General features: G+C 25.5%; 3 protein-coding genes and 2 pseudogenes across 3 annotated transcripts; all 5 read right to left on the bottom strand.

The window, feature by feature from the left end:
* Nucleotides 1-19,423: 19,423 nt before the first annotated feature.
* Nucleotides 19,424-19,846, bottom strand: LOC145836291 (E3 ubiquitin-protein ligase DTX3 pseudogene; annotated as a pseudogene).
* Nucleotides 19,847-25,848: 6,002 nt separating this feature from the next.
* LOC145836292 (E3 ubiquitin-protein ligase DTX3 pseudogene) lies at nt 25,849-26,271 on the bottom strand (annotated as a pseudogene).
* Nucleotides 26,272-31,308: 5,037 nt separating this feature from the next.
* On the bottom strand, nt 31,309-32,028 carry LOC145836293 (E3 ubiquitin-protein ligase DTX3-like). Its single transcript, XM_082944108.1, has one exon. The coding sequence runs from the start codon at nt 32,026-32,028 to the stop codon at nt 31,309-31,311; it is 720 nt and encodes a 239-aa protein (XP_082800234.1).
* A 5,241-nt stretch (nt 32,029-37,269) lies between these two features.
* On the bottom strand, nt 37,270-38,064 carry LOC145836294 (E3 ubiquitin-protein ligase DTX3-like). The gene has a single exon (XM_082944109.1). It carries the CDS (start codon nt 38,062-38,064, stop codon nt 37,270-37,272), a length of 795 nt encoding a protein of 264 aa, XP_082800235.1.
* Nucleotides 38,065-50,907: 12,843 nt separating this feature from the next.
* LOC145836296 (E3 ubiquitin-protein ligase DTX3-like) lies at nt 50,908-55,364 on the bottom strand. The gene is made up of 2 exons (XM_082944110.1): nt 55,358-55,364; nt 50,908-51,632 (listed from the first exon to the last, which is right to left on the bottom strand). The coding sequence occupies exons 1-2, from the start codon at nt 55,362-55,364 to the stop codon at nt 50,908-50,910; spliced, it is 732 nt and encodes a 243-aa protein (XP_082800236.1).
* Nucleotides 55,365-72,089: the final 16,725 nt, after the last annotated feature.

Genomic DNA, 72,089 nt, shown 5'->3' on the forward strand with positions numbered 1-72,089 from the left:
TTGAACAAAAAGATATATTTTTGCTGTTTTTGTTTTCTACATGTTAATAACAAATCAAACATATAACATTTTAACGAGTTTTATGTTTAAAAGGTAAAATTTTCAAAAGAAAGTTCCTTCTTGTGTGAATTTTCTTTTAACTTTGATGCTACTTTGAGCTTTTTTAAAGAAGTAGGTGACTCTAAAAAAAAGTAACTGTTTAAAGCAATTTAGTTTTTGATTGCATTAAAAGTTTCTTTACTTTTTAAGTCAACTTTAATATCGACAAAAAGGTTATTATTTAGTGTTTTTTTATACTTGTTGTTATTAAACTACATTTAACTAAGTTTATGTTTAAAATTTGATTTCAAAATGCTTTGTTTTAATTGGTTTTCATATTTATGTAGAACAAACAAAATTACTTAAGCTTGCAATTTAAAATGCTTTTTTAAGCTTAGTTATTTAAAACTTATTTGAAAGTTGTATTGTAGTAAGTTATTTGAAACATGTAGTTTGTTTTTTTTTAATCTCAGTAAAAAAACTTATAAGACATAATTGATATATTCTATATGATTAAAATTGTTGTGTTGTAAATTTTAAATTAATTAGATTAAAGGAACATATATTTACTCTTTTTTTTTTTTGCAAAGCACTACCTTATTGTTAATTATTGTAAATAAACTAAGCTCATGTAATGTTTTTAAACTTTTATTATTAAATTGGTTTTTTTTTTAATCTTAATTTTTTTTTTACATCATTTGTAATATATGAATGCTTTAAACTAATTACACTTTTTACATTGTACATTGGAGATTAAGTTTGTGATCGTTCAATTAATTTTGTAGTTTTTGATATTCAATTTTATATGAGTGTAAAAAGTATTTTAAGCTATATCTTCCCATCGATTTTATTTATTTTTAAAAGTATTGATAAAAGTAATTTTTTTTATTACACACTGAAAGTTTTTACTTAAATTTTTAAAACTATAATTTAAAGCTCTACATTTTGATTAAAATTTAACTATTATGAATACCAGTGTAGATAATATTCTTAATCAACTTTTACATTTCTAAGTATATTGACTGATGTTGTTTGTTATTTTTTTTCCTTTTCACTTAAGTTAATGACATAAAACTATTGAACAAAGAATGTAAATAATATTTTTTTTTAATAATTTTAATAAATACCAATTTAAGTGATTTTTAAAATAGCTTTAATCCATATGTTTTCTCATTTTTATGATGAACATAAAGGATTATAAGACCAGCTTCAAATTAAAAATAAAGCTTCTATGTATCTTTCATTGTTTAATAGATTTTAATGTTTTTAGGGTGTATTCACACTTTTAGTTTTGCTAAGTTATAAATAATAAACTGTTTCTTAGCTTTTTCAGTTTATATATTGACATTAACTTTCTCTTTGTTTTTTATTTGTAAAAAAGCTTTAGGTTTTATTAGTCTTTTTTAAAGCGTTTTTTTGTAGATTAACTTATACAGTTTAATTTTTTTTTTTTAATTTGTAAAAATAATCAATAAAACATAACCGTTAATCGGAAATTCTATTTTCTATGATACAGTTTTAATAAATACTAATAAAAGTATCTATTTTCAATAGCTTTAATCTTTATATTTTTCATTGTTATGATGAACAAAAAATATTATAAGACCAGCTTAAATTTAAATAAAAAATCTTCTATGTATACTATTGTTGTTAAATAGATTTTACTGTCCAAAGGCTTAATTTACAATTTTTTTTTAAAGTTGACCATTTAAAACTTTTACATGACTTTCACATATTTTGAAATGTTAACTGTGAAAAAGCTTTATTTTTTTTTATTGAGAGGTTATAAATGTTAAAGGTAATGTAAAATAGTTTAGGTATTGATTAAAATCTAAACATTGAATGCAATATTTTTTTAAAATAATGTAAGTTTATAATAAAGAAACAAAAGTACTTAGAAAAATTTTTGTGTTAAAAGTATAATATTGGTTAATATTATTTTGAAATTTAATTTTTTTAATATCACTAAAATTGCATACTAACAAATGTTTTGTAACCAATTTATTGTTAATGAAATTTTTACAGTGTATCATAATAATTTTTTGTATACTTCATTCAAGTATATTAAATAAAAATTATTGAATTAAAAATAATTACATTAAAATAAAAATTTTCAAATTTAATATACTTAGCAAAAAATTTAAAAAATACTTTAACACAATTTCTCAAAATGCAAACTTAAGCAGCAGTGCGAACTCATAACTTGCACATCTAAGCGAATTTACGAACTCACAAAATTCTCCATTTAGAAATAATTATTAGTTTTATAAACAAAAAATTATAACTTTTTAAAGTGCTTTGCAATCACCTAAAAAACAGTATAGTAATTTGTTCTGCTTTGATGCAAAAGCTATAGTTTAGGTATTTAGTCATGAAAAAGTTTACTTTCATAAACTGGAAATTTGTGAGAAAAGCACTATACTATAACTTTTTAATAGTAAGCTAAGCATTCATTGATATTCAAAGAAAGTGAAATTTAGCTCTTGGGCGGTACCAAACGGTTAAAATATTTTGTATGTCAAATTTTCCTTAAAAATGATATAAGGGCAAAAATAGCTATAAAAATTCTGGCAACTGTGCAAGCTACTTCTGATTATATACCATAACTCATTGATACCTATTGACTATTTATTTCAAAAAGACACCTACAAAAAAATACAGAAATTTTTTAATCTTAAAAAAATGTTATTAGTTTTTGATTAATAGCTTCTAATATTAAAATTTAAAATAATTAATTTTTATATTTAAGATTTTTTTTATTTAATTTATTTATAAATTATTTATTTACACAAAGGCAACGACGTTTCACTCCTAAGGAGTCTTCAGGCCTGCAAAATAAAATCGAAATTAAAATAAGACGATAGATAACTAAAAATATATATTTATGCGAGACATTATAATCAATAAAAATTAAATTAGAAATAAATGTATAGATAAAGTATTATTACTAAATAATTGTGCTTAAGGAATGACTACTCTACGTATTTATATAATTTTAGTTGTAATTTTTTTGAACCAAGAATTTATTTTCATTCTAAATTAATTTACCAAGCAAACAAGTTATTAAATTTGCTTTATAGAAAAATTAAAGCTATTTTGTTGATCACTTAATTTTTTACAAGACGTTTTTGTACATTCAATCTACATGATTTTCCAGAATTAACTAATACTTTTTTGATTATATTACTTAAATAATTTTTACCACTAATATTTGTAGAGTTTTGCTGTTTGTTTATTTAAAAACATCATATTAAGGAAAAAATAGAGTTTTTATTGTTATTAAAAGATGTTTTTTTTACATTTCAAGCTTCTGAGAAACATTGCTAAGAACTGTTTTTAAGTAAAAGACAATGATTTAGGAAAACAAAGATGTTTTTATAAAACACTAGTTGTAGAATAAATTTTTAAAACTTTATTTGTTCAATTAAAATCTTTATTTAAAAATTGTAAATAAAATAATTTGCTTTACAGACAAACTTAGATGATCTTAAGCAAAGTCTTAAAGAGTTGTTTAGAAATTGGCAAAATAACTTACAAAACCTGAACGGATTTAATGAAGTTATGACATTTTTAAATGAATCATATACACAAAATTTTGAATTTGACAACGAAATTAAAAATAGAATAAAATATTTCTGCAATCGTAATAAGGTAGAAGTTGATGAGATCGCAAAAGAAGTTCATATGAATTCAGAATCTATGAACTATAATGAAGCTATTCATAAAAATAAACAAAAGGTTGAAGAATATCGTAAACGCACGGAACAAAATTCAAATAAAATAAACAAACTGAATGAAATGCGAGATGAGTTGCGTGAAAAGTACCAACAAATCTTTGCTCCTGCCTTTCAAATATTAGAAGATTTAAACCAACAAGAACGACAACAACACGGATTGAGCTCAGAAAAAATTGAAAACTTTCCTCTCTTTAGAGCTGACCAATCTTATGTTGGTGATCAGTGCGGTATTTGTATGGAAGATGTGAATATTAGTAAAATGATGAGACGTCTCGATTGCGATGGTCGGCACGCTTTTTGTCAAGGCTGCATTGAAAGATGGTTTGCTAAACACAATACATGTCCTCTTTGTAGGCATAAATTTGAGTAAACAGTAACTTTAAATCTGGTCCTTAGACCATAATTTTGTGCATTTATTTTAAGTGTTCAATAAACTCTCTATATATAATATAACCTGTCTATTTTGATACTAAAATAACCATTAAAATTGACTCACTAATTTAAGCAGAAGTTACTTAAAACTTTAAGTTGATTAATTTATTATATTTTTTAAGTTTGCAAGTAGATGTGCCCTGCTACAAAGTATTTATTTTGAAAATTCTTATTAGTTTAGAGTTTAAGAACTATAGTTTAATGATCTAAAATGTGACTTTTAGTGATTTAAAAGTTTTTTTCAGTAAATTTTGTGATGTATGTTTTAAACGCTAAATAAATCGTAAAAAGGTAACCAATCATTAAACAAAACATAAAAAATCTAGCAATATAAAATAAAAAAAACGGTTATATACAAAGTAATTCATATTAACTACATTCAAATGCTATTAAACCGATATAATTTAGCTTCAACAAATTAATTTGATGCACATTAATTTACTAGTGCTGAAATAACTTCTAATTTCTAACACAATTTGATTTTCCATAAGGATTATAAAACAAGAGTTAAAATACTCGTAAAGCATTAAACTAACTTGAAACAAGTCCATATTTTTAAAATTTTTCTTATTTATAATTAAGTTTTATAATCTAGCGTTTGTATGACAAATTAGTTACGTCATCAAAAATATGTATTTATTTATGATTATAAATTTAGAATTATGAGCATTTTTATAAACTTCGTCTTCAATAGTATTTTTATTTTGCAAACACGAAAAAAAAACTTATTTTGATTTTAGTAAAATAACTATAATGTTGTAAAATAACAACACTAGTATTTCAAACCTGTAATATTACAAGTTAAACAAAATATAAAAGTTAAGTTTGTCTTTAAAATTTTCGTTGCTGTGTTATTTAAAAGCCTTATACATTGTATTGTAATTTAGATATTTTAAAGTCTATAATAATGTTTATTTCACGCCTTGTTTTAGTTAGAAACATTTTTATTATTATTCCTTAGAATTCTGTTTGTCAAACAAAATACAACTAAAATGACGATTCTATTTTGATAGTAATATAGTATTTGTTTACATTATTGAAGTGATTTCAGTTTTAATACAACAAACAATAGTTGTAAGTGCTTTCATTATTCTCCAGCTCCTATTTCTGCTTTATTTTATTCTTAGTAGGTAATCTATTTAATGCAAGCAGTTCTGGTTGTTAAAAACTTTCATTTGCACATAACTTTTAAAACCAGAAAACTTAATTTGTTTTTAAAAACTTATATGAACTAATTAATAATTTATTGACAAAATTGCAACCTTACTAACCCGGTTTCACCTTAAAAAGGATCTTCAGAGTTAGAAGCAATAAAAATGAAGCACACTGATATATATAGAAAAAATATTCAATTTAATTGGCGCTAATTAGGCTAATCAGCACTAATTAGACAAAAATTAGTAATTAAGTAATTTATAGATATTTGTGAGTGAAATTAGTTAATAACTTTATAAAAACTCATTATGCTTAATTAGTAAATTGTCATAAAATTTATAAAAGTCTAAAAATTAAAGATTAAGTTTAACATATAAGATGGTTAAAATAGTAAAAATAAGACATAACAAGCAAACAATGAATCAAAAATAACAAGACTTATAATGGGGACACAAAGCGGTTAATTCTTTTCTGATATTTAATGATTTGATTCTATCTGCTTCGGCTATAGCCATTCTTTCCAGATTGTAGATTGAACAGTTGTCAGTTTTCTTCGGGACTGAGCTATTAACTTTGTATAGTACTTGCCATTTGATTTCGGCAAAACTGATATTGTTTGAAATGGAAAATTTGGATAGAGTAGTTGTTTGGGTTTTCTTGAGTACGCTGTATTTGTGCTGTTGCCAACTTTTTTTCGAAGGATACCCCTGTTGATCCAATGTATTTCTTATTCCTTATAGATGCCTTATAGATACCTTTTAGTAACCATTCTCCTTTAAAATGGCAGTTGGTTTTATCCCTGCAGTTGCAAGTCTTCTCTTTTTTGTTTAAATCGTCTAAAACAGGGGTCGGCAAACTGCGGCCCGCGGGCCGTTTGCGGCCCGCGAAGGGTAAATCTGCGGCCCGCGAGCACGTTATTTTTTTGAATGGAATGTGGCCCGCGAATGAAAATTTTGTGGCCCGCGAGTATGTAAATGTGGCCCGCTGAGCAAAAACATATTTCAAATTAATTTTTTTCGTTAATCCGATTTAACTTGATTAGTTTGGTTTTAAGTCTCTGTATAATATTTAAAAGTAATTAGAAGAAATTACTGCTTTAGTTTAAAAATGTGAAAAAAACAGATTAGCATTCTAACAGGATGTTTTTCTCAGTTTCATAATAACTTCTTTTTTACAACAGCAAGTAATTATCTGAAAAAAGAGTGTAAAAAGTGCTTTGATTTAATAAGTTAGATATATAATACCTTTTAATTAAACAAACTAAATGGAAATGTTTTCCATTTTGTACAAAAGTAATGCACAGTAATTAACTAAAGTGTCATTTCTTTACAGCTTAGATATTCTTTTTCAAAATTTTTTATACCTAAGTTTCCTTTATAGATTTTTTATTTGTAAATGTTATATTTTAGTGTAGAAACATTTAACAGAAAATAGTAATAAGAAATAAGGTCTACTTGATTTTTGTTTTGATACATTTAATTTTTTAAAAGTTTTCTTTGCACTTTAAATTAATTTCTATGCATAACAACTTGAAAAGATACTCATATTTTAAACCACGTTTTATTTAATACTTTAGTTAGTTAAAGTTTAGTTTATGCGTAATTTTCAAACATTGGTGTTTCTACATGTAATATCTAAATTGTACACACACATTTAAAACAATATATAATATATAAATTAATAAAGTTTTTGTTAGGTGTACATTTTCATTTTTCAAACATTTATTTTGTCAAACTTAGTTAATTTTTATACCTTGCATATCAATACACACAATTGCTGTTTTTTGCAGCTACCTATTTAATATAAACTATATTTAAAGATGGTAAGCTTATTAAGTTTGTACATTGTTAACCAAAATAGTTCAAATTCAAGCAAATAAATAACTAAAAATGCCAACGAGCTAGAACTTGGCTTGACTGTCTTTTTTTGTAGTTTAATTTTTTAACCAAGCTTTAAAACCAATTATAAATTTAAATATTATATAATATATAATATATTTATATATAATATATAATTAATTAAGTTAAGTGTAAATAAATAAAATACTATATAATAATTAATAAATATATAATAAATATATAAATAATTATAAATAAAATAAATTAAAAAAATATAAATTATATATAATATTATAATATAATATAATATATATAATTATAAATTTAAATAAAAATATTCGAAAATAAAAAATTTTCGGAGAAAAACAATGTAAAGTAAAAAATGCCAAAAAACATAAAATTTTTAAAGGGACCCCACTACAAAACTGAAACCCCAATTCGATAAAATTTATTGTGAAAAGTTAAACAAAAGAACGTTCTTTAGAACTAAATAAAATTTCCAAGTTAGCATTAAAGAAATTAAAAATAATTGGTTTTTAAGTTTAGTTAAAAAGTTAAATTAAAAAAAAAACATCAAGTCAAATTCACGCTCGTACATTGCCACACACTCAGACTATCACTATTTGAAGACTTTAATTCTTAGGTCAACTAAGTCATTTTTTGAGTCTTTGGCTAGAATTGCTTTTTTTATACAAAAATAACAGGAATGTTTTTGTTTACTCAGGCTTGATTTTTTGCTTGAAAGATTGGCAAATCAAACTTATGATGTATGTTTTGTTTAATCAACAGTGTTAGTTTGAGCTATAATATATGTTAAATTTTAAGACTTGCAGCTAATTCAATTAAACAAATTATTTATATTATTGTGTACATTTAATTGTGAACAATCAGTGTTGCCAAAATCTTGAATCCAGGAAAAGTTTTGAATTTGAAAATTTATGCGTAAATATTCTGGAAAAAAACTTGAATTTCAAAAATTTTTTACATTTTAAGTAATTAAATTTCAATTCGACACAAAAAACTTACACAATAGATATTTTTCAATTAGAAAATATATTAAAGTAGCTTAACAGTATTTTTAATATTGATATATTTGTTAAGACATTTTTTTAACTATAATTAAACTTTATACTACAATTAAAAGGAGGAATTGTACTTCCAAAAACTTTTTTTTGGCGTATTGCACCTTTACTTGTAAAATTTCACCGATTGTTGTGCTTCGCTTTGAAACTAAACCAAGAAATTCTACTAAAATGTCAAAGTTAGTAAAAACATCTTTAATAAAAGTTCTCAGATGAGCAATTAGTTTTTTATCAGTGCTCTGATGTCAACAAATTGATTAAAGTCCTAATTTGATTTATGCGACTATAACCTTAATGCATTTCCTAAACATGACTTCTAGTTGTCAATGAAGAAATAAACAAAAGCTTTTCATTACCGCCAACATAAATTGTTTAGAAATGTTTTCAATTATAAACGGTATCTCATTTTAAGTAATAAATTTTGCTACTTTATAACTTGCCTTAACAATTTTTTCTGGTTATTCTGTAGTAACTGAAGATAATTATGTGCTTTGTTGGAGAACTGACTTTGGTGATTTGTTTTTTTATCGTTTCTCGCAATAACTCCTAACTAACGTTTTTTTTATTCTTGTAGCTCGTCTTATATTTGACAATTACTACTTTTAAATGCAATATTCTTATTTAAGATAAAGACTTGCTAAAATGCTTAATAAAAAATAAGTCTTTCTACTTCACTAATGACTCAATAGAGTTATACACTGTTGTTAAATTTGATTAAGAATTTTAATTGTGCATTCCAGCTGACTTATAATTTTTTGGCTTGTAATTTATTTACTGTTAATAACCTCCGTTATTTCTTTATGTTGTGAACTTTATTTTAACTGGGTTGCTACACAAACAGGCTATTTTAAAAGCTTGAAAACTCAGGTGTGTTAAAAACTTTTATTTCAAACGCTTTAAAGAAATCTTTCAATTCTTAGAATAGTTTTTATGACTGTACTGTAGTTTGCTAATTGTAATTTTTTCTTGTTTTCTTAAATTTTGTGTACTTTTTGATAATGATAATATTTTAACTAGGTATTTTAGCTTGATTAAGAACTATTATTAGCTTTTTCAACTTTTAATAAACTTTGGCTTGTTTAATACAACTCAGACATTTATGTTTTTTAAGTGGCAACCATGTAAAATACTAATTACTAATGAGATAATTTATTTAAATTTTCAAGAACAAATTATGTTAATTACTAATAAGATAATTTATTAAAATTTTCAAGAACAAATTATGTTAAAGAATTTTTTTAGCTGTTTGGAATACAAAAAGGTATTAATTTTATTTAGTCAACTAATAAATAAATTTTCTAATGAGTGTAAATTACTTAACACGCAAGAACTTTTTTGAAGTAAATATTCTTAGAAATAAGAAAAAAGGGATTGATAATATAACATATGTATAAAAGTAACCCATAAATTGTCTTTCAAGTTAGCTTTTTATAGAGAGTTAGGTTGTAAGTAAAATTACAAAAGTATTAAGTTTAACATATTAAGTGCTTATTAAAGTAGATAGTTTATAAACACTTAAGTATATTAGTCAATGTAAATTCTATCCAATAAATATTAATTTAAATAGGCATTCTATGTATAGCTAAAAGTCATTTAAAATAATAAGGTGAATAAAAGTAAAACCTTTCTTTATTGTGACTAAAACTAAAACCAAAATATTATTCAAATGTTACTAAAACTAAAACTGCGGCCCGCGAAGACTTTGGAAACTTGAAATTTGGCCCGCGACCACCAACTGCCTGCCGACCCCTGATCTATTTATTAATTAAGAAAGTAAGCTGCAAAATTTTGACTTATAATATACAGGCGGTTAAAATTAATTTAAATTTAAAGAAATAGAGAACAGATGAACATTAAGATTTTTGCTTACTTTATTATGCTTACTTGAAATAGATTTTTTTTCAAAATAAATTAAGTTATTAAAAAACCTACAACATTCCAAATTATTTTTAAAACTGACAGTTAAATAGATCCAACGACTTTTTGTTATAAAATAAAACCAATTAAAGAAAATAGTTCTTACAAACATGGCATATAAAAAGTTTACCACTGGCTAATTTTAATTCTAATAAATTCCCATTGCTTTCATATCTTCAACAACCCGAGTCAAGTATGTAGAATCTGGATACCCATACTGTGCATATGGATAAGGACTTGTTTTGTGATGAATGTCGTTCCAAGTTATTCTGTTGTCCTTATTTAAACTTATACTTCTTCCTACAGTGAACGTCCTCTTCATCTTCCAAGCTTTTTTGAACAACTCGAGGACACGTTTGCCTTCCGGATTGTCTGGTAAGTAAGCGTCCCATACCATACCACTATACCGAACACCAGGGTTCTGGTGTCTACTGTCTTGGTAACCTCCGTTCATTTCATAAAGGATCTCAATCACCTTACAATCTTCATAACCGGCAAGCCTTTCATTAGTTTCTAAAGATTTGTCAACAGCTTTCCATGACATTCTTCCAGGAGGACAACTTCCTTCCATTTTTGGACCACAAACCCTACAGATTGGACAACGCTGCAAAACTTCACAAGCTTTTTGAATGCAATGAGTATGAAACATGTGAACGCATCGAGTCATTCTACTTACTTCTTTTCCATTATTGTACTTTTCCATGCAAATATCGCAATCATCTTCACAATTAATTTGATCATTTTGAACTGGGACAAAAAACTATTTGAATTTTCGGTTTCACTTGTCTCATAATTAAACAAGAATTCTTCTCCTTGTTTCTTAAAGGTTTTTTACAGCTACAGACGTAATTGATATATTATTTTAATATTCCTTGTTTACATACTACCAGTTTTATTTAATAACTTTAGTAACATCGTCACTGCTAAATTACTTGATTATACTCCACTTTTTACTGAAAAGTATACTATCCTGTTTACAAAAAACATTAAATGCTTCAACTAAATATTGCATTACTGGAAAATATTTTTAGAATTAGAAAAATAACAAAACTTAGTTTAGAAGTTATAAATTTAAAAGCATTTGTACTCACATACTGAATATAAAAACTCAAAATTAAAATAGAAAAAAAAAACAATTTATGATTCTCCTTATAAAACTATATGTTCTTAAGTTTTTAAGTATTTAAAATGAAAAATACTAACATTATGTCAATGTTATCAGAGTTTAATTTAAATTAAAGCTACAAAAATCAATGCTTGTTTCACAGTACTTCACAAGTTTATAATTTCCGAACACAAATCATTGTCAAGTTTTAATCCATATGAACTGACAAAGTTTGACTTTTAGAAATTTTAAAGCATTTAAGTTTTTGTAATCTATTAGAAAAAAGATTTAGCATGATTTTGACTAGTTTAGTCAGACAGCTTTGAACCCTATACATACTAGAAGTGATAAATTAGCATTATATTTAAACTGTTTTTAAGATTTAGTTGCTGGACTGAAAATGAAAACCGTTTCTATCCAATTCAAATAACATTTCCAAGTAATAAACTTTCAGCTTTTTACTAAATTGAAGTAAAAATGAATAATCAAATGCTCTGCAGAGTTACCAAACTGTCTATTAAAATCATTATAAACTATTTAATATCAGGTTTAGTTTCCTCATTTAATTATCTTTATTAGTTTTATTTGATTCAGTCATTATAAAATTAACTTATTTAAAACATTTATAAGCAGACCTTATGAAAATTCAGGTACTAATTAAATTGTAATTTCTTTTTACAAGGATAAATAGCTTATTAAAAAACCTAAATAAAATGTTTAATAGTAATTAAAGCAGTTTCCTTTTAAAGGTTTCAAAACAATATTGACCATTAAAAAAGCCTTACCATTAAAATTGAATAGGTAATTTTTGAACAAGTATTTAAGTCTTAAACTATTCATGTATTTTCTTACTTATCTACATAAACTAACATTAAAAAATTTATATCTGCCTGTATAAAGATTAATTTTTGAAAAGTCATTATTTATAAATTGTTAAGGCAAAAGTTTATGAAACAATGTAAAAAAGCTAATCAAAATACTAAACAATATAATTCATGCAGACTTTTTGTATAAAGTTTTGAAGTCTACTAATGTATAAACGTCTGGTTTTAATTAAAATTTTTAATTTAGTGAAACAATACATTTTCTAATTATAGTTATATTTGTTTTAAACTGGCTATTGTTGTAATTTTTAGTTAAAAAACGGCGACTTAAAAAAAACTAGTATAAATTTCTAGCAATTAAAAGCCTATTTAAAGTTCGAGGAAACTGATTTAGATAGATAAGATATTTAAAAAATCTTTAAAAAGTTAGTAAACTTTAAAAAAAAACTTAACACTTCAATACAAATAGTATGGCAAAAAAAAGCTATTTTTTATGTTATAATAAAATAAGATATTATGAATATTTGAGGTTGTATTATTCTCTTTATCTATCTCTCTATGTATATACATATATATATATCTTTTTATTACTCTTCACTTCCAGCCTCTTAATATGCAGTGTAAGTCAGACCCGAAAATATATAGTTTAAGTTTAAAATCTCCCGTAAATGGTACTGGAGTTAAAAACAAAAAATATTAATATTCAAGCTTATCGGAATAATTTTTATTAAACTATACCTTATTTGTGTAAATTAATATTACTTAACATCAGTTTTAAATTCTAATCCGTCGCTCCTAGAACTTATAGCTACAACTGGTTTAATTTAATGCCTTAAGTAAAAAAAAATAATTATACTGTATCAATATAACTTCATTATTACTTGTTTTAGTCTTAAATTATTTCTAAATATTAAAACTAAAAGTACTTATAAACCATTAGTGTTTTTCTTGTTTCATCAAGGTCAAAATTATTAAAAAACAAAAACAACTTGTGCCAAAAAATATTTGAAGTACTATAACAAGCTGAAATACTGGAAAGGTCAGTCATAAAACAAATTACTGATTCTTTTTTTTTTATTCTCATTTTAGACCTTAAAATATTTAGTTAATTTAAAAGTTTACATGTTCGTTGACTTAATTTTACCTTTCGCTTGCAACAGTTATACCTTAAAAAGGCCAGATGCCGTTTATAATAGAAACATGCTCGCAAGTGGCCATGCTTTTACACTTGATAGGTCGCGTGTGGCCTGTTTGACTCAGTTTGCCGGTAAAGGGACATATAGATATTTCACTAATAAAACGGTTATTCTTAGAGAGTAAAATTTTATTTTAAATGTTGAAAGCAGAGTAAACTTTAAATAGTACATAGCAGTTGGGTCGCGTGGTCTTTTTGTTAGGGGGTGCTGCAGATTGGCGTTGTCAAAATAAAAATTCCCTAGTTTGAAACATTTAGATTAAAATCATAAAGGTAATGTGAAGAAATAGGAAGTTTTTCAGAAAATAAGTTAAAGATATTCGATAAAATGAATAATAGATTAAATATAAAAGTTTACTAAAAAATAACACACATCTAATACCTTTGTATATCGTCATCGTTTCACAACAACTATAGCTACTTTTATCTTTATTTATGTCCGTTAGGGTGCATCTGTTGCCCCCACATTGGAATATGCTTAGTCTATTTTTTGTAGGTAGGAAATTACATAAATAGACAGCAAAAAAAATTAGCTCACTAGCTTTTACAAACGTCACACTATTTCTATTTTCTGAAAAAAAACCCCATGTAATTTGTGTGAAAACCAAAATTTCGATCTATTTTTTTTTAACATATAGCAATCATCACAAAAACACATTATGCCCATTTGAAGAAAGTTTCACTGAAGTATTTTTAGATTTTCTGTACTGATTTGTCATTTTTCGGTATTTTTAAGTTTTTTGAAGGTACCAAGAAATTCCTCATAGAATATTTCTTTAATTTGTTTGAAAACGCGTAAAGTTTGTTTTTGTGACAATTGCTACATGTAAAAAAACATTTAGCCAAAAACTCATAGGTCGAAATTTTAAGGTCCCATAAAATTTACATAGGCGTTGTTTTCGGAAAAATGTAAAAAGCGTGACGGTGGTAAAAGCTAGGAAACTAATTTTTTTGTGTTAAATATTTGTTCGACTTGCCACACACAAATAGTTAGACTAAGCTTTACTACCAAATTTTCATTTTTGAGGGGCAACAGACGCACCCTAATATCCTTGAAATTTTTTTATTTGTCCAATTATAAATTTACTAATTTAGTTTAAAGACTTGTTTAACTAGTAATAAAAAAAATATGCAAGTAACGTAAAAAACCAAGGTTACCCCAGCTCGAGTTGCTCCTGCTCGAGTTTTTCCTGTTCGAGTTTTCCCTGCTCAAGTTTTCCCTACTCAAATTGTTCCTGCTCGAGTTTTTCTTGCTCGAGTTTTTCCTGTTCGAGTTTTCCTGCTCGAGTTGTTCCTGCTCAAGTTTTCCCTGCTTGAATTGTTCCTGGTCGTGTTTTCTACCTTCAAGTTTCTTCTGCTCGAGTTCAACTTGTCTCATTGATCTTGCGTTGTAGTAAATTTTAAACAACGACTATGATTTAATTCACATGGTGCTTAAAGTTCATGCAGCTCCAAAATTCAACTTTTTAACATTTTTGTATTGACAACTTGTAAACATTTAAGATGTAGCTTACACAGTATGGGCTTGCAGCTCTAATTTCACGAGCATTTTGAACATCAAACATCAAAATTTTGAAAAAAAACTAATTCAGCAGTGAAATTAACGACGTTCATGTAAACTATTGGCTTTATTTTTGTACAATTTCATGATAACATAACTTTCTTATTTTTTAACCAATATAAAAAATGTTATATAGTTTTAAAGTACAATTCCTCAGCTTTAAGATAAAGTTACTTTGACACAGTTTAAGGATGTACAGCTGAAAAAGAGGCCCATTTAAAGATGTGTGATTATAGGCTTCAACTGTAAAAACAAAAAAAAAAAACTAGGACAATTTTTCACTTTTTAGGTGGAGCTACAGCTCCAGCGTTCCACCTTACGCGATGACCCTGGTATATAGTATATAAACAAAAACGTAGGTTTAGTATATAAACATAGAAAATTGATAAGTGTTAAGTCATGATTTAAAAAAAAAAAAAAGGTTATTTACTGTGGATGGCAGTTGTATTAAGATTTTGAGGGTATTTATGATCGTTTTGACTAGGTAATCTTTACAACTGCGTATTGGTAGACGTATTCATTTAAGTATTACTCAATGTTTACTTTATTAAAGAACTTGAAAAAATATAGTTATGTAACTATTTACCATAACTATTTATAAAAAAATATTTGTAAGTAATAGAAAATTTTATCAAGTTAAATTTAATTTTATATATCGAATAAAAAAAAACTTTCTCAAATAACATTCAAACTAATTCTCGTCTTTAAAATTAATTGAGTAAACTTAAAAATCGATATGATATAAAAACTCTTATAATAAATTCACAGCAAGTAGCATTATCTTCCACAGTTGGTAAAAACAGTCGTAAAATAAGTACACCTCTTCCTATTAATGAAGAATCATTTAACATTTAATGTTTGTTGATCGATACTAGTAATTTTTATGTTTTTATAAAAATGTATTTTAAGTCGATCAATAAAAGTATATTTTTAAAATTTTTTATATAACACTAGTTATTATCAACAGTATAACTAGTTTGAAAGTATATTGTCATATGACTTTGGTAAAACTAAAGTTTTTATACAATTAGGTTACATATATTTGTTTAGTTGTCAAAGAAAAAATTTAAAAAAAAATTAGGATTATGACTTTAAATGATTATTTTGGTATTTAATTAACACGTTATAATTTAAAAACAAAAAAGTTATTTACTGAAATCACTATTTTTCAAGTAAATTTAATTTATCTTTAAATATACTAACTACTATAAATGTTAAAAGCAAAAATTGATAAATTAGAAAATATTTGAGTTTATAGTCATAGAGCCAACAAAAACAACTTTTAAATTTGATGAAAAAAACGGACAATTGAGAAATGTTTTTGCCAACAATTTTTACTATGATTTTGAGCTTTTTGAACTTCTCTTCTATTTTTAATCGTAACCATTGTTTTTACTGCTTTGACTTGTGGTGTAAATTACTTTTACTTCTAAACAATAAAAAGATAAAATTTAAACGTTATTATATTTTTCATAAATCTTTTATATTTTATCTGAGTACTAACTAACTTCCTTTTATCCTTTGTTTTTGTAATATATAAATAGTTAAGAAAGCTCTACTACTGATTTTTTCAACTTAAAAATAATTAGATAATTCGTAATTTGGCAAACTAAGATATAAAGACATTTAAAAATATCTGAAAACTATAGTTGTAAGGGCTTTTATAAAAATAACGAACTAAAATTACACATTTTGTTAAGTTGCAATTAATTTTATTTTTAAAAAGTTCTAAACACAGACGGTGGGCTGCAATAAAAACAACTCAGGTGTTTAGTAACATTCATTTGGTACAACTAAGTGTTATAGCAGATGTACAGGTAAACATACAGAATGATCTAAAACACTTTATGTATGTAGATAGACATATGACTAGCAGAAAATAGTAGATGTTAGTAATTATAATTCATAATAATTATATGGAATTTTTAATAATTTTTTAAAGTATTAGGATAAACTTTAGTTAAAATAAGTAGTTGTAGAAAATCTAATATTCAATTATAAATTTTACGGCACGACCATCAGCAACAGTATTTGAGACAACCTACGACCGGTTTTGTCCTCATTAGGTCCTATTTACCACTAATTTAATGTGGTCATCAACATAAAGTTTGTTATTTTTTACTGATAGCACGAAGCATCTGAACTTTGTTGATGATGGCCGTAATAAACATTGGTCAAAAAAAATTAAAAAAAACGAAAAGTTATAAAACTCTTAAAAATAACAAAACAAATTTAGAAGATAAAATAAAAGTTGTCAAAGAATTCCTCAAGCTAGTAGAAACACATTTATTATAAGATAAAGTTTTGTAATACTTTGTGATATAATTGAAATTAAAATTGGCTAAGCTTCTATATATTTGATTTTTTGTTTAATTTGAGTAGAAAAACAAAGTTTTGTTAACAGCAATTCTATCCAACTATGTATAAAATTTCAAGAAAGCATATCATTTAAAAAATAATAATTTATATTAGCAAGTTTGTCCGTTTAAACCATTATTTTTAATGCATTGTATAATTCAGATACATAGGTTCTACTATAAATAAAGTACTTAATTCTGTGTTACTGATAAAGAACTACATTAGTTTCCTTGTTAAAATTGAGCTTTTAAAAATATTTTTTCTGTTGAATATAGCACTAATTTTAATCTAAACTTTAGTTAAGCAGGATACCGCACGTATATTTAACAAAGTTATTTTTTTAATAAACTTTATAACTTTTGAAAAACATATTATTATGATTTACTATGTACAGCAATGTCACTTCGAGCACTCAATCATTTCATATCTAGATTCAAGAGTAACATTTGCATTTATTAAAAAAATACCTCTAAAAAAATAAATACTCCCATCATACATAATATCCTTTACTTGTATTACAGCGACATTTCAAATATTCTTTATTTTATTTTTTAAAACTTATAAAAAATTATTAGGTAATTTTACATAAGTTTACAAGTTATTAATAGTATAAGTTACATGTTAAATTTTACTTAAACATAAAAATTGAAATTTAATCACACAAAAAAAAGTATTTTTATATGTACTTAAAATTTTGATTCTATTTTGATTTAAAACTACTATACTAACTCAACTAATATTTAATTTTGTAATATTTATAAGTTTTAAAATTCAGTGATATTAAACTTTACTTTGTAAAATTTTAAAGTAAGTGTTACTAAATGCTATTTTGTAAAAAAAACTAAGTCTGTGCCTTGTGCAACTCGACTTCAAAAAGCCTAAAGCCATTACTGGTTTAACTCTACAACACCTGTCTAAAACTATTTCTGGTTTAATTTTCCAATACCTGTTTAAAATTAATTTTTTAGAATAAGTAAATCTGTTTTCCCAAATCAAGTACAAAAATTAGACTTGTTAAAAAAAAAATGCTATGTAAAACAAGCAGTACATTAGAAGAGACCGGGTAATCTTGGCTGTAGTAGATGTTTAATAAGCAAGGCTTAAACAATTATATAAAAAAAGTGTAATACACATTACAAGATAAATTTTAATTTATTTGTTAAATAAGTTTTTATAAACTTTTTAAATACTATTCTTTTATATTAGTACTCTTTAATTGTTACTAGTTTTATATAGAATTAAAGCCAACCATTTCAAAAACCGATTATGTTATAAATATAAACAAGTCACTTGATTGATTGTAAATTATAAAATCTGTTTAATAGTAAAATACAAGCTTACTTATGTATGATAAAGCAGTTATTCCTTATTTTAATAAAAAATTACTTTTTCTATATGATTAATACTTACAAACTATTTACACCAGGATATTTATTTTTTTTTTAATAAATAATAACAGATGTTATTTAGTGTATTTAATACTTTTTTTAATTGAAAAAAAACTTGTGTGTCAAGCAAAATATTGTTATTTGAAATTGGTTAACTACAACCTCTTAATTTTTAAAACATCTTTTAAAATAAATTTACACAAATAGTATTTTATATGAAACAAATACCTTAACTAGATTGTACGCTTATATCTTGTCGTTCAATTAACAGTTCGATAGGTATTAAGAAAATGCATAGAATTAACTTGGCTAATTGAATGAAATTTAACATAAAATTTAAGTTTAACTAGTAATATTTTTGTTGTAATGGTGTTATATATTAGTCAAAGCAAACCACAAGCAAAATTCAAAATTATAAACACTTTTAATGTAAAGTTTATTTAGCCCATTATGAAAGCCTAAACAGAATTTTATGTAAAAGATGCTTAAAATAATTATCTAAAAAGTAAGCTGCAAAATTTTGACTTATAATAAACAGGCGGCTAAAATCAATTTGAATTTAGAGGAATACAGAACAGACGAAAATTAAGATTTTTGCTTACTTTATTATGCTTTTGAAATGGATTTTTTTTTATTAATTTAAGTTAATAAAAAACCTACAACATTCAAAATTATTTATAAAACTGACAGTTTAATAAATCTGACCATTTATTGTTATAAAAAATAACAATTAAAGAAAATAGTTCTTACAAAAATGGCATATCAAAAGTATATCACTGGTTAATTCTAAATTTAATAAATACCCATTGCTTTCATATCTTCAACAACCCGAGTCAAGTATGTAGAATCTGGATACCCATACTGTGCATTTGGAAAAGGATTTGTTTTGTGATGAATGTCGTTCCAAGTTATTCTGTTATCTTCATTGTAATGTAAACTTGTTCCTACAGTGAATGTCCTCTTCATCTTCCAGGCTTTTTTGAACAACTCAAGGACACGATTTCCTTCCGGATTGTCTGGTAAGTAAACGTCCCATACCATACCACTATACCAAACACCAGGGTTCTGGTGTCTGTTGTCTTGGTAACCTCCGTTCATTTCATAAAATATCTCAATCACCTTACAATCTTCATAACCGGCAAGCCTTTCATTCGTTTCTAAAGATTTGTCAACAGCTCTCCATGACATTCTTCCAGGTGGACAACTTCCTTCCATTTATGGACCACATACCCTACAGATTGGACAACGCTGAGAAATTTCACAAGCTTTCTGAATGCAATGAGTATGAAACATGTGAACGCATCGAGTCATTCTACTCACATCTTTTCCATTATTGTATTTTTCCATACAAATATCGCAATCATCTTCACAATTAATTTGATCATTAGGAACTGGGACAAAAAATTCATCGAAATTTCCATTTTCATTTGTTTCATAATTTAACAAGAATTCTTCTCCTGGTTCAAGTCGGCTATAGGTTTCATTGATGTCAGTCCACTCATCATTACAAATTTCATTTTTGGACTTTTTTTTAAAAAGAGTTTTTTTCACTAAACTATTATTTCCAGTTGAATTCCTTTTTTCTCATGACGTTGGTACATTGTTGTATATTTATCTTATTTTTCTGTAAAATAGTATAATTGAAAATTAAGAATATATTGCTTTTTTTATTTATACATTTAGTTTTATGTTTTTTCTAGATCAGTTTTACTATATATTTAGGGTTAATACGCACAGTTTTGAAATTTTAGACTTATTTATTGCAATTAAGATCAACTTATACATACATTGTTCCTAAAATTTGTAATTTTGCACCAAGTTGAGCTTATAACTAAATGAAACAAAATGACTTATTAATCTATCCCAAACAGCCTTAATGTTAGAATTGTTAAGTGGGTTTATATTCTAATTCAAAATACTTAACACGATGTGCCTTTAGAAAATAATACAAAAGTTTTAGTTTTTTTTTATCGTTTTTTTTACATCTACAGACGTATTTGATATATTATTTTCAGTTAACATACTATTAGTTTTTTTTGAATAAAAAACTTTATTAACATCAACACTGCTAAATTACTTAATTGTACTCCAATTTTTTAATGAAAAGTATACTATCGTGTTTGCAAAAGAACATTAAATGCTTTAACTAAATATTGCATCACTGGAAAATATTTTTAAATTAAGAAAAATAATAAAACTTAGTTTAGAAATTATAAATTTAAAAGCATTTGTACTTACATATTGAATATAAAAACTCAATATTAAATTAAAAAAAAAAAGATTCTACTTATAAAACAAAATGTTCTTAATTTTTTAAGTATTTAAAATGAAAGAAACTAACATTTTGTCAATATTGCCAAAGTTTTATTTAAATTAAAGCTACAAAAATCAATGCTTGTTTAACAGAAAATAACTAGTTATTAATTCCCCACGACAAATCATTCTCAAGTTTTAAACCATATGAACTAACAAAATTTGATTTTTATAAATTTTAAAGCATTTTAATTTTTGTAATTTATTTGAAAAAAGATGTAGCATGATTTTGACTAATTTAGTCAGACAGCTATGAACCCTATAGATACTAGAAGTTATAAATTAGCATTATATTTAAACTGTTTTTAAAATTTATTGCCGGACTAAAAATGAAAACCTTTTTTATTCAATTCAAATAACATTTCCCAGCAACAAACTTTCAGATTTTTATTAAATTGAAGTAAACATTAAAAATCAAATGCTCTGCAGAGTTACCAAACTGTCTATTAAAATCGTTATGAACTACTTAATATGAGGTTTAGTTTCCTCATTTATTAGTTATCTTTATTAGTTTTATTTGATTCAGTCATTATAAAATTAACTTATTTAAAACACTTATAATCAGACCTAATGAAAATTCAGGTACTAATTAAATAGTAATTTCTTTTTACATTGATAAGTAGTTTAGTAAAAAACCTAAATAAAATCTTTAATAGTAATTAAAGCAGTTTCCTTTTAAAGGTTTGAAAACAATATTGACTATTTAAAAAGCCTTACCATTAAAATTGAATAGGTAATTTTTGAACAAGTATATAAATGTTAAACTATTTATGTACATTCTTACTTATCTACATAAACGTACATTTAAAAAAATTATATCTGCCTATATAAAGGTTGATTTTTGAAAAGTCGTTTTATAATTGTATTATAAAACAATGTAAGTAAGCTTATCAAACTACTGAACAATACAGTTCATGCTGATTTTAAATTAAAATTTTTGAAGTCTATAAATGTATAAACGTCTGGTTTTAATTACAATTTCTAATCTAGTGAAACAATACATTTAAAAATGACATTTTTATTTGTTTCAAACTGGCCATTGTTATAATTTTTAGTTAAAAAAAGACGACTTAAAAAAAAAATAGTATAAATTTCTAACTATTAAAAGCCTTTATAAAGTTTTAAGAAACTAATTTAGATAGATAACACATTTTATTATGTAATGATTTTTTTATTCTTTATTGTATTACAACTTGTACAAACTTGTACAAATTAATAAATTCTACAGAGCAATCAAAGCTAAAATATCAAAATTTAAAACAAAAAATCTCAACTTTAAAAAAGATTATACAAAATAACGAATATCTCAATGTTGATGAAAAACCTACCAGAAGTTAGTTATATTACTTATTTATTAAGTTTAAAAATTAAAAATTAAATAACCGCTTACTTTTTAAAGTATTTTAAAAACTAGGATAATTATCTAAATTTTAAAGAATGATTAACTAATTAGGCAGTGAAATTAACGACGTTCATGTACAGTGTACACATTTGGCTTTATTTTTTGTAAAACTTCATGATAACATTATTTTCTTATTTTTAAACTAATACAAAAATTTTTGTATCATTTTAAAGGTTGATTCCTTAGCTTTAAAATAAAGTTACTTTGACACAATTTAAGGATGTACAGCTGAAGCAGAGCTATATTTAAAGAAGCGTGTTTATAGGCTTAAACTGTAAAATAAAAAAAAAATAGCACAATTTTTCACATTTTTAGGTGAGGCTACAGCTTATATACCTTATATACCTTACGCGACGACCCTGGTATATAGTATATAAACAAAAATGTAAGTTTTGTATATAAAACATAGAAAATGGATAAGCATCAGTTTTAACTGTGAACTACATAGAAGACTCTTATGCAATGTTTTTTTACAACTAAGACTTTAAAATTTTATTTTTACTAAAGAATTTCAGTAGTAAACGTATCAATAACTTTAAAATAATTTTAAGTTTTTTTGACTAAAAGTTAGTTTTTATATAGAAAAAAACCATAAAATGTATGTGCTATAAAATTTTCTTGTCTAAACTTAGTAGTGTTTCTGACTGAAGAGCTTCGTTGATGAAAATAAAGATGCTTTCTTTGAACTTATCAGTCATTTTAGCAAGTTAATAACGACAGGAAACACCCGAAAAATCAGTCATATACACGCTTTTTCAATACCATCCACAACTAGAGTTTTTAAATCGTATTTTCAATATTTCACCTGTACCTAACTTCTACCATGAACAAACATTAAGTCGTTGCTTTTTTACTCTACCGTCCTGTTCGTATTGTTTCTAAATATTCTGTATATTGTAAAATAGTATTTGTTGGCATGTTTTTCTTTATTGAATAAAAGCAAAATATGTATATCAAAAAACTGCTTTAAAAACTTAAACATATATGAAGGAGAACTTTATTAGGCTAAATATTGGTAAACCAAGTTCAAATTTCTTAGGTATGGACTGCCGGTAGAGTAGCGAACCTAAGCGGCAAATGTTTGTATTTTAAGGTTATTTAAATCGTTTTAAATTAAAAAATCCTTTTTCTTTTTTAAACGATTTTGATAAAGACAAAAACTCACGCAGAACAACACACAACCAAGGGAAAATTTGAGATATTTAAAACTATAATATTCTTACCAAAGGTTATTTAGAGATATAGTGTACTAATATTTAACTAAACTTAAAACTTTATTTATTGAAATTTTATGTTCTTAATAAGTGTTTGTAAGCTTTTTTTTTGATTTTGTTAATCAAAGTTTCAAAATTTTAAGAACTGCTTTCCAGGGCTTATATTTTATAACTGTAATTACAAATAAATATTTTCAAATTAACTACGAATATGATAAATAAGTAGTATTCGAAAAATTTAGCTTAGTTTTTTAAGATAACGGAAAGAATTATAAAAACGGTTACAACGATTTTTCTTTTTCTTTTTGTAGTTAAATTTTCATAAAAGTAAATGCCAAACTCAAGTAAAAGTAATTTGTATTAAGTCATAGTATTTCTTCAAAATAAAACAAGTTATTTACTGTGGATGGCAGTTGTATTAAGATTTTGAGGGTATTTATGATCGTTTTGACTAGGTAACCTTTACAACTGCGTATTGGTCGACGTATTCATTTTAATACTACTCAATGTTTTGTTTATTAAAATACTCGAAAAAATTGTAGTTATTTAACTACTTACTCATTAAAAAAACACAAACTAAATTAGATTTTAAATTTTCCTTATTGTAATTTTAAACACTAATAAAACTTATTAGGTTACTTTACATAAGTTTACAAGTTATTAATAGTTTAGATGACATGATAAATTTTATTTTAAATAAAAAATGGGAATTTAATCACACAAAAAAAAAGTATTTTCATATGTACTTTTAAAATATTCTTTTTTATATAATTGATTTAATTATGATTTAAAAGTATTATACTAACTCAATCAATAATTAATTTTGGTAATATTTATAAGATTAAAAATTCAGTTATATTAAACTTTACTTTGTAAAAATTTAAAATAAATGTTAATAAATGCTATTTTGTAAAACAAGATAAATCTGTGCCTTGTGCAATTCGACTTAGAAAAGCCTCAAGTCATTACTGGTTTAACTCTATAATACCTGTCTAAAACTATTAATAAATACTGTATTAAAACTATTTTCAGTTTAAATTTATAATACATGTCTAAAACCATTTCTTGTTTAACTTTCCAATAACTGTCTAAAACTATTTTTCAAAATAGTTAAATCTGTTTACCTAAATCAAGTACAAAAATTAGAATTGTTAAAAAAAAGTTGCTATGTAAAACAAGCAGTACATTAGATGAGACCGGGTAATTTTGGCTGTAGTAGATTTTAATGAATCAAGGCTTTGTCAATAATAAAAAAAAAGTGTTTCACATGTAGTTGAAATGTAATAAAAATACACATTACAAGATAAATTTTAATTTATCTGTTAAACAAGTTTTTATAAACTTTTTAAATACTACTCTTGTTTATTAGTACTCTTTAAATGTTACTAGTTTTAAATACAATTTAAGCCAACCATTTCAAAAACCGACCATGTTACATGATTGATTGTAAATAATAAAATCTGTTTAATAGTAATATACAAGCTTACATATGTATGATAAAAACAGTTGTTCCTTATATTTAGGAAAAATTACTTTTTTTTTATATATTTAATATTTACACCTTATTAAGAACAGAAATATTTATTATTCTTTTATAAATATTAACAGTTGATACTTAGTATTTAATGTTTATTTTAAATTGAAAAAAAAAAACTTTTATGTCAAGAAAAATATTGTTATTTGAAATTGGTATTTTATATGAAACAAATCACTAAATTTAAAATTTTTTGTGCGCTAATTTTTTGTCGTTCAATTAATAATTAAATAGGTTTAAGAAAATACATAAAATTAACTTGGCTAATTGAATGAAATTAAACATAAAATTTAAGTTTGAATAGTAATTTTTTAGTTGTAATGAAGTTATATATTAGTCAAACCATACTACAAGCAAAATACAAAAATATACACACTTTTAACGTAAAGTTTATTAAGCCAATTACGAAATATCTTAACAGAGTTGTACGTAGAAGACGCTAAAATAGTTATTTAAAAAGTAAGCTGCAAAAATTTTGACTTCTAATAAACAGGCGGTTAAAATCAATTTAAATTTTAAAGAACAGAGAACAGAGGGAAATTAAGATTTATGCTTACTTTATTATGCTTACTATAGAAAGGATTTTTTTCAAACTAAACTAAGTCATTAAAAAATCTACAACATTCAAAACTATTTGTAAAACTGACAGTTAAATAAATCTAACGACTTATTGTTATAAAAAAAAAACCAATTAAAGAAAATAGTTCTTACAAAAATGGCATAACAAAAAGTATACCACTGGTTGGTTTTAAAATTAATAAATCCCCATTGCTTTCATATCTTCAATTACTCGGGTCAAGTATGTAGAATCTGGATACCCGTACTGTGCATATGGATAAGGATTTGTTTTGTGATGAATGTCATTCCAGGTTATTCGATTATCTTCATTGTAATGTAAACTACTTCCTACAGTGAATGTCCTTTTCATCTTCCAGGCTTTTTTGAACAACTCAAGGACACGATTTCCTTCAGGATTGTCTGGTAAGTAAGCGTCCCATACCATACCACTATACCAAACACCAGGTTTCTGGTGTCTACTGTCTTGGTAACCTCCGTTCATTTCATAACGAATCTTAATCACTTCACAATCTTCATAACCGGCAAGTCCCTCATTGGCATCTGAAAATTTACCAATAAATTTCCAGGACATTCTTCCAGGAGGACAACTTCCTTCCATTTTTGGACCACAAACCCTACAGATTGGACAACGCTAAAAACTTCACAAGCCTTTTGAATGAAATGAGTATGAAACATGTGAACGCATCGAGTCATTCTACTCACTTCTTTTCCATTATTGTATTTTTCCATGCAAATATCGCAATCATCTTCACAATTAATTTGATCATTAAGAACTGGGACAAAAAATTCATCGAAATTTCCATTTTCACTTGTCTCATAATTTAACAAGAATTCTTCTCCTTCTTCAAGTCGGCTATAGGTTTCATTGATGTCAGTCCACTCATCATTACAAATTTCATTTTTGGATTTTTTTTAAATAGAGTTATTTTCACTAAACTATTATTTCCAGTGGAATTCCTTTTTTTCTTATGACGTTGGTACATTGTTGTATATTTATCTTAATTTTCTGCAAAATAGTTCAGTTGAAAATTAAGAATATATTGCTTTTTTTATTTATACATTAAGTTTTATGTTTTTTCTAGATCAGTTTTACTATATATTTAGGGTTAATACGCACAGTTTTGAAATTTTAAACTTATCTATCACAATTAAGACCAATTTATATATACATTGCTCCAAAATTTATAATTTGGCATCAAGTGAAGCTTATAACTAAATGAAACAAAATGATTTGTTAATCTATCTCCAACAGCATTAATGTTAGAGTTGTTAAGTGGGTTTATGTTCTAATTCAAAATACTTGACACGATATGCCTTTAGAAAATAATACAAAAGTTTTAGATTTAGTTTTTATTAAAGGTTTTTCACATCTACAGACATATTTGATATATTATTTTCACATTGCTTGTAAACATACTATTAGTTTTTTTGAAAAAATAATTTCAAGAACATCAACACTGCTAAGCTACTTAATTATACCCCTGTTTTACTGAAAAGTATACTATCCTGTTTGCAAAAAACATTAAATGCTTTAACTAAATATTGCATCACTGAAAAATATCTTTAAAATAAGAAAAATAATAAAACTTAGTTTAGAAGTTATAAATTTAAAAGCATTTGTACTTACAAATTGAATATAAAAACTCAATATTAAATTTAAAAAAAAATGATTCTACTTATAAAACACAATGTTCTTAATTTTTTAAGTATTTAAAATGAAAAAAACTAACATTTTGTCAATATTGCGAAAGTTTTTTTTATTTTATCTAGGTAATCTTTACAAAAATCAATGCTTGTTCAATAGAAAATAATGAGTTATTAATTCCCCATGACAAATCATTCTCAAGTTTTAAACCATATGAACTAACAAAATTTGATTTTTAGAAATTTTAAAGCATTTTAATTTTTGTTATTTATTAGAAAAAAGATTTAGCATGATTTTGACTAATTTAGTCAGACAGCTATGAACCCTATACATACTAGAAGTTATAAATTAGCATTATATTTAATCTGTTTTTAAAATTTATTGGCGGACTGAAAATGAAAACCTTTTCTACTCAATTCAAATAACATTTCTAAGCAAAAAACTTTTAGCTTTTTATTAAATTGAAGTAATAATTAATAATCAAATGCTCTGCAGAATTACCAAACTGTCTATTAAAATCATTATAAACTACTCAATATGAGGTTTAGTTTTCTTTATTGGTTTTGTTCAGTCATTATAAAATTAACTTATCTAAAACACTTATAAGCAGACCTAATGAAAATTCAGGTTCTAATAAAACTGTAATTTCTTTTTACATTGATAAGTAGTTTATTAAAAAACCTAAATAAAATGTTTAATAGTAATTAAAGCAGTTTCCTTTTAAAGGTTAAAAAACAATATGTACCATTTAAGCCTTACCATTAAAATTGAATAGTTAATTTTTGAACAAGTATATAAGTGTTAAACTATTCATGTATTTTCTTACTTATCTACATAAACTTACATTTAAAAAGTTTTATCTACCTATATAAAGATTAATTTTTGAAAAGTCGTTATTTAAAAATTTATAAGTCAAAAGTTTATAAAACAATGTAAGAAAGCTAATCAAATTACGAAACAATATAACTTCAGTAGTAAACGTATTAATAACTTTAAAATAATTTTAAGTTTTTTTTTACTAAAAGTTAGTTTTTATATAAAAAAAAACCATAAAATGTATGTGCTAAAAAATTTTCTTGTCTAAACTTAGTAGTGTTTCTGACTGAAGAGCTTCGTTGATGAAAATAAAGATGCTTTCTTTGAACTTATTAGTCATTTTAGCAAGTTAATAACGACAGGCAACATCCGAACAATCAGTCATATACACGCTTTTTCAATACCATCCACAACTAGAGTTTTTAAATCGTTTTTTCAGTATTTCAGCTGAACCTAACTTCTACCATGAACAAACATTAAGTCGTTGCTTTTTTACTCTACCGTCCTGTTCGTATTGTTTCTAAATATTCTGTATATTGTAAAATAGTATTTGTTGGCATGTTTTTCTTTATTGAATAAAAGCAAAATATGTATATCAAAAAACTGCTTTAAAAATTTGAACATATATGAAGGAGAACTTTATTAGGCTAAATATTGGTAAACCAAGTTCAAATTTCTTAGGTATGCATTGCCGGTAGAGTACGCACTTTTACACTGCGTTAAAAATGCGAACCTAAGCGGCAAAAAGCTGTATTTTAAGGTTTTTTGAATCGTTTTAAATAAAAAAGTTATTTTATTTATTTCAAACGATCTTGATAAAGACAAAAAACTCACGCAGAACAACACACAACCAAGGGAAAATTTGAGAAATTAAAACTATAATATTCTTACTGAAGGTTATTTAGAGATATAGTATATTAATATTTAACTAAACTTAAAACTTTATTTATTGAAAATTTATGTTCTTAATAAGTGTTTGTAAGCCTTTTTTTTTGATTTTGTTAATCAAAGTTTCAAAATTTTAAGAACTGCTTTCCAGGGCTTGTATTTTATAACTGTAATTACAAATAAATATTTTCAAATTAACTACGAATATGATAAATAAGTAGTATTCGAAAAATTTAGCTTAGTTTTTTAAGATAACGAAAAGAATTATAAAAACGGTTACAACGATTTTTCTTTTTCTTTTTGTAGTTAAATTTTCATAAAAGTAAATGCCAAACTCAAGTAAAAGTAATTTGTATTAAGTCATAGTATTTCTTCAAAATAAAACAAGTTATTTACTGTGGATGGCAGTTGTATTAAGATTTTGAGGGTGTTTATGATCGTTTTGACTAGGTAATCTTTACAACTGCGTATTGGTCGACGTATTCATTTTAATACTACTCAATGTTTTGTTTATTAAAATACTCGAAAAAATTGTAGTTATTTAACTACTTACTCATTAAAAAAACACAAACGAAATTAGATTTTGAATTTTCCTTATTGTAATTTTAAACACTAATAAAACTTATTAGGTTACTTTACATAAGTTTACAAGTTATTAATAGTTTAGATGACATGATAAATTTTATTTTGAATATAAAAATGGGAATTTAATCACACAGTAAAAAAAGTATTTTCATATGTACTTTTAAAATATTCTTTTTTATATAATTGATTTAATTATGATTTAAAAGTATTATACTAACTCAATCAATAATTAATTTTGGTAATATTTATAAGATTAAAAATTCAGTTATATTAAACTTTACTTTGTAAAAATTTAAAATAAATGTTAATAAATGCTATTTTCTAAAACAAGATAAATCTGTGCCTTGTGCAATTCGACTTAGAAAAGCCTCAAGTCATTACTGGTTTAAATCTACAATACCTGTCTAAAACTATTAATAAATACTGTATTAAAACTATTTTCAGTTTAAATTTATAATACATGTCTAAAACCATTTCTTGTTTAACTTTCCAATAACTGTCTAAAACTATTTTTCAAAATAGTTAAATCTGTTTACCTAAATCAGGTACAAAAAATAGAATTGTTAAAAAAAAGTTGCTATGTAAAACAAGCAGTACATTAGAAGAGACCAGGTAATTTTGGCTGTAGTAGATGTTAATGAATCAAGGCTTTGTCAATAATAAAAAAAAAGTGTTTCACATGTAGTTGAAATGTAATAAAAATACACATTACAAGATAAATTTTAATTTATCTGTTAAACAAGTTTTTATAAACTTTTTAAATACTACTCTTGTTTATTAGTACTCTTTAAATGTTACTAGTTTTAAATACAATTAAAGCCAACCATTTCAAAAACCGACCATGTTACATGATTGATTGTAAATAATAAAATCTGTTTAATAGTAATATACAAGCTTACATATGTATGATTAAAACAGTTGTTCCTTATATTTAGGAAAAATTACTTTTTTCTTATATATTTAATATTTACAACTTATTAAGAACAGAAATATTTATTATTCTTTTATAAATATTAACAGTTGATACTTAGTATTTAATGTTTATTTTAAATTGAAAAAAAAAACTTTTATGTCAAGTAAAATATTGTTATTTGAAACTGGTATTTTATATGAAACAAATCACTAAATTTAAAATTTTTTGTGCGCTAATTTTTTGTCGTTCAATTAATAATTAAATAGGTTTAAGAAAATACATAAAATTAACTTGGCTAATTGAATGAAATTAAACATAAAATTTAAGTTTGAATAGTAACTTTTTAGTTGTAATGAAGTTATATATTAGTCAAACCATACTACAAGCAAAATACAAAATTATACACACTTTTAATGTAAAGTTTATTCAGCCAATTACGAAATATCTTAACAGAGTTGTACGTAGAAGACGCTAAAATAGTTATCTAAAAAGTAAGCTGCAAAAATTTTGACTTCTAATAAACAGGCGGTTAAAATCAATTTAAATTTTAAAGAACAGAGAACAGAGGGAAATTAAGATTTATGCTTACTTTATTATGCTTACTATAGAAAGGATTTTTTTTCAAACTAAACTAAGTCATTAAAAAATCTACAACATTCAAAACTATTTGTAAAACTGACAGTTAAATAAATCTAACGACTTATTGTTATAAAAAAAAAAAACAATTAAAGAAAATAGTTCTTACAAAAATGGCATAACAAAAAGTATACCACTGGTTGGTTTTAAAATTAATAAATCCCCATTGCTTTCATATCTTCAACTACTCGGGTCAAGTATGTAGAATCTGGATACCCGTACTGTGCATATGGATAAGGATTTGTTTTGTGATGAATGTCATTCCAGGTTATTCTATTATCTTCATTGTAATGTAAACTACTTCCTACAGTGAATGTCCTTTTCATCTTCCAGGCTTTTTTGAACAACTCAAGGACACGATTTCCTTGCGGATTGTCTGGTAAGTAAGCGTCCCATACCATACCACTATACCAAACACCAGGGTTCTGGTGTCTACTGTCTTGGTAACCTCCGTTCATTTCATAACGAATCTTAATCACTTCACAATCTTCATAACCGGCAAGTCCCTCATTGGCATCTGAAAATTTACCAATAAATTTCCATGACATTCTACCAGGAGGACAACTTCCTTCCATTTTTGGACTACAAACCCTACAGATTGGACAACGCTGAGAAACTTCACAAGCCTTTTGAATGCAATGAGTATGAAACATGTGAACGCATCGAGTCATTCTACTCACTTCTTTTCCATCATTGTATTTTTCCATGCAAATATCGCAATCATCTTCACAATTAATTTGATCATTAAGAACTGGGACAAAAAATTCATCGAAATTTCCATTTTCACTTGTCTCATAATTTAACAAGAATTCTTCTCTTTCTTCAAGTCGGCTATAGGTTTCATTGGTGTCAGTCCACTCATCATTACACATTTCATTTTTAGACTTTTTTTTAAATAGAGTTTTTTTCACTAAACTATTATTTCCAGTGGAATTCCTTTTTTTCTTATGACGTTTGTACATTGTTGTATATTTATTTTAATTTTCTGCAAAATAGTTCAGTTGAAAATTAAGAATATATTGCTTTTTTTATTTATACATTAAGTTTTATGTTTTTTCTAGATCAGTTTTACTATATATTTAGGGTTTATACGCACAGTTTTGAAATTTTAAACTTATCTATCATAATTAAGACCAATTTATACATACATTGCTCCAAAATTTATAATTTGGCATCAAGTGAAGCTTATAACTAAATGAAACAAAATGATTTGTTAATCTATCTCCAACAGCATTAATGTTAGAGTTGTTAAGTGGGTTTATGTTCTAATTCAAAATACTTGACACGATGTGCCTTTAGAAAATAATACAAAAGTTTTAGATTTTGTTTTTATTAAAGGTTTTTCACATCTACAGACATATTTGATATATTATTTTCACATTGCTTGTAAACATACTATTAGTTTTTTTGAAAAAATAATTTCAAGAACATCAACACTGCTAAGCTACTTAATTATACCCCTGTTTTACTGAAAAGTATACTATCCTGTTCGCAAAAAACATTAAATGCTTTAACTAAATGTTGCATCACTGAAAAATATCTTTAAAATAAGAAAAATAATAAACTTAGTTTAGAAATTATAAATTTAAAAGCATTTGTACTTACAAATTGAATATAAAAACTCAATATTAAATTAAAAAAAAATGATTCTACTTATAAAACAAAATGTTCTTAATTTTTTAAGTATTTAAAATGAAAAAAACTAACATTTTGTCAATATTGCGAAAGTTTTTTTTATTTTATCTAGGTAATCTTTACAAAAATCAATGCTTGTTCAATAGAAAATAACAAGTTATTAATTCCCCATGACAAATCATTCTCAAGTTTTAAACCATATGAACTAAAAAAATTTGATTTATAGAAATTTTAAAGCATTTTAATTTTTGTTATTTATTAGAAAAAAGATAATGCATGATTTTGACTAATTTAGTCAGACAGCTATGAACCCTATACATACTAGAAGTTATAAATTAGCATTATATTTAATCTGTTTTTAAAATTTATTGGCGGACTGAAAATGAAAACCTTTTCTACTCAATTCAAATAACATTTCTAAGCAAAAAACTTTTAGCTTTTTATTAAGTTGAAGTAATAATTAATAATCAAATGCTCTGCAGAATTACAAAACTGTCTATTAAAATCATTATAAACTACTCAATATGAGGTTTAGTTTTCTTTATTGGTTTTTTTTTGATTCAGTCATTATAAAATTAACTTATCTAAAACATTTATAAGCAGACCTAATGAAAATTCAGGTTCTAATAAAACTGTAATTTCTTTTTACATTGATAAGTAGTTTATTAAAAAACCTAAATAAAATGTTTAATAGTAATTAAAGCAGTTTCCTTTTAAAGGTTTAAAAACAATATTTACCATTTAAAGCCTTACCATTAAAATTGAATAGTTAATTTTTAAACAAGTATATAAGTGTTAAACTATTCATGTATTTTCTTACTTATCTACATAAACTTACATTTAAAAAAGTTTTATCTACCTATATAAAGATTAATTTTTGAAAAGTCATTATTTAAAAATTTATAATTCAAAAGTTTATAAAACAATGTAAGAAAGCTAATCAAATTACGAAACAATATAACTTCAGTAATAAACGTAATAATAACTTTAAAATAATTTTAAGTTTTTTTGACTAAAAGTTAGTTTTTATATAAAAAAAAACCATCAAATGTATGTGCTAAAAAATTTTCTTGTCTAAACTTAGTAGTGTTTCTGACTGAAGAGCTTCGTTGATGAAAATAAAGATACTTTCTTTGAACCTATCAGTCATTTTAGCAAGTTATTAACGACAGGCAACATCCGAACAACCAGTCATATACACGCTTTTTCAATACCATCCACAACTAGAGTTTTTAAATCGTTTTTTTAGTATTTCAGCTGTACCTAACTTCTGCCATGAACCAATATTAAGTCGTTGCTTTTTTACTCTACCGTCCTGTTCGTATTGTTTCTAAATATTCTGTAAATTGTAAAATAGTATTTGTTGGCATGTTTTTCTTTATTGAATAAAAGCAAAATATGTATATCAAAAATCTGCTTTAAAAATTTAAACATATACGAAGGAGAACTTTATTATGCTAAATATTGGTAGACTAAGTTCAAATTTCTTAGGTATGGACTGCCGGTAAAGTAGCGAACCTAAGCGGCAAATATTTGTATTTTAAGGTTATTTAAATCGTTTTAAATTAAAAAATCCTTTTTTTATTTAAAACGATTTTGATAAAGACAAAAAATCACGCAGAACTACACACAACCAAGGGAAAATTTAAGATACTTAAAACTATAATATTCTTACTGAAGGTTATTTAAAGATGTAGTATATTAATATTTAACTAAACTTAAAACTTTATTTATTTAAAATTTATGATCTTAATAAATGTTTGTAAGCTTTTTTTTTGATTTTGTTAATCTAAGTTTCAAAATTTTAAAAACTGCTTTCAAGAGCTTATATTTTATAACTGTAATTACAAATATTATTTTCGAGTAAACTACGAATATGATAACTAAGTAGTATTCGAAAAATTTAGCTTAGTTTTTTAAGAAAACGAAAAGAATTATAAAAACGGTTACAACGATTTTTCTTGTTCTTTTTGTAATTAAATTTTCATAAAAGTAAATGCCAAACTCAAGTAAAAGTATTTTGTATTAAGTCATAATATTTCTTCAAAATAAAACAAGGCATTTACTGTGGATGGTAGTTGTATTAAGATTTTAAGGGTGTTAATGATCGTTTGCTTTTATTAATGTTTTGACTGGGTAACCTTTACAACTGCGTATTGGTAGACGTATTTTTTTAAATACTACTCAAAGTTTAGTTTATTAAAATACTCGAAAAAATTGTAGTTTTTTAACTACTTACTCATTAAAAAAACACAAAACAAAGTTAGAAGATAAAACAAAAGTTGTCAAAGAATTCCTCAAGCTGGTAAAAACACATTTATTATAAGACAAAGTTGTGTAGTACTTTGTGATATAATTGAAAATAAAACTGGCTGAATTTATATTTATTTGTTTTTTATTGAATTTGAGGGGAAAAACAAAATTCTGTAAACATCATTTCTATCCAACTGTGTATAACAATTACGAGGTTTGTGTTTAAATTTGAAAAACTTACTCATTTATTACTTTTTTCTCATCTAACTATTTTAAAAAACCTTTTACCAAAATTATTTTTTTAATTTAACCTTTTAAATTTTGAAAAACTTATTATTATTATTTACTATGTACAGCAATTTCACTTCGAACACTCGAGCATTTCACATCTAGAGTAACATTTGCATATATTAATAAAATTTCTTTTATGAGAAATAAATAATTCTATCATACATAATATCATTGGCTTGTATTACAGTGATATTTTAAATTTTCCTTATTGTAATTTTATACACTAATAAAACTTATTAAGTTACATTACATAAGTTTACAAGTTATTAATAGTTCAAGTGAAATGATAAATTTTAATTTAAATACAAAAATGGGAATTCAATCACACAAAATAAGTATTTTTATATGTACTTTTAAAATATGTTTTTATATAATTGATTCGATAATGATTTAAAACTATTATATTAACTCAATCAATAATTACTTTTGGTAATATTTATAAGTTTAAAAATTCAGTTATATTAAACTTTATTTTGTAAAATTTTAAAATAAATTTTACTAAATGCTATTTTCTAAAACAAGATAAATCTGTGCCTTGTGCAATTCGACTTAGAAAAGCCTCAAGTCATTACTGGTTTAAATCTACAACACCTGTCTAAAACTATTTCCGGTTTAAATTTATAGTACATGTCTAAAACCATTTCTTGTTTAACTTTCCAATACCTGTCTAAAACTTTTTTTTAAATAATTAAATCTGTTTACCCAAATCGAGTACAAATATTAGAATTGTTATAAAAATTTGCTATGTAAAACAAGCAGTACATTAGAAAAGATCGGGTAATCTTGGCTGTAGTAGATGTTAAATAAGCAAGGCTTAAACAATAAAGAAAAAAAAAGTGTTTCACATCTAGTTGAAATGTAATAAAAATACACATTACAAGATAAATTTTAATTTATTTGTTAAATAAGTGTTTATAAACTTTTTAAATACTACTCTTATATAATAGTACTCTTTAAATGTTACTTGTTTTTAATACAATTAAAGCCAACCATTTCAAAAATCGATCATGTTATAAATCTAAACAAGTTACATGATTGATTGTAAATAATAAAATCTGTTTAATTGTAATATACAAGCTTACATATGTATGATAAAAACAGTTGTTCCTTATATTTAGAAAAATTACTTTTTCTATATAATTAATATTTACAAATTATTTACAACAGAAATATTTATTATTTTTTTTATAAATATTAACAGATGATACTTAGTGTTTTATGTTTTTTTTTTATTAAAAAAAAACTTTTATGTCATGCAAAATATTGTTATTTGAAACTGGTTAACTATAACTTCTTAATTTTAAAACATCTTTTAAAATATATATTTACACAAATAGTATTTTATATGAAACAAATCACTAAATTTAGAATTTTGTGCGCTAATTTTTTGTCGTTCAATTAATAATTCAATAGGTTTAAAAAAATGCATAGAATTAACTTGGCTAATTGAATGAAACTAAACAAAAAATTTAAGTTTGAATAGTAATTTTTTAGTTGTAATGAAGTTATAAATTTGTCAAACCATATTACAAGCAAAATACAAAATTATAAACACTTTTAATGTAAAGTTTATTAAGCCAATTATGAAATATCTTAACAGAATTGTACGTAGAAGACGCTGAAATAGTTATCTAAAAAGTAAGCTGGAAAAATTTTGACTTATAATAAACAGGCGGTTAAAATCAAATAAAACTTCAAAGAATTGAGAGCAGACGAAAATTAAGATTTATGCTTACTTTATTATGCTTACTGTAAAAAGGATTTTTTTTTCAAACTAAACTAAGTTATTAAAAAATCTACAAAATTCAAAACTATTTTTAAAACAGACAGTTAGGTAATACCTACGACATATTGTTATAAAAAAGAAACCAATTAAAGAAAATAGTTCTTACAAACATGGCATATACAAAGTTTACCGCTGGCTAATTTTAAATTTAATAAATTCCCATTGCTTTCATATCTTCAACCACTCGAGTCAAGTATGTAGGATCTGGATACCCGTACTGTGCATATGGATAAGGATCTGTTTTGTGATGAATGTCATTCCAGGTTATTCTATTATCTTCATTGTAATGTAAACTTATTCCTACAGTGAATGTCCTCTTCATCTTCCAGGCTTTTTTGAACAACTCAAGGACACGATTTCCTTCCGGATTGTCTGGTAAGTAAGCGTCCCATACCATACCACTATACCAAACACCAGGGTGCTGGTGTCTACTGTCTTGGTAACCTCCGTTCATTTCATAACGAATCTTAATCACTTCACAATCTTCATAACCGGCAAGTCCTTCATAAGTATCTAAAAACTTACCAATAAATTTCCAGGACATTCTTCCAGGAGGACAATTTCCTTCCATTTTTGGACCACAAACCCTACAGATTGGACAACGCTGCAAATCTTCACAAGCTTTTTGAATGCAATGAGTATGAAACATGTGAACGCATCGAGTCATTCTACTCACTTCTTTTCCATTATTGTATTTTTCCATGCAAATATCGCAATCATCTTCACAATTAATTTGATCATTTGGAACTGGGACAAAAAATTCATTTAAATTCCCATTTTCACTTGTCTCATAATTGAACAAGAATTCTTCTCCTTGTTCAAGACAGCTATAGTTTTCATTGATGTCAGTCCACTCATCATTACAAATTTCATTACGTGGAAAATTGACAATCGGATTAAAGTTTTTAGTGATATTCCTTTTTTTCTTATGACGTTGGTACATTGTTGTATGTTTATCTTATTTTTCTGTAAAATAGTTAAAAATTAAGAATATATTGCTTTTTTTATTTATATATTTAATTCTATGTTTTTAAAAGAATAGCTTTACTATATAATTTGGATTAAAACGCACAATTTTGAAACTTTAAACTTTTTTAACACAATTAAGACCTATTTATACAGTGACATTGTTCCTAAAATTTATATTTTGGCACCAAGTTGAGCTTACAACTAGATGAAATAAAATTTATTATTACTTTATCTCAAACAGCCGAAATGTTAGAATTGTTAAGTTGGTTTATATTTTAATTCGAAATACTTAACACGATGTTGCTTTAGAAAATAACACAAAAGTTGTAGTTTTTTTAACGTTTTTTTACATCTGAAGACGTATTTGATATATTATTTTCACATTGCTTGTTAACATACTATTAGTTTTTTTGAATTAATAACTTTAATAACATTAACACTGCTAAGTTATTTAATTATACTCCACTTTTTACTGAAAAGTATACTATCCTGTTTGCAAAAAAACATTAAATGCTGCAACTAAAAATTGCACTACTGGAAAATATTTTTAAAATAAGAAATAATAAAACTTAGTTTAGAAGTTAGAAATTTAAAAGCATTTGTACTTACATATTCAATATAAAAACTCAATATTAAATTAGAAAAAAAAAATATGATTCTACTTATAAAACAATATTTTCTTAAGAATTTAAATTGAAAAAGACTATTATTATGTCAATGTTATCAAAGTTTTACTCAAATTAAAGCTACAAAAGTCAATGCTTGTATAATAGAAAATAACAATTTATTAATTCCCCATGACAAATCGATCTCAAGTTATAAACCATATGAACTGACAAAATTTAATTTTTAGAAATTTTAAAATATTTAAGTTTTGGTAATTTATAATTAAAAAATTAAGCATGATTTTGCCTAATTTAGTCAGACAGCTATGAACGCTATACATACTAGAAGTTATAAACTAGCATTATATTTAAACTGTTTTTAAGATTTAGTTACTGGACTAACAATGAAAACCTTTTTTAATCAATTCAAATAACATTTCCAAGCAACAAACTTTCAGCTTTTTATTAAATTGAAGTAAAAATTAATAATCAAATGCTCTGCAGAGTTATTAAACTGTCTATTAAAATCATTATGAACTACTTAATATGAGGTTTAGTTTCCTCATTTAGTTTTCTTTATTGGTTTTATTTGATTCAGTCATTACAAAATTAACTTATTTAAAACATTTATCAGCAGACCTAATGAAAATTCAGGTACTAATTAAATTGTAATTTCTTTTTACAATGATAAATAGCTTACTAAAAAACCTAGATAAAATGTTTAATAGTAACTAAAGCAGTTTCCTTTTAAAGGTTTTAAAACAATTATGACCTTTTAAAAAGCCTTACCATTAAAATTGAATAGGTGATTTTTAAACAAGTATATAAGTGGTAAACTATTTATGTATTTTCTTACTTATTTACATAAACTTTCATTTGAAAAGATTATATCTGCCTATATAAAGATTAATTTTTGAAAAGTCATTATCTAAAAATTTTTAAGACAAAAGTTTATCAAAATGTAAGAGAGCTAGTCAAAATACTAAGCAATTCAATTCATGCAGACTTTGAATATAAAGTTTGGAAGTCTACTAATGTATAAACGTCTGGTTTTAATTACAATTTCTAATTAAGTGAAACAATACATTTTCTAATCATATTTATATTTGTTTCAAACTGGTCATTGTTGTAACTTTCAGTTAAAAAAAGGCGACTTAAAAAAAACTAGTACAAATTTCTAGCTATTAAAAGCCAATTTAAAGTTTGAGGAAACGAATTTTGATGGATAAGATATTAAAAAAAATTTTTTTTAATTAGAAATCTTTAAAAAATCAATTTAACACTTCAGTACAAATAGTATGACAAGGAAAAAAACTATTTTTTATGTTAAAATAAAATAAGATATTATAAACATTTGAAGTTGTATTATTCTCTTTATCAATAAGTTGAGATCTTTAGCTGTTATTTTTTAATACAAAAGTTTTACTAATATACGTATGAGGTTTATTTTAAGATGTAAAACTCAAAAGACTCGATTTTTAATTTATCAAGTTAAATAACTTAATTATATATATATATCTTTTTATTACTCTTCACTTCCAGCCTCTTAATATGCAGTGTAAGTCAGACCCAAAAATATATAGTTTAAGTTTAAAATCTCCCGTAAATTGTACTGGAGTTAAAAACGAAAAATATTTATATTCAAGCTTATAGGAATAATTTTTATTAAACTATACCTTATTTATGTAAATTAATTTTACTTACATCAGTTTTAAATTCTAAGCCGTCGCTCCTAAAAATCTTAGCTACAACTGGTTTAATTTAATGCCTTAAGTGAAAAAAAATATTTATACTGTATTAATATAACTTTATTTTACTCGTTTTAGTCTTAAATTAGTTCAAATACTAAAAACTAAAAATACTTATAAACCATTAGAGTTTTTCATGTTTCATCAAGTTCAAAATTATTAAAAAACAAAAACAACTTGTGCCAAAAAATGATTGAAGTACTATAACAAGCTGAAATACTGGAAAAGTCAGTCATAAAACGAATTACTGATTCTTTTTTTTTTATTCTCATTTTGGATCTAAAATATTTAGTTAATTTAAAAGTTTACATATTCGTTGACTTAATTTTACCTTTCGCTTGCAACACTTATACCTTAAAAAGGCCAGATGCCGTTTATAATAGAAACATGCTCGCAAATGGCCATGCTTTTACCCTTTATAGGTCGCGTGTGGCCTGTTTGACTCAGTTTGCCGGTAGAGGGATATATAAATATTTAACTAATAAAACGGTCATTCTTAGAGAGTAAAATTTTATTTTAAAGGTTGAAAGCAGAGTAAACTTTAAATAGTACATAGCAGTTGGGTCGCGTGGTCTTTTTGTTTCGGGGTGCGGCAGATTGACGTCGTCAAAATAAAAAATTCCATAGTTTGAAACATTCAAATTAAAATCATAAAGGTAATATGAAGAAATAGGAAGTTTTTCAGAAAATAAGTTAAAGAAAATTGGGAAAATAAATAATAGATTAATTATAATAATTTACTAAAAAATAACACATATCTCATACCTTTGTATATCGTCATCGTTTCACAACAACTATAGCTACTTTTATCTTTATTTATGTCCGTTAGGGTACATCTGTTGCCCCCACATTGGAATATCGCTTATTCTATTTTTTGTAGGTAGGAAATTACATAAATAGACAGCAAAAAAAATTAGCTCACTAGCTTTTACAAACGTCACATTATTTTTATTTCCTGAAAAAAACCCCCATGTAATTTGTGTGAAACCCAAAATTTCGACCTATTTTTTTTTAACATATAGCAATCATCACAAAAACACATTATGCCCATTTGAAGAAAGTTTCACTGAAGTATTTTTAGATTTTCTGTACTGATTTGTCATTTTTCGGTATTTTTAAGTTTTTTGAAGGTACCAAGAAATTCCTCATAGAACCTTTCTTTAATTTGTTTGAAAACGCGTAGAGTTTGTTTTTGTGACAATTGCTACATGTAAAAATACATTTAGCCAAAAACTCATAGGTCGAAATTTTAAGGTCCCATACAATTTACATAGGGGTTGTTTTCAGAAAAATGTAAAAAGCGTGACGGTGGTAAAAGCTAGGAAACTATTTTTTTTGTGTCGAATATTTATTCAACTTGCCACACACAAATAATTAGACTAAGCTTCACTACCAAATTTTCATTTTTGAGGGGCAACAGACGCACCCTAATGTCCATGTAAGTTTTTGTATTTGTACAATTATAAATTTACTAATCTAGTTTAATGACTTGTCTAACTAGTAATATAAAAAAATGCAAGTAACGTAAAAAACCAAGGTTACCCCAGCTCGAGTTTCTTCTGCTCGAGTTCAACTTGTCTTATTGTTCTCGCGTTGTAGTAAATTTTAAACAACGACCATGATTTAATTTACATGGTGCTGAAAGTTAATGCAGCTCCAAAATTCAACTTTTTAACATTTTTGTATTGACAACTTGTAAACATTTAAGATGTAGCTTACACAGTATTGGCTTGCAGCTCTAATCTCACGAGCATTTTGAACATCAAACATCAAAATTTGGAAAAAAAAAACAATTTAGCAGTGAAATTAACGATGTTCATGTTCAGTTTACACGTTTGGCTTTATTTTTTGTACAACTTCATGATAACATAATTTTCTTCTTTTTAAACTAATACAAAAATTTTTATATCATTTTAAATCCTCAGCTTTAGAATAAAGTTACTTTGACACAGTTTAAGGATGTACAGCTGAAACAAAGGTCCATTTAAAGAAGCGTGTTTATAGACTTAAACTGTAAAATTAAAACAAAAATTATCATAATTTTTCACTCTTATAGGTTGAGCTACAGCTCCAGCGTTCCACCTTACGCGACGACCCTGGTATATAGCATATAAACAAAATATAAGTTTAGTATATAAAACATAGAAAATGCAACAGTTTTAACTGTGAACTAAATAGAAGATTCTTATGCAATGTTTTTTTACAACTAAGTTGTAAAATTTTATTTTTACTAAAGAATTTCAGTAGTAAACGTGTCAATAATTTAAAATAATTTTAAGATTTTTGACTAAAAAGTTAGTTTTTATATAAAAATAACCATTAAATGTCTGTGCTAAAAAAATTTCCTTCTCTAAACGATAGTAGTGTTTCTGACTGAAGAACTTCGTTGATGAAAAGGAAGCTGCTTTCTTTTAACTTATCAGTCATTTTAGCAAGTTAATAACTACAGGCAGCATCTCAACAATCAGTCATATACACGCCTTTTCAATACCATCCACTACTAGAATTTTTAAATCGTATTTTCAATATTCCACCTGTACCTAATTTCTACCATGAACAAACATTAAGTCGTTGCTTTATTACTCTACTGCCTTGTTCGTATTGTTTCTAAATATTCTGTATATTGTAAAATTGTATATATAGGCATATTTTTCTTACTTAAATAAAATTAGTATATTTATATCAAAAACTACTTTAAAAACTTAAATTTATCTGAAAGAGTACAGTATTAGGCTAGATATTGGTAAACTAAGTTTAAATTTCTTAGGTATGCACCAGGGGTGTAGCGTGGGGAGGGACACTGGCGCATGCGTGCCACCCAAAACAAGAAAAAAAGTAAAAAAAAAAGAATGTAATATATTTTACTGTTTAATTTTTCTGCTTAATTTGCTTTTTTTCAACTATGTTTATCTAGTATTCGAAAAGTTAAACAACATTTTTTAAAACCAATTAGTGACAAGTTAGGGGAATTACCCAATATACTAATTCTGTGCGCAAGCGAAAGTGCGCACCGATGTTGATGAAAATCTCCATAAGGAAAAATTTTATAACTTCATTAACTTAATAAGAATTCAGATTCAAAAAGCACGCAATTAATGTAGTGCACCGCAGTAGTATCACCTTATGACAAATTTTTTTAAAAAACGTTTACAAAAATACGTCACGCTTAAAGGAAAATTAAACAACTTTACAAGTTTTTTTTTTTATGCTAAAATAAATATGTAGACCTTTGCTTGTTTTCTAATCTTCGTTTTTGTAAACATACAAGAACAAGAATAATTTAGTCAAACAATACATTTTAAAATCATATTTATATTTGTTTCAAACTGGCCATTGTTGCTATGCTTAATTAAAAAAAAGCGACTTAAATAAACTAGTACAAATTGCTAGCTATTAAAAGCATATTTCAAGTTTGAGGAAACTGATTTAGATAGATAAGATATTTAAAAACTTTCTAAGTAAGAAAACTTTTAAAAAAAATTCAACACTACAATACAAATAGTATGACAAAGAAAAACACTATTTTTTATGTTAAAATAAAATAAGATATTATTAATATTTGAAGTTGTATTATTCTCTTTATCAATAAGTTGAGATCTTTGGCTGTTATTTTAAGTACAAAAGTTTTACTAATATATATATGAGGTTTATTTCAAGATGTAAAACTCAAAAGACTCGAGTTTCAATTTATCAAGTTAAAAAACTTAATTGTATATATATATATTTATTTATATATTATCTTTTTATTACTCTTCACTTCCAGCCTCTTAATATGCAGTGTAAGTCAGACCCAAAAATGTATAGTTTAAGTTTAAAATCTCCCTTAAACTGTACTGGAGTTGAAAACAAAAAATATTAATATTCAAGCTTATCAGAATAACTTTTACTAAACTATACCTCATTTGTGTAAATTAATTTTACTTAACATCACTTTTAAATTCTAAGCCGTCGCTCCTAGAACTCTTAGCTACAACTGGTTTAATTTAATGCCTTAAGTAAAAAAAATATTTATACTGTATCAATATAACTTTATTATTACTGGTTTTAGTCTTAAATTAGTTCATAATACTAAAGACTAAAAGTACTTATAAACCATTAGTGTTTTTCATGTTTCATCAATGTCAAAATTATTAAAAAACAAAAACAACTTGTGCCAAAAAATTATTGAAGTACTAAAACAAGCTGAAATACTGGAAAACTCAGTCATGAAACGAAGTACTGATTCTTTTTTTTTATTCTAATTTTAGATCTAAAAATATTAAGTTAATTTAAAAGTTTACATATTCGTTGACTTAATTTTACCTTTCGCTTGCAACAGTTATACCTTGAAAAGGCCAGATGCCGTTTATAATAGAAACATGCCCGCAAGTGGCCATGCTTTTACCCTTAATAGGTCGCGTGTGGCCTGTTTGACTCAGTTTGCCGGTAAAGGGATATATAAACATTTAACTAATAAAACGGTCATTCTTAGAGTGTAAAATTTTTTTTTAAAGGTTGAAAGCAGAGTAAACTTTAAATAGTACATAGCAGTTGGGTCGCGTGGTCTTTTTGTTAGGGGGCGCGGCAGATTGACGTTGTCAAAATAAAAATTCCCTAGTTTGAAACATTTAGATTAAAATCATAAAGGTAATATAAAGAAATAGGAAGTTTTTCAGAAAATAAGTTAAAGATAATTGGTAAAATAAATAGTAGATTAAATCTAAAAATTTACTAAAAAATAACACATATCTCATACCTTTGTATATCGTCATCCTTTCACAACAACTATAGCTACTTTTATCTTTATTTATGTCCGTTAGGGTGCATGTGTTGCCCCCACATTGGAATATCGCTTAGTCTATTTTTTGTAGGTAGGAAATTACATAAATAGACAGCAAAAAAAAATAGCTCACTAGCTTTTACCAACGTCACATTATTTTTATTTCCTGAAAACAACCCCCATGTAATTTGTGTTAAACCCAAAATTTCAACCTATTTTTTTTTAACATATAGCAATCATCACAAAAACACATTCTGCCCATTTGAAGAAAGTTTCACTGAAGTATTTTTAGATTTTCTGTACTGATTTGTCATTTTTCGGTATTTTTAAGTTTTTTGAAGTTACCAAGAAATTCCTCATAGAATCTTTCTTTAATTTGTTTGAAAACGCGTAGAGTGTGTTTTTGTGAAAATTGCTACATGTAAAAAAACATTCAGCCAAAAACTTAAAGTTCGAAATTTTAAGGTCCCGTAAAATTTACATGGGGTTTTTTCAGAAAAATGTAAAAATGCGTGACGATGGTAAAAGCTAGGAAACTAGTTTTTTTGTGTCGAATATTTATTCGACTTGCCACACACAAATAATTAGACTAAGCTTCACTACCAAATTTTCATTTTTGAGGGGCAACAGACGCACCCTAATGTCCATGTAAGTTTTTGTATTTGTACAATTATAAATTTACTAATTAAGTTTAATGACTTGTCTAACTAGTAATAAAAAAAAATATGCAAGTAACGTAAAAAACCAAGGTTACCTCAGCTCGAGTTGCTCCTGCTCGAGTTTTTCCTGTTCGAGTTTTCCCTGCTCGAGTTTTCCCTGCTCAAATTGTTCCTGCTCGAGTTTTTCTTGCTCAAGTTTTTCCTGTTCGAGTTTTCCCTGCTCAAGTTTTCCCTGCTCAAATTGTTCCTGATTGATTTGTTTCTGCTACAGTTTTTCCTGCTCGAGTTTTTCCTGCTCGAATTTTCCTGCTTTAATCGCTCCTGGTCGTGTTTTCCCCTTCAAGTTTCTTCTGCTCGAGTTCAACTTGTCTTATTGTTCTCGCATTGTATCAAATTTTAGACAACAACTATGATTTAATTCACATGGTGCTTAAAGTTCATTCAGCTCCAAAATTCAACTTTTTAACATTTTTGTATTGACAACTTGTAAACATTTAAGATGTAGCTTACACAGTATGGGCTTGCAGCTCTAATTTCACGAGCATTTTGAACATCAAACATCAAAATTTGGAAAAAAACTAATTCAGCAGTGAAATTAACGACGTTCATGTAAACATTTGGCTTTATTTTTGTACAACTTTATGATAACATAATTTTCTTATTTTTAAACTAATTTTAAAAATGTTTTATCATTTTAAAGCTCAATTCCTCAGCTTTAAGATAAAGTTACTTTGACACAGTTTAAGGATGTACAGCTGTAAAAGAGGCCCATTTAAAAAAGCGTGATTATAGGCTTCAACTGTAAAATCAAAAAAAAACTAGGACAATTTTTCACTTTTTTAGGTGGAACTACCACTCTAGCGTTGCACCTTACGCGATGACCCTGGTATATAGTATATAAACAAAAACGTAGGTTTAGTATATAAAATATAGAAAATTGATAAGTATTAAGTCATGATTTTTCTTAAAAAAAAGTTATTTACTGTGGATGGCAGTTGTATTAAGATTTTGAGGGTGTTTATGATCGCATGCTTCTCTTTAGCGTTTTGACTGGGTAATCTTTACAACTGCGTATTGGTAGACGTATCTATTTAAGTAATGCTCAATGTTTAGTTTATTAAAGAACTCGAAAAAAATATAGTTATGTAATTATTTACCATAACAAGTTATAAAAATTATTTGTAAGTAAATAGTAAATTTTATCAAGTTAAATTTAATTTTATATATCGAATAAAAAAATACTTTCTCAGATAACATTCAAACTAGTTCTCGACTTTAAAATAAATTGAGTTAAGTTAAAAATCAATATGAAATTAAAACTCATGATACAAATTCACAACAAGTAGCTTTATCTTTAATTATTAGTGAACACAGTTGTAAAATTAATACACTTCTTCCTATTAATGAAGAATCATTTAACATTTAATGTTTGTTGATCAATACCAGTAAATTTTTCGTTTTAATAAAAAAATGTATTTTAAGTCGATCAATAAAATTATATTTTTGAAAGTTTTTATATAACACTAGTTATTATCAACAGTATAAGTAGTTTGAAAGTATATTGTCATATGACTTTGTTAAAACTAAAATTTTTATACGATTAGGTTACATACATTTGTTTAGTTGTCAAAGGAAAACTAAAAAAAAAACTTAGGATCATGACTTTGTATAATTATTTTAGTATTTAATTAACACGTTATAATTTAAAAACAGAAAAGTTTTTTACTGAAATCACTAGTTTTCAAGTAAGTTTAATTTATCTTTAAATACACTAATTACTATAAATGTTAAAAGCAAAAATTGATAAATTTGAAAATATTTTAGTCTATAGTCATAGAGCGAACAAAAATAAAAAAACTTTTAAATTTGATAAAAAAAACGGACAATTAGGAAATGTTTTTGCCAACAATTTTTACTGTGATTTTGATCTTTTGAACTTCTCTTCTATTTTTAGTATCGTAACCATTGTTTTAACTGCTTTGACTTGTGGTGTAAATTACTTTTACTTCTAAATAATAAAAAAAATAAATTTTAAACGTTAATATATTTTTCCTAAATCTTTTATATTTTATCTGAGTACTAACTAACTTCCTCTTATGCTTTTTTTGTAATATATAAATAGTTAAGGAAGCTCTACTACTAATTTTTTCAACTTAAAAATAATTAGATAATTCGTAATTTGGCAAAATAAGATATAAATACATTAAAAAATATCTGAAAACTATAGTTTGAAGGGCTTTCATCAAAATAACGAACTAAAATTACACATTTTATTAAGTTGGAAATAATTATATTTTTTAAAAGTTCTAAACAAAAACAGTGAGCTGAAAATAAAAACAACTCAGGTATTCAGTAACTTCCATTTGGTTTTACAGCAGATCTGCAGGTAAAAGTATAAAATAATCTGAAACACTTTTTTTTATGTAATTATACATAAAATTAGTAGCAAATAGTAGAAGTTAGTAACTGTAAGTTATAGTAAATATATAGTATATTTTATTTTTTTCATATTAGGATAAACTTAAGATAAATTAAATAATTATAGAAAAACCTAATATTCATTTATGAATTTTACCACACTACCATCACAACAGTATTTTAGACAACCTACGACCGGTTTCATCATCATTAAGTCCTATTTATTACTAATTCTATACTAGATGGTCGTCAAGGTAAAGTTCGTTATTTATTACTGATAGCACAAAGCATCTCAACTTTGTTGATGATGGCTGTAATAAACATCGGTCAAAAAAATTTAACAAAAACAAAAAGTTATAAAACTCATTAAAAAACACAAAACAAAATTAGAAGATAAAACAAAAGTTGCCAAAGAACTCCTCAAGCTGGTAAAAAAACATTTATTATAAGATAAAGTTGTGTAATACTTTGTGATATAATTGAAAATAAAATTGGCTAAATTTTGAGTAATTTGGTTTTTATTGAATTTACAGTGGAAAAAAGAAGTTCTGTTAACACCATTTCTATCCAACTATGTATAACATTTACGAGGTTTGTGTTTAAATTTGAAAAACTCACTCATTTATCACTTTTTTATCATTTAACAGTTTAAAGAAAACATATTATTTTAAAAAAACTTAATTTATATTAGCAAGTTTGTCCTTAAACAATTATTTTTACTGCATTGTATAATTCAGATACATAAGTTCTACTATAAAAGTATTTAATTCTTTGTTACTGATAAAGATCTACATTAATTTTCTTGTTAAAATTAAGCTTTTAAAAAGATTTTTTGTGTTGAATATAGCATGTTAAAATTAAATCCAAACTTTAGTTAAACAGAATACCGCACGTATAATTAACAAAATTATTTTTTTAATAAACCTTAAAAATTTTGAAAAACGTATTATTATGATTTACTATGTACAGCAAATTCACTTCGAGCACTCAACTATTTCAACCATTTTATAATTCAAAATGGTTAGAATGTTGAAGTATGAGTGATAACTGTATAAAAGGCAATTTATGTTGCTTCACGCCACTTATGATTCTTTATGTGTTGCCACTTGTGTAAACCCATAAAATTTTGAGCGAAAATAAGTATAAGAAAATTACATTTTTACTCAAAAACAGTTATATTGCAAACTGTACAATTTTCGGAGTTTTTGTAAAGTTTTTCAAAATCGAACATTTATCGTAGTCCATAGAAACAATATACAATTTTTGTAACGTAAAATTTTATGGTTTTAATTTTATTACAAAAAGCTTTAGATTTTATTAGAATCAATTTTGCAATGCATAGCTTTTTTACAAATGAACTTCATAAAGAGCTAAATGTAGCAATTAAGATATATTTAATTCGTTAAATTTTTACAACACTAAAAGTGCTAAAGAGTACATATATGTCAAAATTGTCTCTCAGCAGTGCAAAACTAACTATAAAAGAAGATAAGAAAGCAGGACTTTTAAGCTGAAGAATTGAAACAAAGGCAAGTTTTTTTTTCCCACATAAGTATACGTTTCTGCAGATTTGCAGAAACTTACCTAGCTATGTGCCTGTGCCACACTATTACTTTAGCATAAAATTCTAATTAAAAAAAAAATCTTTGCTGTCATTGTTATATTTGTAAAAACTGTTACATTATCTAATCTCTGCTAATAATTATTTAATTAATATTTTAATTCAAGTAACAATTCTTAACTTTGTTGAAAATATAACTGTTTTTTTAGTTATATATTTAAATTTATATAGGACTTTCATTTAGACAGAACTTCAAAGTTTCAGAAGAAAATCCGTTTAATAACTTATTTTTGGTAATGCTTTATTTATACTATGGAATTGAAGTATGGATACTTGTTTTACTAAGAAAAACTTACATATTTGTAATTTTCTAATACTTTTTATATCTAATAAGGCTAAATAAATTGCAATAAAGTTATTAGAAGTTGGTGTATATAAACGACACACATATATTTTGAGCTTAACAACCATATTCAAGTACTGAAAATAAAACAAAAAAAAAGTTTTCCCATTGAAAAGCTTAAAATTTTATTTTTTTTTTAATATGACACATTTAAAGTAAAATAGTCCTCTAAATATAACCACTTTAGTGTTTTTTATTAAAAAAACTATGTTTATGTTAAAACTTTATTAAAACTATATACGATAAGAAAAATTATTAAAAATGTTGTTATTAACACAAAACTAACTAGACAAAACTGTTTCTATATATAAATAGTATGTGTTTATTTAAGAAAATTAATTTATAAGAATTTAAACTTCTTTAGATACTTCAGTTATGTCCATAATGAAAAAAATTTAATTTATTGAAAAAAATCGTATAAACATTGCTAATAAAAAAAATAAGGGTGTCAAAAGGCTATAAAACTTTAAAAACTGTAAAGACCACACCATGTACATCTTTAAGAAATAACTTCTGTAAAATAAAAAAAAAATTACTGTAAGAAAAATTGTTTTTAAAACTTTTAACCTATTACCTATAGCCTGTAAAAACTATGTCTAATAAAAAGATGAAACAAACCTAATGTTACCCAATATAATTTTACTAATTAAAAACCCTTTTAAATTTAATAAATTCCCATTGCTTTCATATCTTCAACAACTCGAGTCAAGTATGTAGAATCTGGATACCCATACTGTGCATATGGATAAGGATTTGTTTTGTGATGAATGTCATTCCAGGTTATTCTGTTATCTTCATTGTAATGTAAACTTCTTCCTACACTGAATGTCCTCTTCATCTTCCAGGCTTTTTTAAACAAGTCTAGGACACGGTTTCCTTCCGGATTGTCTGGTAAGTAAGCATTCCACGCCATACCACTATACCAAACACCAGGGTTCTGGTGTCTACTGTCTTGGTAGCCTCCGTTCATTTCATAACGAATCTTTATCACCTTACAATCTTCATAACCGGCAAGTCCTTCATTGGTATCTGAAAACTTACCAATAAATTTCCATGACATTCTTCCAGGAGGACAATTTCCTTCCATTTTTGGACCACAAACCCTACAGATTGGACAACGCTGCAAAACTTCACAAGCTTTTTGAATGCAATGAGTATGAAACATGTGAACGCATCGAGTCATTTTACTCACTTCTTTTCCGTTGTTGTATTTTTCCATGCAAATATCGCAATCATCTTCACAATTTATTTGATCATTAGGAACTTGGACAAAAAATTCATCTAAATTTTCAGCATTTTTTGTCTCATAATTAAACAAAGCTTGCTCCCCAGGTGCAAGAGAAGTGTAGTTTTCGCTAACGTCAGTCCCTTCATCATCACAAACTGTTTCTGTTTCACCAAAGAATAATGAATTAAGGAAAACAATACCAACGTTCGGAATAAATAAATCATTTTTTTTTTAAACTTTTAAAGATTTAATGCGAGGCTTCAGTGTTTTTACCTTTTTAGCTTTAGAAATTAAAATTCTATTATTTAATGTTAAATTAGTCCTATTAGACTTTCTTTTTTCTAAGTATTTTTTGTACATTGCTGCGTTACAACAAAAACGTTCTGTAAAATATATGAACAAAAAAATTATAAATCGATAAAATAAAGTTAATTAAAAATGTTTAGTATTGAATCAAATAGAGTCAAATTTTGATTTGTTTAGTCGAACAATTTAGGAAACATATTTAGGAAATATTTATTTATAGAAAAAATACTCCAATAAACTTGACATAAATAAATTGAAAATATGTCTATAGGTATACTTCAAAATTTTGTTTGAATATAAATAATCTTGTAAGCTCTAGATTTCATACTTGCTAGAAAAATATTTATAAAAAAGCAAACTTTTTTAACACTCTAAAAAATCCTTAGAAATCTTTATTTGATGTAAATACTGGCAAAGGCTTTTTTTATAAAACATTACTAAGATGTAAATCTGTAAAGTCTTAAGACATACATTACTAAACACCAAGCACGGAGTTTGGTGATTTACTGACTCTTTTCTAGTTGATTTACAATCTACAACTACACGCGCTTTTGTTTCAATTATTTAGCTTTTAAAGATCATGCTTTCTAAGCTGTTGGTATTTTTATACTTATTTTTCGCTCCTGATAAATAATTTTGAAATATACACACTCTTTAGCACTTTCAGTGTCTAAAAAGTCTGATGACTCAAATACAATTAACATAATAACTTTTAAGTCATTTCAGATTCCCGTTTTTGAAAAGCAATGCTTTGTAAAAAATCCTTTTAAAAGATAAATATTATTTAAATGTACACCAGGTAAATTAAAAACTATGATCATTGACAATTCGAGCAGGAACAAATTAAGAAAGGACAACTCAAGCAGGGACAACTGAAGCAGGAGCAACTAGAAGAAGGGCAACTCGAGCAGGGGTAACACGACAAAGGGCAACTTAAGCAGGGAAACTGGAGCAGGGCAACTCGAGAAGAAACAAGTGAGCAGGAACAATTCGAGCAGATACTAATCAAACAAGAATAATTCGAGCAGGAGCAATTTGAAAAAGGGCAACTCGAGCCGGAGAAACTTGAGCTGGAGCAACTCAAGTAGGAGCAATTCAAGCAAGGGATTCTCTAGCAGGATTACTACAGTTTTAATTGAAAAATTGTTTTACAACTATTAGTTTTTATAATTCAATGGTTTAAATAAAAACTATGTTACAATAAAAAAATTATGTAGTTGTACTGTTATAAGGTCTTAAAATATTTTAAAATTAAAATTTTGAAATTTTAGATTTTTTTTTCCGACAGCTACTAACAAAAATACCACTCGTAGCAACTTAAACTTTCTTGTGTACAGTTATTTTTCATACATCGAAATTCCATTTACTTTTGAAGTTTAGAATAACTAAGTACTTTAATATAAAGTACAACAACACTAGAGGTAGTTAAAATTGCCCTGTTCTCCTGTCACGTCATCATGTGCCGTCCCTGTTGGTTTTTGTATTTTACAGTTTCGTAACTTTTTCGAGCTAACGACGTCCCTGCTAATTAAACCCGGTTTATAACTTATAATTAAAACTTTAATATCATAGAGTCAGTGTTTTCTTTTTTTGTCTCGGTGAGCATTTTAAAGTAACACTGTTAAACTAAGTACAAGACAAACATTCACATATATAACTGTACTTCTGTAAATACTTAAGAAATTAAATAGACTTTATGCTTCTAAAAGATTTAATTTTTGTTTCAGCAGCTGACAAATATATAAACTTGATGACAAACAATAGTATATATGATGAAAAACTGGTTCTGCAATAAGCAAAAAAAAACAAACACAGTGTTTTTTATTATATTTGAGGATAGTAATGTTTTTTGTAATGTTGAAACTATCTAGGGATATAAATTGATGCGAACATCCTGTTAATATATATATATAAATACTATGTAAGAAAAAAGTTAGTAAGTTAGCTAAAAATGAGAAATGATAGTTCAGAATTCACTAAAAATTATAATGTTTTAGAGATTTGGATTATATATCAAAGTTTCCCAAAGTGGGCCAAGTGGCCTCCTATGAGCCATTACAGAAGTCCAAGGGGGAATGAGCAGTAAAATAGCCACATGGGGCCTGTGAGGTCAGATATTTGAAACTTACACTAGATATTCTAGAGATGATGATGTAGTGCAAAAAAAAGTTTCTAGGCGTTTTAAATGGTAGTTTTGAATCTTAAATTAGATGTAATGGATAAACTTTAGGATAATTAATCTGCCATAAACTGTAAAATGGGGAGCCACAAGGCCATAATTTCAAACTTAAATTAAATTACTTGGAGTAGATGACGAAGAGTAAAAAAATAAGTTGTAGACATTTTTACTGGTAACTTAATTTTTGAGAAATCTAGTTAGAGGGTGCTATAGATTATATATTTCTTAAATAGGGCATTTTGAAAATGCTTAAGAAACCCTGTTCTAAATTGATCAGTTAAAAAAACTTAGTAGTTGAAATTTGAATAACTATCAAAGATAAAGTAAAAATTTAAGAGTTCGAGAAGTTAATTGGAAGTATGGGAAAACTATTAGGAAAGGAGAAAGTTACATAAAAAAGCTCTCCTGAACATAGAGTAGGCGTTTTTATATGATTGTTTATAATATGGTTTAACTACTAAAAAAAAGTTCATAAAACAATTATATAATTAAGTATGACAAAAAATAAATTTAGTTTTATTTCAACTTGGTTGTATTGAATGCAACCAAAAAATGCAAGGCATAATGTGCAAAAACTGGCCTGAGCTAGAACAAGCTAACTTGAGTCAGCCTGGTTTAAAAATAAATTAAAACAAATAATTTTTACGACAAAAAAAAAGTATATATTAATCAAGCTTAAGTAACTGACTGTACAAATAAAAAACAAAATTTATAATTAAATTTAACAACAAGTTTTTAAAACATAAAGACTTAAATTATTACTTAGTAAAAATAGTATTTGGTTTATTTGTTAGCTTATAAATACTTTAAGGAGTCACAACATCATTTACTTTAAACAGTTTAGGTTTAGGCTTTGACACACAGCTAAAGTAAGAATAAAAATTAATTTTATGTCAAACACAAAGCTATATTTAACTTATAAGATCATGTTTAAAGTGCATTTTCAAATTTTAGACCAAACTTACTAATTTTTTTTTTAGAAAATCCAATTTACAACAATATATTTTACTTCTGATTTACTAAATAAGGATGAAAAAAAAATTTTGCGTTTTTTTTTACTTTGTAGAAAAATGTTTCATAAATTTGAATAAATAAACTTAAAAATTTAAGCATTTTACCTGTCAGGGTTGGAATAGTCTTTGCAGGGTTGCTACTTTTTAAATCTATAAGACCTTAAACTGTGCTGTGTCAACCTGAGTTTTTAAAGATAAAAAATAAACAAATATTTTTTTTCGAAATCAATAAACTTACCAAAATATCTAAACTGGAATATCTTAAACTCAATCAGGGACTAGAAAAAACTGAATTTAGATTTAAAGAAAAATCAAACTTTTCTGAGTTAAAAAGAAAACAAATTTCATTCAACGTTTTTTGTTTAATTTTAAACCAGACCAAGTTTACCTGACATTTAGAAAATTTTCAAACTGTCCTGAATTTTTTATAGTATACTGAGAATCCTGAGTGTGTGGTGACCTTGGAATATGGAATAATGATAAAATTTATGTTTTTTTTTTCAGGATTTCTACAGTTTAAGTGAAAAACTGTCTTGGTGGACTTTAAACTGTCCTGAGTCATCCTGCGTTTTTTCAAACTAAGCAAAAAAAATATTTTCAATTTTTTTTAAGTTAAATAAAATCAAGTTCTTCAACTAAATTAGTTACAAAATTACAAAATATTATTACAGTATTAATAAATCTCATTAAAAATTCCAAAAGTATTTTTTGCCAAGATTTTTAAGAAAACTTAAAATAATCAAAATTATCCTAGCCGTTTTAATTTATTCTGAAATGATTAACTTTTCTAGGATATCAAACAAAAAACTTAACTAAATAGTTTTATAACCAGAAAATTTATTAGGTTACAAAAGATAAAAATATTGTTTAAACTTGTCTTAAAGTTTAAATAAAAACTATTAACCTAGTTTAAATAAAATAATTTAATCTAAATAAATGATATTTATAATATGTATTTTAAGGTAAACTAAGCACATCAAATGAAAGGTTGTTGCAGCTATAATTAGTTATTATAGCTGCTATGAACTGGAAATAAAACATTGCATCAGGCGTTTTTGATTTGTTATGATCTTTAATTTTAAATCTTTTTAACTTGCATCAGTAATAAAGTGCTTATGTTTACTGACTTTACATGACATTCCAAACAATAAAAACGCAAATATAAATATTTTTTTCATTAAAGTAATATTTCAATTAATAACTTATCAATTACTTATTTAATACTGGTAACAGACTTTTTTCATTCAATAAAAAATTTTAAAAATTTAAAATTTTTATCAATATAATATCTTAAATCCTAAAATTGAATAAAAATTTCCGTTTTTTTCCTTGGTTTTTATATAAAATCAAGGTTTTCCAGATTTTTTCATACAAATTTTCTAAGATTGTAGATTTTTCAACTAGGTATTTGGTGACCTTGTATTTAAGAAATTAGTTTTTGACTGAGGGAGTAACTATATAAAAACTAAATAATTTTAACACTGTTTTATTTATAAAAAGTTGTAACTTTTAGATATAAAAGCAACATCTCAACTTAATTCTAAAATGCATTAAAAAAACTTGATAAATTTGTTTTTATAAATTTATTCATACCTTTTTTAAACCATAGTTATACTGAGTATAAATTTCAAATAACTAAAACCATTCACTTTGTGAAACCAATATAATTTCTCAACCTCATAGTGAACAACTTCATCAAGTTATACTTAATCAGAAGTGATACTGTAGCAGATTTCTTTCTCTGACAGTGGTTTTCATTTAAGATAGTGAATACTGAATTTCACAGTTTAAAGTTTTAAATTCTAACCTTACAAAAATACTTCAAGTTGTATTAACTGTTAGTCTTAAATAAGTGTAAATGTAGGAAGTACAGCACATTTTTGGTTGTATTGTAAAGTTTATATGAGTCTATATGACTCAGATGTGTTTTAGCTTCATCTAAAATAAAAATCAAAAAGAAAAGTATGCCGCTTAAAATAGCTAATTTCAACCCTAAAAATCACATATTTTTCGGTTTTTTGACTTAAACAGTAATCAAGTTACTTATACGTATCCTGAACTTATAATTATATCTTAAATGAAAGCTTATAATTAAATGCATACATTTTAAAACATTTCAACTGCTTTTAAAGTATTATGATATCATTATTACACAAAATATGCAAACTTTGTCTGTAAAATTGTACTTTTTTTCTAATATATAAGGCAAACTATTGTTGTTTTTGCATTTAGGTTTTTTTATTTATTCAACTGTAAAATGTGTGGAGTCAGCTAGTCAGAAAGATACTACTAATGTTATTTATTACTAATGAATTTGATCTAACTTCAATTGCATTCTAATGAACTGCTGCAATTACCTACATTGTTCATCGTCGAACTTAAGAGAATATTTAGAGCTTGCTGCAGTTGTGACACATAAGGCTTAAAATCATAATTAAACACTTCATCAAAAACATAACAAAATACATTTTTATGTGTGCAGTTACTGTTTTGTGTAGGTGATAGAAGAAACTCAAGAACTTATCTTGAACTTATAAAGTCAACAAGAGCTTGAGGCAGCTCAGCAAAGAATGAAGACAATCTACTATATTTGAAGGTAGACATAAGAACGTAACTCTAATTGTTAACAGTTTGTTTGTCATAGGCAAAACGTGGATTCTCTTACTGGAGATGAAGCAAGCTTTTATACTGATCAATTAAGTTCTCGTTGTGGTCGTACAAGCAAATATGTTGATTTGAAGTACGTAGATAACAAGCAAACTGAGTTAGCAGAAGTAGCTCCGAAGCAAGAAATGTATTGGGAGTCATACATTTCGGAAGTAGATGTTAAACCTTCAGTTTCTAGTTCAAATGGTGGTAGAAGTGCTATCATTAGCATTGATTCTTCTGGATTACTAAGTTTAACTAAAAGCTTCTCAGATTTTGGTGTCCAATGTTGTCTTTCTAATTGTCCTTCACTTAGAAAAGTTACTAACTGTTATGATACTATAAAAAGCTCACTGTGTGAAATTTCAAAGAAATGTTATTTATTACTAGAAGCATCTAGGTTTGCGTTTAAAACCACTTTTGGTTCATTTTATGGTCATGATTATTTTTTATCTGTCGATGAAGCCATCCAAAATTGATCAAGCTTAGTTTTAAGAACTTTTTTCTCCACCTCATGATCTTTTCCTCTTTCCATAAAACCTTCAAGACGTAGTAGACATTCTTCTTTAACGTTGTATGAAGCTGCTAAAAATCTTGCGCACGCTACTGAAGAACGAAGGATCTTTGAGTTTGTTCCTCTAAGCACACGCACCTCGACAGATCACAGGCAGTATAAGGCTGTGCAACATGAAAATCAAGCAGCAATGGCTTAATATAAAAAACCAGAAACATAAAGTCAACTTTGCACTTTAATGGAAAATCAAGGTCCAAAATTGATGGAGACTGGCCTGCGCTTATTTTAGTATTTTTTGATAACCGACGTTATTCTTTGAGGCCATTTATTTTTCCTTTGAAGACCATAAAAACATTGTCAGTCTTCTTGTTGAAACAAATAAGAGGTTGGCTTGAACTATTAACATTTCTTCATAAGAATCAGTAAAACCTGTTAAGCTATGCCAAAATACAACATACATCATGACAGATTCAGTTATCAAAAATTTAAAAGTCGGGGAAAAGTTACTTAAGTTTTTTAAATCAAATGTTCTACCTCCAACTCATTTGATGTGCATATCCCATCCAGTGGAGGCTTTTGATTGTCCTAACTTGTGAGTATCGATAGAGTTTTACAATAAACTTTTTTATTAAAACTATTAACAAGCTGTGCTTTTTAATTTTTTTTAAAGCACCATTTTAGAGACAAATTTTGCATACTTAAGGTGATTATGACGTCATAATATATCAAAAACAGTTAATATGTCTCTAAATCTATGTCAATAAGTATAAACTTTCATTTAAGATATAAACTATAATTCTAGGACATGTAAAAGTGATTTTATTACTATATTGTAATTTTTGTAGTTGAAATTAGTTTTTTGACGACATGCTTTTTTTTTTGCAATTTTTTTTATTTTATTTTAGATTCTTCTTAATGAAGCAAAAAACATCCAAATCATCTGGAATCATATGTCGAGCAAACATCAATAAAGCAAACGCAAATAAAGTTTTGAAATATAAATTTAGACATATTTTTAGTATATTTATAATATATTTAGTGGAATATTTTGACAAAAATAATTAATTTTTCCATTTCTACTAATTGTCGCGACTATAAAAAATCAAAATTTAGCTCTAATTTATTCAATACTAAAAATTATCAAGATTATTAAAAATTGAGAAAATTAAAATATACCTCTAGTTTATTCAATACTAAAAATTAAAAACAAATTAAACTTTAACAATTAATAAATTTTCTATCTCACGTATTTTAAAGTAAGTTTTTGTTCTAAAGCAACAATGTACGAAAGATACTTAAAAAGAAAAAAGTCTGTTAGGGATAATTTTTTTAATAAAAAGACTTTAACTCTTCAACCTAAAAAGATAAAAATAGTCAAGCCCTTTAGCTTCATTATTTTTTAATTTTTAAAAGTTAAAATCTTTAAATTTAAAGCCTTACCAGCATGAAATAATTAGTTAAGTGATAATTTAAAAGATTAATGTTAAAATTTAAGCTATAAAAACATGGAATTATTAAAAGTTTTATAGAAACATAGTTTGTTTATCATGAACCCTGTAATAAAGCTGTTATTTATATTATGAGAAAAATCAAATTTTAATTTTTTTAGTTGTTAAAATGTTTTTTTTATTATATTTGTTTTAAAAAGAATGTCAAAAATTTATAACAACATCTTAAAAGTATGTTTAAACTATTTATGTTCTTAAATGGGTTAAAAAAGCTTTGATAAAAATAAAGTATGAAAAGGTATGCCTTATTGTCTATCGAGTTTTTATTGAATGTTTTTGTAAACTCAGTGTAGTTTATAAATTTTAATATACATTAGTTTTAACTATGTAAAAAAACTGTGCCTTAGATTTTTTTCATTTAATCTAAAGGAAAAATGAGAACTTTATTTTAAAATAACTAAATGATAAACGCAGTAGATATATTATTGTATTTTGAAAAATATAAATATAAAATAAGTTATTAATTTATTGTTAATTTTTTTCCAACATAGTAAATAATATAATTACAGATCACTTTACAGGTTTTAGAATTTGTGTTTTAGTTTATTACTTTTTATAAAAACAAACTTGATTATTTTTATCTTTAGACATAATAGAAAAAGAAAGATATAACGGACATAATAGTTTAGACCAGGGGTCGGCAGCCTTATGTGACTCGCGGACAAATTATCTTAGAAAAACTTGCTCGCGGGCCGCACTATTTAGAAAAAAAACCTTTGAGATCCGCGTTTATCTAAAAAAATTCTAGAAATCAGTAGAAAAATATGATTTAAGACCAGAAATATAACATATTAAGTAATATTACACCAATAATAAAGAGTATTTATTGCATTAAGAGCCTAAATGTAAGTTTTTATTATTAAAAATATAATTATTGTTTTTAAAATGTATATTTTTTGTAGAAAAGAAGCTCGCGGGCCGCAGATTTTGACTTAAAGGGCCGTATTTGGCCCGCGGGCCGCAGTTTGCCGACCCCTGGTTTAGACTAATTAATTTTATTTTTTATCAAACAGTACACATAAACATCCAGATGCGTATATTTGTTAAACACCTGGTAAAAGTTTAGCATACTAAACATTTACACAAGAGTTTGCAAAACTTATTTTTATAAGCATCAAGTTGGAAAAAAAAGCTTCCTATTCAGATTTCGACCCTTTAATAACTAATAAGTCATTTAATGTTTCACCAACTTACTTGTTGTTGCCTTTTAATAGTCAAAATTGTCCCAAAAGTGCATTAAGGTCCATTTTAGTATACTTGAAGCAGGAAACTTTAATTTTGAATTTTGAAACTAAAACAAAATATTCATATGTAGTAGGCAAGATATTTTACAATTTAGCATAAAATAAGTTACTTGAGGTAAATTAAATAGAATTCTTTTATTAAACCAGTAAATCAAATTTCTATTGCCTGGATTGTGGTTTTATTTTTTTTTTGTAATTATTAAGACCTTTGCTCTTTTATGAAATGCAATCTGGAATATTTCATCAGTAAATTAAAAGTATATCACAAAAATTATTTTTATTTTAAATCTCAATGAAATTTAATATTTTTTAGGTTTTAACACAGGTATGTTTTTTTTTTCTTCTTATATATTTTAAAAACACAACACTTTTTTGCGTGGGAAGCTAATTATCTTGTAGTCTACTAGTTTTTATTTTTATTTTTGCAGCTTACCTGATATATATATAAATATAATTTAATATTGAATATATGTGTATATATAATGAAATTAATTAACTTGATAAATCAAATCTTTCACACTGAGCCCACCTTAAGGGCTTTATTAATGAACAGTTTTATTTCAAGATGTAAAAATTTTCATTTTCTATATATAAGTAAAACTTATGTATTAAAAGATAACAACTATAAATCTCAACTTATTGATGAAAAGGATAATATAACTTCAAATATTTATAATTTCTATTTTATTTAATTTTACTTTAATATTAAAAATAGTGTTTATCTTTGTCATACTGTTTGTATTTTGGCATTAGAGTTTTTTTTTTAATTTTTCACATTTTATAAATAACTTCACATTTAAATATCTTACCTAAGTAAGTTAGTTTTTTTTTAACTTGAAATAGGCTTTTTTTTTTAATAGCTAGAAATTTGTATTAGTTTTTTTTTAAGTCGCCTTCTATTAACTAAAAATGACAACAATGGCCAGTTTAAAACAAATATAAATGTGATTTTAAAATGTATTATTTCACTAAATTAGAAATTGTAGTTAAAACCAGACGTTATACATTATTAGATTTCAAAATTTCTGATTAAAAATCTGAATGAATTGTATTGTTCAGTAGTTTGATTAGCTTACTTACATTGTTCAATAATTTATTGTCTTAAAAAAAAGTTAAATAATGACTTTTCTAATAATAACCTTACTACAGGCTGACATAACTTTTAAAAATGAAAGTTTATGTAGATAAGTAAGAAAATACATAAAAAGTTTAACATTTATATACCTGTTCAGAAATTACCTTTTTAATTTTTATGGTTAAGTCTTTCAAATGGTCAATATTGTTTTTAACTTTGAAACTAGTTGCTATTAAACATTTTATCTAAGTAAATTATAAACTATTTATCATTTTATAAAGAAAGTACAATTTAATTAGTAACTGAATTTTCATTAGGTCTGCTGATAAATGTTTAAAATAAATCAATTTAATAGTGACTGAATCAAATGAAACCAATAAAGATAATTAAATGAGATAACTAGTCCTAATGTTCTTTTTAAAAAAGTTTATAAAGATTGTAATAGACAGTTTGGTAAGCTCTGCAGAGCACTTGATTATTAATTTTTATTTCAATTTAGTAAAAAAGCTGAAAGTTTATTGTTTGGAAATGTTATTGAATTGAATTTAAAAAGTTTTTATTTTCAGTCCAGTAACTAAATCTTAAAAACGATTTAAACATAATGCTAATTCATAACTTCTAAAATGTATAAAGTTCATAGCTTTCAGGCTAAATTAGCAAATATCATGCTAAATCTTTTTTGTAATAAATTAAAAAAATTAAAATGCTTTAAATTCCTAAAAATCAAATTTTGTCAGTTCATATGGTTTAAAACTTGAGAATTATTTGTCATGGGGAATTAATAACTTGTTATTTTCTTTTATACAAGCATTGACTTTTGTAGCTTTAATTTAAGTAAAACTTTGGCAATATTGACAAAATGTGAGTTTTTTTTTCATTTCAAAAACATAAACACTAACAACATAAACACTTAAAAACATAAAAACTTAAGAACATATTTTTTGAAGTAGAAACTTTTTCTTTTGTCCAATTTAATATTTTGTTTTTATGAGCGATATGTCAGTACAAATTTTTTTAAATCTATAACTTCTAAACTAAGTTTTTTTTTTAATTAATTTCCAGAACTGCAATTTTCAATTGACACATTTAATGTTTTTTGCAAGCATGATGGTATACTTTTTGGTGAAAAGTGGAGTATAATCAAGTAATTTAGCAGTGTTGGTGTTATTAAAGTTGTTAAATACAACTAATAGTATGTTAACAAGCAATGTTAAAATTGTATATCAAATACGTCTGTAGATGTAAAAAAACGTTAAAAAAAACTAAAACTTTTGTGTTATTTTCTAAAGCCACACATTATTAAGTATATTAAAATAAAATATAAGTCAGCTTAACAATTCTACCACTAAGGCTGTTTGAGATAGATTAATAAGTCATTTTATTTCATCTAGTTGTAAGCTCAACTTGGTGCCAAATTATAAATTTTAGGAACAATGTCACTGTAAATTGATTTTAATTGTGATAAATAAGTCTAAAATTTCAAAACTGTGCGCCTACTAAAGCTTAATATAGCACAACTATTCTATTTAAAATATAAAATTAATTGTATAGATTTAAAAAAAGCAATATATTCATAATATTTAATTGAACTATTTTACAGAAAAATAAATTAAATATACAACAATATACCAAGGTCGTATGAAAAAAAAAGTTCAACTGAAATAAATAGTTTAGTGAAAAAAACTCTATTTAAAAAAAAAGTCTAAAAACAAATAAATAAAAAAAACTGTGATTAAGTCTAAACTAGGCTTGTGTATAAAAAATTTGCTTACATTTGAACCAGGTATTGTTAATTTTAATCCGTTTATCAATTTTCCATATAATGAAATTTGTAATGATGAGTACTTTTAATGATACTTTTAAACTTTCCAATTTCTTTACTAGCAGATAGTTGTTATACTAGCATATGTAACTATTAAAAAAATTATTAGTTTTTTTCAATGTATAATATTTTCTAGGAATTTTAATATATTTTCAACCCCCCTTTTTATTATAACAATGCTTCTGCTTTTTTTAGTATACACAAGCTTTACTTAAATAAATAATGCTAGTTTTTGCATTTTTTCTTTATTTAAAACCAAGTGTTTAAGTTTAAGATGTTTTATTAAACAATAGTACAGTAATATTGAGTACGCTAGTGTTTTAAATCAAGCTGCATTACATAAATTTTAGATACATAATTTTAATAAATTTCTAATTAAAAATATTGATAATAAATTTACAGGCTTTTAATAAATATTCTTACAATTTTTAAAACAACATTTTCTAAATAGGCTAAAACATCTAGCTTTCATTTTGTTTTGTTATAATGTCTAAAATTTATAGTAATTATTTTCTGTCCTATTTTTTTATCTAGAGTTTAAATAAAAAAACCATTTTGTAAAACTTTAAAATGAGGAACATTGAATCTTTCTTAACTTGAAAATGTTATTAGTGTTGTACGTCACAAATTTTTTTTAAAGTTATAAATGGATCATCTGTTTTTAGGAACTTTTATTTCCTTACAAGTTATTAGTGTGTTTTATCTTCTTATGCTTATAGAATGTATTGTACTGCAGAAGAGTACTAAAGTTTTTATAGAACCTAGATTTTCAGTAAAATTCTTTAGCCATTTCATCTTCATGAACTTTTATTAATCATGTTATTAACAAAAAGATACTTATAGTTTATAATTTTCATTGTATTTTTAATAAAACAATGAAAAATTTTAATAATTTTATAGAAATAGTTTTTCGGTGATTACGATCTTAAATCTTTATCTGTACCACCAAGTTTAACCACTTAAACTAATTTTCTGTTTGTAAAACTTTTTATAAAATAATTATTGTAAGAATGTTATAAGTTTTTAATTTTTTTTAAGGTTTTGTAATTACACTATTTTTGAATTTCATATTGCAACTTTTCTTTTGTTATCTAAAGTATTTATTTTTTAGTGTACTTACTTTTATTTATAAAATAAATTTATGTTATCAAATTTTTATTTATTTAAATTGGGTGGTAAAAAGTATTATTCCCGCATGTCTTTTACTATAATTAAATAAAAACAGTTTTAATTGCTTTTCCATATAGTGGATTATTGAGCAAAAACAAAAAATGTCTCAAAAGTTTTTTTAGGTCAAGGACCTATAATGGCGTTAGTACTTTTTTTCAAATTGGTATTCAATAGTGATAATTATAATTTTTTTTTCTCAGGATTTATTTGGAAAGGTTTACTTAAAATACAATGACAATATAATCCTTTACTTTACAGGCTTGCTATACACTCATTTGTCAGGGAAATCAGTACTCAATGTGCTCAGAATAAAACAGGCTAACTCAGGCTAGTTTATTTTATTTTTATTTAGAATGTCACAGACTTCTTAAGTTTTTATATGTATCAATATTTTTAATTTATTTAAAAACTTCATTCTAGTTATTTTATAGTTATATAATGAGGTTTAGTTAATAAAGTTATAATAATTTTTGTATAAATATTTTCCTATAACTTTAATTTTATAGATATAAAAAAATGTTAGAAAGTATCTATTTAAGTTTTTCAAAATGACTTTTTTTTTGCTCTATATCATCAACTCCATAATATCTAGTGTAAGTTTCAAAATATGACCTTAAGGCCAAACTGTGGACCCTTTACTACTCATTTTCCCCTTTCTCCCTTTGGTCCCTTAAACTTTTAAAATGAACTACAAGGGGGCAACTTCGCTCACTTTAGGAAATCATTAGCTAAATAAACGACCATGGGCTTGCTTAGAAATTCAAATTTCCTCTTTTTCTCGTTTTACATAACTTAAGCATGACATATCTTTCTTAGTAGAACTGTTAGGGCAATAATTATTCTGATGTTTAACGGAACATTTCTTTGTCTTTAAAAACAAATCAAAAGTCAAAATGTGGGTTTAATTCTTGACTTATAGTCCCTTGAAAAATTGTATGAGTATTAAACAAAAACAAATTGATTAATATTCATTTTACATTCAGGATGATGAAATGAAAGTTCAAACTTAGTATTAGTATATGTTTCAGGTTTTTTATTTCATTACATTTTAGTTTAGTGCAAGGTTTCCTAATCTTTTTTTAAAGGCCCCTTTTAGAGAAATTAAAAATGCAATGGCCCCTCCGACAAGATTTCTCAATAAACCACAAGTAAAATCGCCAAAGACTTTTTTGCTCCTCATCATCAACTCCAGATTGTTTAGTACAAGTTTCAAGTTATGGTCTTCTAGTCCACCTGTGGCCCTTTTATTGCTCATAGCCCGCCTTCGACCACTTGGCCAACTTTGGGAAACCCTGACATATGTACTGTAAAAGTTATGAAAAAAAAAATTTGAAAGGCAGTCAAATTAAAAAAAATAAGTTTTGTTAACACTAAATATTTTTAGTTAGTTAAGGCGACGGTATAACCACTTTATTTATTTTTTTTTGCACTTAGGTTTGTTTGGGTCAACAAAATAGTTTCACGTCTGTTTAGATCAAATCAAAAGTAGCAACACATAATGAGTGATAGGAAGTAATTAGTAACTTCAAGTAATTAGTAACCTCAATTGCTACATGGTCAGGAAATCAGGAAAAGTCAAGAAAAACTAAAAAAAAATTACATAAGTCAGGAAAAGTCGGAAAAAACTGGGATTTTCGAAAAAAGTTCAGGAAAAGTCAGGAAATCAGGAAAAGTCAAGAAAAAATAAAAAAAATTACATAAGTCAGGAAAAGTCGGAAAATATGGTGATTTTTGAAAAAAGGTCAGGAAAAGTCAGGCATTTAACAAGATTTAAGAAAAAGTTAGATATTGGTAGTTCAAATTTACAAAATTACTTAGTTTCCAATGCCATCATATGGTTTAAATTGTTAAATTATCCTTTATAAAACTGCAAAAATTTCTATTAACTTATTGAACAACTACCCTACTTGAATGAACAGTTTTTGTATGCTTTTTAGTATTGATGATCTGTGCAGGGTTCCAAAAAAACTTTAAAACCTGGAAAAACCTTAATTATTTAACAACTTTAACTGTTGAGTAGTAAACTTTCGAATTGATTTAAAAACTCTATCATAATAAAATTTTTTTTGTCATCATCAAATGTTTTTTTATTAAAAAACACATTTAAAGAATCTTTACGATTTCTTTTCCATGTTGTTATACTATTCAACACAGTTTTTATTTTACCTTAAACTTAATTTTAAACTAAAAATAAACCCTAAACTTCTAATTTTAAAAACCTAGAGAAAGTTTGACAAAAACACTTGGCAACCCTGTCTGTGGCAAGGACACTTCCATAGTGAAACTGTGATATAAACACAAAAGTTTATCTTGCAGAATTTAAGAGTTATAGTGTTTTTTATTTGTGTTAATAATTAGTTCTTTATAATTAATACTAAGTTCAGTATTTTATGTAACAAGTTTATGTGTATACTATACCTCTTTATAATTTTTTTAAGTTGTTTAAACTTGAATAATAAGTTATAAGAGAAGTATATTCCATTGTAATTTAACTTATTTGTAATTTTTTGTAGAATAACTTGTGTTTTTAAAATAAATAAGAGTATATTTATTTCCTTCAAGTTTTATAGTTAAATGATAAGAGGAAATATTTTCTATAACAGATATATAGTTTACTTTCTTTTACAGTTACTTACCTATATTATTTTCTAAATGATATGTAATTTAAGGATTTTATTTTACATGTTTTAGGTAGTATTTTATAAAAGTAAGTGAACAATTTATATAAGTATTACATGTTTCAAATAAATATTTTTTGTTGTTAGATATTATTACCTTCAGGTTATTTTACAACTTTATGCTAAGTCTGACTATATATTACTGATAGAGCAGTTTATTGAAAATACATCAATCATACACAGATGGTTTAAGCGATATAATGGAAGTTTGATGTTTGAATTCATTAGAAAATACTGTCGTTTTAACCGTTACAAAAGTAAGATTAAAAACTTTAGATAGTTTTAAGTGTTTGATTATGTATTTTAGAAATAGTTATTAAGAGTTTGATTTAGAAAAGTCAGAAAAAGTCAGGAAATTTTTCTCAGTTTGATCTGTGGCAACATGTAATACGTATTACTAATTTTTCAACATTTCATTTACTATTGAACTTTAAACATAACTCCATGGTTTAATTAAATTACCACAACATTAAAGGTAGTTAAAATTGCTCTGTTCCGTCATCACACAACATTATTGATATGTTTTTTTTTTGCAGATTCGTATCTTTTTGAGCTAGCTACATCTCTGCTTAAATGTGATAGAAATTTTTTTTGGTATTTTAAAACACAACGAAAACTATTTTTACATAGACTTAATAAAAACCTGAATAGTACCATACTTTTTAAACCTAAATTGAATAAAGTTTTATTTCTTCATAAAACAATTTCGTTACGTTGTCCTGGACACGACATTAAACTGTATCCTGGTGTATGACTCGATAAGTGAAAGATGTTTTCCTATGCCAGGTTCTTGGACCAAATTCTTTGAGCAATTTTTTTTTTCATTAAAATTATTACTGAGGTTTATTATTATTTTTTTAATCTTCAATCATTTACGTTAAAGTTTATTGTTTGAGTTTGTAATTTATAATATTATTACAATATATGGTAAAGTTTTCCGAAATTTTCTATTTACAAATACATTAGAAAATACTCAAGCTTTACTACGGTTTTTTTGCACGGTTTGAACTTTTTATTTATTTTTATTTTCTAATATGTTCATAAATTTTTTATTCTAATATAGTTTTTACTATTTTTTTTACCTCAGCCCTTACCAGTAACTTTATTTTCCTATGTTTATGTTTATCTATTTTATCTTTTAATATTTCTTATTTTATTATTATTTTTCTTATTTTTTTTTTACTCTCGTGTAAAAATCACCGTGCAAAATTGTCACTCGTGCATAAATGACACTTGGTGCAAAACTGCCTTCGTGCAATTTTGTCCCATTGTACAAAAATATCTTCGTGCAGTTTAGTCTGCTCGTGCAGTTTTGACCCGTTCCCCTTTATATACAATGTAATAAAAAGCATCTTTAATATGCTCTTCCGTTGTTAAAATGTTTATTGTTTTTATGTTGAGTGTCACAAAATTAGTCAATCAGAAGGCAACTTTATAATTCTTATTATGATATCAATTTAAAATTTAAGACCTTGACATTGAAAATTAGACCTATAGTATACAGTAAAAACTTCTTGTAGATGTATTATGGTATTTGTATTATTTAAGTATAAGAATTATCATTTAAATAGTAATTATCTGTTTTATAATTCTTTAAAAACTTTTTTTTTTCCTAAATAATTTTTTATTTTTCAAGTTTTCCTAATATCTTAAACTTAAACTCCTTTTATGTTTTGTTTATTTCCAATTAAATTATAAAATTAATCTATGTTTATAAAGTACAGTTTTTATAATACCTTTTAGTATCCTTTTATAATAAACATATTGTTCAACTGTCTTGTCAGATTTATATAAAGCAGCATCTAGTATTTATAAGATAGTTATTAAATAAGTAGGTATAAAATTATGACTATATGTCTCAAATAATTAAGCATACCAAAATGCTTAGATTACAATGCTAGAACAAGTTTTATTTAGTTTTAATTTTCCAGTTCTAATTTAAAAGACACAAAATGACTAAAGTTATACTTACAAACAAAAACACTAGTAATAACCCGAAACACAACAATACTACTAACTTCCATGACAGTGAAATTTTAAATAAAAGTAAAGAAAAGGCTTTTAAGTTGTATGCTAAAAATTTTTTGCAAACAACTAACAATGCTGACTCTATTGGTAAGTTGATGTGATAAGTTTGAAACCGTTTTTAAATTTGTTAAATAAGAAAAACTACTAATTATACATAACTGAATATTTTCAAAAGTTATTATTATAAAAAAACATTCTTAGGTAAGTTGAATCAAAAAAAGAACGAGCTTGTTAAAAGAATTAAGATTGGCAAATTACTCGATGAAACCAACTTCAGAAGAGACATATTCAATAATGCAAAAGAACAAGCAAACACGCGTAACGTTACTCTGTACTACAAACTCAGTAACGTGTTCAACTTGGCAGAACTTTCGCACGTGACCTTTCGTCACATTGAACGTTGCTTTACAACGGTGGCCAAGACTCAGAACTTTTTTCAGCTAGATTTCAAGCTTGTTATGAAAATACTCAAGTCGTCTCAGCTGCATGTCACTTCAGAGCTTGAAGTGTTTCACGCTGCTGAGAAATGGGTGAGCTATGAAAGTGGAAAAAGGAGAGAACTCGCACACAGTCTTTTACAAACAGTACGACTTCCTTTGTTATCTGACCCGGCATTGAATCGTCTTTTGCGTGACGCCTCTACGATTTGTAGCATCCATAAGTGCAGGAAAATTGTTAAACAAGCTTTAGAAAATAAAAAAAATGCTTCACCTTCTCCAATAAGTAGATACTGCAAAGAAAACTTATTTGATATAGTATTTTGTGAAGGTGAAGAAAAGCTTTCCGAAAAAATATTAACCTTGGTGAGTGGAAACAAGCTTGAAAACAGAAAACGATTTGCCACAATCAATAAAGAGTTTTCTGGTAGTTATGAGTCCATTTATTTAAACGGACAAATTTACCTTCTCGTCAGAGACTTTAGTAGAAAGGAAACGGATCTTAGCATCAAAAGATATTCGAGCGCGTCCGAAGCGTGGGAAAACGTGGGGGTTTTTGAGTGGCGCAATTATTATTGCGTTTGCGCTCTAATAGACAGCGTGTACGTTTTGGGAGGCATGTGCAGAAACTCCTGCTTAAAGTTCGACACTGAAAGGTCGCAGGTTGCGGAATTGGCGGGAATGAACTTGACAAGGTCGTCGGCGGCTTGCGTCGTTTTCCAGGGCAAAATAGTCGTTAGCGGCGGCTACTGCGGCGGCTTTTACGAAGGCAGGAAGCTTTCCAAGGTAAATTTCAGCGACACTGTAGAGGTGTACGACCACTCGGCTGACGAGTGGACGTTCATGCCCTCCTTAGTTAAAGGTACTTACGATCACAGCATGGTTGCTATAAGAAGCAACTTGTACGTGGTCGGGTTCAATTGTGAAATGTACGACAGGTTTTCCAACAAGTTTGTCACTATTAACAAACCGGCGAAAGATTCTACAATGTATATTGGCGTCAAGGTTAGAGCAGTCTCAATATCGAACAAAATATTTGTTTTCAGAAAACGAAAATCAGCTGTTATTAGTTATGACGTCATTAAAAAAGAGTGGATGGAAGAGGAGTGCGAAATTAAAGACTATATTATAGACGGTTGTTGCATTAAGCTGCCTCGATGTTATTAAAACAAAATTTCTTTTGAGCGTATCATATTATTTTATTGATTTTGTTTGAATTTGAAGACTCACGGAGATTGGAGAAAGAAAAAATAAAATACAATATTTGATTTAGTAATACTAATATGTGTTAATTTTTTGACAATAATAAAATATGTTGATTGATTGTAGTTTTAGACTAATAAAAATGTTTTAAAATTTTATTTTTTGAATGAATATTTTTTAATGCAAAATAGTATTGGATTAGTCTTTGATATTGAACAATTAAAAGTCATGAAAACTATGCTAGTTTTGCAGGTAAAGATATTAATTTATGAACGGTTCCTTTGTATAAAACTTTAAACCCTTGTTAAATTTTATAAATAAAAAATGATAAGTAAAAACCTTCAAACTAAGTATTGGCCAACATCTTTAGCCTCAGTTTGGTCAGGTTGACTTCTTGTGGGCATATAGTTAACCTGACCATTTTGTTCATACTTCTCTTTACCAATTAGATTTAGGAGAAATTACACTTTGAGTTCTACCAGCATTGGGGGAAGAAAAGGGGATAGTAAAGAAGAGGATGTATTATGAAAGTGATACATTTACATGCATTTTTCATTGTTTTTAATTTTCTCTATGTAGATTTAAACAAAGCAATAACTATTAATTAAAATTGAAAAATGATGAAAATATTAAGATAACTATACACGAAAGTGTATACACGAAAGTATAACAATAATCTTTTTAAACTAAGTTTATTATTTGTTCCACTTTATACCTACTGATATAATTGTACAAAAATTGTGCTGTTTTATATTTATTTTATAATCTTTTTTTAGTTTCAAGTTATTACTTTGA

The sequence above is a fragment of the Thalia democratica genome, chromosome 5, assembly GCF_965202585.1.
Source record: "Thalia democratica chromosome 5, ktThaDemo2.hap1.1, whole genome shotgun sequence".
Taxonomy (NCBI): Eukaryota; Metazoa; Chordata; class Thaliacea; order Salpida; family Salpidae; genus Thalia; species Thalia democratica.

Bases quoted from the DNA above. Each gene is read 5' to 3' on its own strand.
- LOC145836294 (XM_082944109.1), bottom strand. From the start codon at position 38,064: ATGTACCAACGTCATAAGAAAAAAAGGAATATCACTAAAAACTTTAAT.
- LOC145836293 (XM_082944108.1), bottom strand. From the start codon at position 32,028: ATGTGTAATGATGAGTGGACTGACACCAATGAAACCTATAGCCGACTT.